The sequence below is a fragment of the Elaeis guineensis genome, chromosome 3 (assembly GCF_000442705.2).
Source record: "Elaeis guineensis isolate ETL-2024a chromosome 3, EG11, whole genome shotgun sequence".
NCBI classification, from domain to species: domain Eukaryota; kingdom Viridiplantae; phylum Streptophyta; class Magnoliopsida; order Arecales; family Arecaceae; genus Elaeis; species Elaeis guineensis.
The window spans coordinates 90,603,590-90,675,678 of NC_025995.2; the positions used below are offsets into that span (position 1 = coordinate 90,603,590).

General features: G+C 39.9%; 2 protein-coding genes and 1 pseudogene across 5 annotated transcripts; 2 read left to right on the forward strand and 1 right to left on the reverse strand.

The window, feature by feature from the left end:
- Nucleotides 1-14,303: 14,303 nt before the first annotated feature.
- LOC105042090 (aldehyde dehydrogenase family 7 member A1) lies at nt 14,304-59,047 on the forward strand. The gene is given in 16 exon segments (XM_073253955.1): nt 14,304-14,552; nt 14,699-14,785; nt 25,609-25,672; nt 25,675-25,739; nt 26,388-26,462; nt 27,883-27,903; nt 28,009-28,072; nt 29,941-29,986; nt 33,408-33,588; nt 36,184-36,360; nt 36,452-36,616; nt 53,390-53,530; nt 53,688-53,785; nt 56,074-56,223; nt 58,493-58,558; nt 58,648-59,047. Coding segments are annotated over 15 exon segments (1,527 nt in total). The 5' UTR covers nt 14,304-14,414; the 3' UTR covers nt 58,548-58,558; nt 58,648-59,047.
- LOC114913989 (uncharacterized) lies at nt 45,036-51,608 on the reverse strand (annotated as a pseudogene).
- A 1,462-nt stretch (nt 59,048-60,509) lies between the features above and the next one.
- LOC105042091 (mitochondrial pyruvate carrier 1) lies at nt 60,510-70,842 on the forward strand. 4 transcript variants are annotated; one of them, XM_010919187.3, is made up of 6 exons: nt 60,516-60,744; nt 60,815-60,895; nt 62,943-63,057; nt 69,604-69,658; nt 69,744-69,879; nt 70,604-70,842. In XM_010919187.3, exons 3-6 carry the CDS (start codon nt 62,965-62,967, stop codon nt 70,638-70,640), a joined length of 321 nt encoding a protein of 106 aa, XP_010917489.1. In that variant the 5' UTR covers nt 60,516-60,744; nt 60,815-60,895; nt 62,943-62,964; the 3' UTR covers nt 70,641-70,842. The 4 variants fall into 4 exon arrangements, with proteins under 4 accessions (XP_010917491.1, XP_010917489.1, XP_010917490.1 ...); XM_010919186.4 differs by having other exon boundaries at nt 60,517-60,744; nt 60,828-60,895; XM_010919189.3 differs by lacking the exon at nt 70,604-70,842 and having other exon boundaries at nt 60,510-60,744; nt 60,828-60,895; nt 69,744-69,883.
- The last annotated feature ends 1,247 nt before the right edge of the window (nt 70,843-72,089 follow it).

Below are 72,089 nucleotides of genomic sequence, written 5' to 3' on the forward strand. Positions count from 1 at the left end.
TAATTAACTCAATTTGATTGAGTAATTATTTTTGGATCAAGTCCAATTGAATTGGATTCAGTTGGGTTTGACCCGATTAGGTTAAGAGTTGACCTAATCGTCGAGATGGTTTGATCTCTGATTTGATTAGGAGTTGGGTTTAGTCAATTTTTAATTTGATTAGGATTTTATTGAGCCTAATTAAGCCTAATTAAGTTGGGTTTAATTTTTTCTAATTGTGCTTAACCTATTTTGATTAGGTTGGTTCCATTAAGATCAAACCACCATTTGAATTTGAATCCCTGCATCATCTTAAATCTCTGCACCCATTTGAATTCACGAGAAGAAATTTTTCGTGAATTTTTTCTCACGCAAAGCCCTTCTCATGCCCACTTTTGTGCACCATATGGATGGATAAAGCTGATTAGTTAACCATTCAAATTCAAAGCGTGTTTGAATTTGAATGGATAACTTATCTCTTTTGCCTTCAAGCTTATCCATCTTGTGCGCCACATAATTCACACGAGAAAGAGTTTCTCGTGAAACCTTTTCACGCACAAAGAGTCCACGCCCTTCTCTTCTCACGCCATAAGTGGATAGCGATGAGTTGGTTTTCATTTGAATTCAAATTTGATTTGAATTCAAATGTGTAACCACTTGTCTTTATCCTCTCACGCGGATAAGATACGTTTTGAACTATTTTAAAAGAGATAGGGAGTTGGGGCATGCGTAAAAAAATTCTGAGAAAGAAAGTGGGGTGTGAGGAAGCCTTGTGCGTGAGGTGAAGGTCCAAAATCTTTCGAAAAAAAAGAAAGAAAAGAAAGAAAATTACGCGTAGGGTTTTTGGTGTGTACCCTAGGATTTCTACCTAGAGTTCAGGAAGTGAGATTTGTATGCCACGAGTGTCGTGAGTCCATCAAATTTCAGGAAAGATCCATCAGCCTCTCAACCAATCATGCAGATGATCCATAGTATCCGAGGAGTCAGCACACATCGATCGAAGGAGTTCGATCAACATCAGCCATCAAAAGGGTGAAATCATGAACTAGCTTTCGTGAGGAACCGATCAGACGGAAGCTTCGTGTGGACGATCCGCAGAGGCCAGACACTAGTGTGGCTATGATGTGATGATCAGAGTCCCTCGATGATGATCAGATTACGGTGATCGACTACCCGCAAAAGGTGATGTGTTCTGAACACAGTACAGTAAAAATTTACTGTTTCAAATTTGAATTTCAAATTTAAATGCATGCTGTTGTATCATATTTAAGATCCTAGTGTAGGATTAATTAGTATTAATTAATGAGATTAATTAATAATTTCACTGTAAAATAATAATTTTGAAAAAATTTAAAATTATTATTTTGCCTCTGCACTGAATTTTCACTTCACAAAGTCGGTCGGTCCATCCTCGAGGATGGGTCGGCATCGGGACCCGTCGGTGAGTCGGCGTCGGTGAGTCGGCATCAGGGTCGGTCGGTATATCCCAATAGTTGCCTCCCTCCACTCCTAAGCCTGATGTCACGTCAGCTCGTGTTTTCACGCAGGTGGGGCGTCGGGCGAAAGGAGTGGATCTTCATTGCGTCATGTCCTGATTCTGCTGATCTCACCAGCAGACAATCCGGACAAATCGGTGTCAGATGACTTGATGTCCGATGATTCGATGTCAGATGATCCGGTGTCAGATGATCTAGTGTCAGATGATCCGATGTCAGACAATCCGGTGTCGGACGATCCAGTGTCAGATGCCTTCTGGGGAATGCAAACTGTCGTCCGACGCTCCCTAGGGAGCGCGGACCACCGTCAGGCATCCCATCGGGAATGCGGATCGCCGTCAGTGAATTAATTCTGAGGCACGATTTTTTCGCCACGTGTCGGGAGGTCGTTTGGCCGGGGTCGTTCGTGCAAATGAAGGCGATGTGGCCCGATCTGGGATGGGTGCGTTGAATCGTTGGGCCGGAGGAGGGCCCGGATGCTGCCACGTGTCGATCATCTGAGAGGTCCTCGTCGGTGCGCCCTCATCCCGACCGTCGAGGGGCCCTATATATATGGGGTCACTTGTATCCAGAACCCTACTTTTCATGATTTTGCTGCAGAGACTCTACCCGAGCGGTCCCCCTCGTCCCAGGTAGCTGGTCCTGCCCCCCATTTCTTGAAAAGTTTGTTTGAGACTTTTGTCTCCTCTCGCCTTCTTCTTGCTTCTTTTGAAATTCTCTCCCCTTCTTCTTCTCTGTCTTTTCCTTCTTCTTGATTCTGGCATCATGGCCAGGACTTCTCCTCGGAGAGCTCAGTCGGAGAATCCGACTGATGATCTTCGATCGACCCCGAAAGTGGAGGCCTCTTCACTTTCAGGGCCGAATGTCGATCGACTTCGAGATCAGTACTGTATCCCAGAGCAGTTCTGACTCTTCGCCCTGGGGCCGGGGGACGGCTCAACAACCCGCCCGCGGATCAGGTGGCTTTATATGTCGAGGACCTCCGGACCAATCTTCGTCTTTCGATTCCGGAGTTTGTCCGGAACCTTCTGGATTATTACGGACTTTGTCCGGCGTAACTGACGCCAAACTCAGTTCGGTTAATAATCAGTTTTGCTCTGTTGTGTCAGCTTTTATCGACCAACCCTCGAATCTCTCTCTTTCGGGCATTCTTCATCCTCCGACCCCACCCTAAAGCCCGAGGGTGGTGGCTCTTCAATCTCCGGAAGGGTCTTTCTTTCATCACTGATCTTCCATCATCCATTCATGGGTGGAAGAATCAATTCTTTTTTGTTTCTTCTTCCTCTCTTTGGGGGTTTCCTTCCCGCTGGGGCGAGCCTCTGACTGGGCCGAACGAGAACAGCCGAGCGGAGGCGGACGATCGGGAGGATTTCTACCGACTCAAGGACATGTCGGTACCGAAGCAAAGGGAGCTTGTTACCGAACAAGCCCTCTATGATGCTGGTCTGAGCCTGGTCCCCGTCTAGGTACTGCCCGGTCCATCGGTTATCTTTTCGCTTCTCATTTATCCCCGAACATGTACTGATTCTCTTATTGAAATTGTAGGTACACCGTCGAGGATGAGACCGACAGACACCGAGATCAGACAATATGCAGCGAGGAAGAGGCCGGCATCCGGGGCCGGGCCCTCACGCCCGTCGAAGAGGCCCCAGACGTTGACCCCGACCGCCACCGCATCGGAGGCCGATCAGTCAGAGCCGATCATTGCACTTTCGGCGTCGGCGGCACCACCAGAGGAGCAACCGGGGGAGGAAATGGCCGAAGGAGCGTCAGCGGTTTCGCCAATGGAGGAGGCGCAAGATGTCGTTCGGGAGCCCAAATGTCCTTCGTCGGCTCCCGTTGCTGCCTCGGGGGGAGCTCAATCAAGTTCGAGCTTCCCCTCCTTCCCCGATCTACGAGCTTGGGTAGCCGGTCGAGGGAAGGCCCCAATGGCCCTCGCAGACGACTCAAGGTCGGGGGATCGCGCCACATCGTCTGGCGCCTAGATCCCCGAGGGAGCGTCAGCCCTAGCCGACCATGGCTTGGCCATGAGATTATGCCAGGGGGTCCTCCTTCCGGCCGACCTGGAGATCCTGAAGACTCGACAGGTGACTGAGATGCTGTCTTCTTTTTACCCGACCATGATCGGGGTAAGTTCTACTTTGCCTCCTTTCTTCGTTGTTGTCTTTACTATTTTATCTTTCTGACGGTTGGCTTTTGCTCGCAGTTGATTTACACCATGTCCGAATTAGAGGCTGGATACCAGAGGTTCGGGGAAGTCCGAGCGGCCTGGAAGGATAAGGCAATGACCGTCGAAGCTGAGAAGGCAGTGTTGGTCGAGCAGCTGAAACTATCGACCGATCGAGAGGCGAGACTTGAGGACGAGATCTCTCGCCTCACCGACGCTTTGGCTGCCTCGGGGGCTGAACTCAAGTCGGCCCGCGAGGAAGCCAAGCGCAAGGGTCGAACCGCTCACCGACTGCGGTGCGAGTGGGATGGCATCGTCGCCGAACTCGAGGCCGAACGCGAGCAGCTCCGGGTTAGCCTGGAGAATCTCTCCAAGGTCGAGGAAGACTTGTCAATCGCCCAAGCCGATGCTGACATAGCGAAGGCAGAGGCGGAATCGGCGAAGGAGTCGTTAGATCGGGCGGAGGCGAAAGCGAAGTCGGCGAAGGAGTCATTAGATCGGGCGGTGGAGGACTTCTGCGGCTCCGACAAATATCGGGAGGAACTCATGGAAAGTGGCTTCGCGTCATACCAGGTGGGGTACAAAGACGCTCGGGATGCAGTCTAGGCTTTGTACCCGGAGCTTGACCTCAGCGACATTGTCCCCCCAGGATCCGAGGACCAAACCATAGAAGAGGTGGCCGACCCATCGTCGAGGGACCCTACTGTGGTGGAGGAAACCGTCCCGGAGTGGGTCGCCGAAGGGGAGACGGCCCCGACCTCCGACCCAACGTCGACCAGAGCGGACACATTGGCTGCCCTCGAGCTCCTCCCGATCGAAGAAGTTGACTCCGAAGAATAATCGGAGTTTTGTTGTTTTTGTTTTGCTTTATATACTTGAAATCGGGCTTCGGTCCAATTTTATAGACTCAATGTATTTATGAATGAAATCAAGAATTTTCAACTTTCTTCCCTTTGCATGTTAAGATGCATTCTGGCTTAGAGTCGTAGAATCGTAGAATCGGGCTTCGCTAAAACGCTTCCGAAGCGTAGAGTTGCAGACCCGACATACCTTGTTAGGTCACCCGATAACATCCCAGGTCGTTAGCCGAGATAGTCGGTAGCGTGCGCTATTGAAAAGGCAAGGCGAATTTCGATCACAAACCGTCCGTTCCGATGGTCGCAGGGTGCGACCGTCGGAGGTCTAAGTCGAACGTCCGTCGCCCGATCGTAAGTCGGGCGTGTTCGTCGAGTCGAAGGTCAAAGTCGAGTGTGCGTCGCCCGGGCGTGAGTCAGGCACGTTCATTGAGTCGAAGGTCGACCGACCTCCGGACACACCCCGATGACCCGATCATTCCGTAGGGTCGAATGTCGTCCGATGTGTTCAGTCGGATGGCGTCTGACGCGTTCGATCGGGAAAATGATGGCAAGTCGAGTTTCTATTACCCAGACTGTGGTCGGGTACATACACCGCGGCACGTGATAAACGGTGGCAAGCCGAATATCCTTCGACCTATCATGACCTGGTCGGTAGGTCGCGAACGCGACATTGATCGCGAACGCGCTTGGCCTTTCTTGGCTGGGGCCAAGTCGGCAAGTTAGCCGATTGTTTTGTCCGAGAGTTTGAATGTAGAAGGAGTGTAGCTCCCGTCGTTGTGGATATATCGGTCATCGTAAGTGTCCGATGTGTTGTCGGTGATCGGGCTGTTGATTCTCAATGGAACGTTGGACCCAAGTCGAGGCACCGGGGCTCGTACTCCTGGCGAGCATCGACCCACAGTCGAAGAGTCGAGATTCCGGACTTCAAAGTTTTGAAACTGAATTTGTATTCCGAACGAGGGGATACAAAGTTTACTGATAGTACAACCTCAGATTGTCGGCATTTCAAGTCCGAAGGATGGCCGTTCCTTCTAGGGTCTCTAGTCGGTAGGCTCCCGATCGGTAGGTATCGGCTATCTTGTAGGGTCCCTTCCAGTTCGGGGATAACTTTTCCTGGTCCAGGGGCTTCGAGACTTTCGTCTTTCTTAAGACCAGGTCTCCAGGTCAGAAAAGCTTCGACTTAACCCTGGCATTGTAGTATCGGGCCACTTTTTGTCGGTAGGAAGCCATACGGAGCTGTGCCTCGCATCGGAGTTCGGGCAAGAGGTCTAAGTCGGCTCTCCAACACTCGGAGTTGTTCGGCTCACGATACTGCTCGACTCTGATCGACGGTAGCCCGATCTCCAGCGGGATCATTACTTCCATTCCGTAGGCCAAGTTGAAGGGAGACTCTCCGGTTGGGATACGGGGCATCGTTCGGTATGCCCATAGGACAGAGTTCAATTCTTCGACCCATAGGCCTTTGGCTTCATTTAGTCGGGTCTTTAGTCCATGTAGAATAGTTCGGTTAGTCACCTCGACCTCACATTGGACTGTGGATGTCTGACCAAGGTCAGTCGGTGCGTGATATGAAACTCGCACAGAAATTTTTGAAGTCCTGGTTGTCGAATTGTCGTCCATTGTCGGTGATAATGGTGTTCGACAATCCGAACCTGAAGATGATGGACTTCTGGACGAAGTCTTCCATCTTTCGCTCAGTGATTTGCGCCAAAGGTTCGGCTTCCATCCACTTAGTGAAGTAGTTGATCGCGACGACTATGAACTTTCGTTGACCGGACGTCGGGGGAAAAGGTCCGAGTATGTCAATTCCCCACTGGGCAAAGGGCCACGGGGCGATGATGGAAGTCAGCTGGCTGGCGGGTCGGTGTTGTATGTTGGCATACCTTTGGCATGGTTCGCACCTCCAAACCAACTCAGCCGCATCCTTCTTCATGGTGGACCAGTAGTAACCCTGTCGTAGGACTTTGTAGGCCAAGGATTTACCCCCCAAGTGATTACCGCAGATCCCTTCATGCACTTCTCTGAGTGTATAGTCCGCATCGGTTGGCCCCAGGCACCTCAGCAAAGGAAGGGAGAACGACCTTTTGTAGAGTCGGCCGTCCACCATCACATGTTGGGAAGCCACCCACCGGAGTCATTTGGCTTCCGCGGGGTCTTCGGGGCTAGTTTCGTCGGTCAGGTACTGAATGATCGAATCCATCCAGCTCGGCTCTGTCGCCAATTGTAGCACCTCCTCAATCTTGTCGATGTTCGGTTGCTTAAGACTTTCTATGAGTGTCCGACCCAAAATGCCGTAGTCGGATGTCGCGAGCCTGGAGAGTGCGTCGGCCCGAGCATTTTTCATCCTGGAAATGTGGAAGATCTCGAAGTACTTGAAGGGTGCTACGAGATCTTTTACTTTCTGATGATATTTGGCCATGGTCGGATCCCGCGCTTCGAATTCGCCTTTGATCTGTCTAATGATCAGCTGAGAGTCAGAGAAGACTTGAGGCTGTCAACCTCGAGCTCCTGTGTCAACCCCAAGCCCGTGATGAGCGCCTCATATTCGGCTGATTATTGAGGCCTTGAAGTCAAATCGGAGGGCGTGCTCAGTAACCACTCCCTCCGAGTTGGTAAGCAGAAATCCAGCCCGCTCCCTCGAGCATTGGAAGCTCCGTCGATGTGCAACACCCAGGTTGAATCGAGGTCACATTCGGAGGTCCCAACCTCTTCGGGGCTCCCCTCTTCCGATGCTCGGTCGGTCGTCGGGCATTCTGCGACAAAGTCGGCCAGAACCTGGGCTTTCAGAGTGGATCGCGGTCGGTATTGAATGTCAAACTCGCTCAATCTCATAGCCTACTTCGCCAACCATCCTGATGTGTCAGGATGGTACAGGATCGCTCTCAGGGGTTGGTCGGTGAGAACCACGATAGCGTGTGCCTGGAAGTATGGACGGAGCCACTGTGCCAAAATGACCAGGGCAAATATCATTTTCTCTGCTTTCGAGTACGAGTTTCGGCTTCGTGAAGCACTTTGCTGATGTAATATATTAGTTGGTGAACTCGGTTCTCGTTCTCTCGGACGAGCACCAAGCTAACTGCCTCTGGGGAGGTAGCCAAGTAAAGATACAGCACCTCTCCGTCCTCCGACCTCACAAGCAGGGGCGGAGAAGTCAAATATTTCTTTAGTTCCTCGAAGGCTCGTCAGCACTCGTCCGGCCAAGAGAAGTGCTTTGCTTGTCTCAGGGTTTTGAAGAATGGGAGGCATCTCTCGGCCGATCGAGAAATGAATCGGTTGAGCGCGATGATCCTTCCGTTGAGTTGCTGCACCTCCTTTTTGGTGTCCGGATGTCGCATGTCGATGATTGCTTTGATCTTCTCGGGGTTGGCCTCGATTCCTCGTTGTGAAACAAGGAACCCGAGGAACTTCTCTGAGGTCACTCCGAAGGCGCACTTAGTCAGGTTCAGCTTCATCCGATATCGTCGTAGAGTGCGGAAGGTTTCTTTGAGATCTTGCACGTGATCTGAAGTTTGCGCACTCTTCACCAGTATGTCATCCACGTACACCTCCATGTTGCACCCGATTTGATCTTTGAAGATCTTATTGACAAGTCGCTGGTAAGTAGCTCCGGCGTTCTTCAGACCGAAGGGCATTACTCTGTAACAGTAAAGGCCCTTGGTGGTCACGAAAGCCGTATGCTCCTTGTCCTCGGGCGCCATTCGATCTGGTTGTATCCGACGAAGGCATCCATGAAGCTGAGCAGTCGATAACCGGACGTCGCATCTACTAGCTGGTCGATCTTCAGAAGTGGAAAGTCCTTCGGACAGGCCCGATTCAAGTCGTGCAGTCGATGCAGATCCTTCACTTTTCGTTGGCTTTCTTCACCATGACGATATTGATGAGCCAATCAGGATACGTTGTCTCTCTGATGAAGCCCGCTTCGAGTAGCTTATCCACTTCTTCGTCGATGGCCTTCTGCCTTTCGGGAGCGAAAGACCGCTTCTTCTGCCTCACCGGCCGCACGCCAGGGTTGATGTTGAGTCGGTGAGTCATTGTTTCTGGGGGATGCCAGACATATTGCTGCCGACCAAGCGAATACGTCGGCATTGGCTTTCAACAGCTCTACGAGCTGTCGTCACCCTGGGTCGATAATTGCGATCTGACCCTGACCACTCGTTCGGGATTTTCTATTATCGGGATGGAAACTAGCTGCTCAACCGTTCACCCCGTTCCTGCTCTTCCCGTTGATCTAACTTGTCGACCGACAAGGAATCCTCCCGTGCATCGCTCTGGGTCGAGATTTGGAAGCATTACTGAGCGAGCTGTTGATCCCCGCGCATCTCCCCAACTCCATTTTTATCGGGAATCGGACCAACAGATGATACGTCGAGACTATCACTCTAAAGGCATTTAGTCCGGGTCTTCCAAGAATGGCGTTGTAAGCCGAAGACACTTGGACGACCGTGAAAGTTAAGTGGGCGATGCTTTGTCGTGGTTCGGTTCCAGTCATCACAGGGAGGGTAATTTCTCCTTCTATTGCGATGGCATCTCCAGCGAAACCTACCAAGGGCGTAGAGACTCTCTTGAGCTGATCAGTCGATAGTCGCATTCGGGAGAAAGTCGAGTAGAACAAAATATTGGTCGAACTTCCATTATCGACGAGAATTCTTTTTACATCATAATTAGCTATTGTTGCCGAGACAACAACAGCATCGTCATGGGAGTTTGGATTCTCCGTGCATCTTCATCCGTAAAGGTGATTACATTGTATTGGCGCAACTTTTTCGTTGACTCCCCTGCGGCAGACGTCCCCCGATCCACTCATTTGGAGATCGTGTTGATGACCCCGACCATTGGTTGGTTGTTCGCCACTTCCTCAGTCGGTTGGGGTCGTTGGTCGGGGACAGATCGAGTCATCGGGCTCCGTCGGAATTTGTCGAGATACCCTCGTCGTATGAGGATCTCAATCTCATCTTTGAGCTGGATGCACTGCTCCGTGTTGTGGTCGTGGCCTCGATGGAATCGACAGTACTTTCGTCGGTCGAGGCCTTTTGCCTTCAAAGGCAGAGGCCGCCGCAGATATTCTTCTCCTTCGATCTCCATCAAGATTGCACACGAGGAGCAGAAAGAGGAGTATAGGAGTCATACCTGTGATGCATCGGCATCGGACTCCACCGTCGGGGAGGTCTCGGGCTCGACTGTCGAGGAGATCTCGGGCTCGGTCGTCGGGGTGAGACCCGTTTGTCGGTCGGAGGTCCGCTAAGCTCGGCAAGGGCCCGACCTTTCCTTCGCTTTTCCTTCGATCCTTTGGTCTCGGTCAGGCGCCAGTCGGAAGCTCCTTCGTCTGCATGCATATATTTGTACGTGCGTTCCACAGTTCGACGTACATTCGGGGAGGGTCTTGTCCAAGGAGTATGTGAATCGGGATGCCCTCAGCCCCCACTTCAAGGCCGAGACAGCCATATCTTCGTTGAGATCCCAAATCTCAAGCGTGACTGCGTTAAATCATGCCACAAAGTATCGGAGCATCTCGTTTTCTCCCTGTTTGAGGGAGAAAAGACTGTCTGAGGTTCGTGGTGGCTTCCGACTGGTGTTGAAATGGGCCACGAAAGAATGCTCGAGCTGCCAGAAGGAGTGGATACTCCCGGAGGAAGGCGGAGTACCAAGCCCTGGCAGTTTACGAAGCATGGCGGGGAAGCCGATGCAGAGGAGGGCATCGGTTGCCCTTGGATCGTCATGAGAGCTTGTAACTCTCTAAATGGTCGACAGGGTCGGTAGAGCCGTCGTAAGGCTCCAAGTGCGGCATCTCAAATGACTAGGGATCGTTCATCGAGTATGAATCGGGAGAGGGGTTGGGCGGTCTGGAAGTCGACGTCGTTCGAAGACTTCTGACCGTCCACCTGGAGCTGGACGAGCCGACGGTCGATTTCTTCGAACCTACACTCATAGTCGTCCATCCGTCGGTGCTGGGAGACTCCAGGAGTCGAATCTCCTGATGATTCCGAGAGGGAGGGGACGGTATCCGCGGCCCTTCTCCTTCCTTGCCGCTCGAGCTGGGAAGGAGAGGGGTGCTGGGATCGGTGGATGTCGCGTCATGGCGGCCTCTCTCCCTCTCAATGGGAATGCGGGGACAGCTGCTCTTGAGGAGGAGACGGAGATCGACGCGGGGTCGGCGGCTGCCCCTGGACGCATCAGGTTCGCTGCCGGTTGCTCCGTCGGCGAATGCGGCAAATGAGTGGGTTGTTGAAGGTTTTTGACCGCATCGGCCAACACAGTCATCTGCCGCACGATCATCGCGATCTGCGCCTCTGTAGTCAGCAGGGATGGGGAGAGCTAGGCTCCGCTGGGGAAGTGGTGGAGAGGCCTCTTCCCGGTGGGAAGAGTGTCTCGCCGATCCGGTAACTCTTGACCACTGAGCCCTGGTTCTTGTCATCTCGAAAATTCTTCAAACTCTGTGGAGATCGTGTGTGCCCCCCTTCCTGACGTGCCAAACCTGTTGCGGCCAATCCCCTCGTCGCCTGATCGTCGGGAACGAGCACCTGCAAAGGAAAGTCCACACTGACCGCAGACGCCTCCACGGGGACCCTCCGACGGTCAAGTCAGAGAGGAGACTGGACAACAGTAGAGAAAATCAGGGGACTCAGCGATGGAGAGAGGAAGGGCCGAGAGAGAAAGAAACCCCCCCATAAGCTGCTGCCTTACCTCGTTTTATAGTAGGAGGTGGTATGGTCCCACCGTCGGTGATGTAGACAACTGAAGAGTTGTCAAATCATCGGGGGTTGTCATGTCGTTGACGAGCTGACAGGTCTAGGAATTAATTCGCGTCCTTGGCAGACAGGCCCCAAGTTCCTGCAGGACAACGCCCCCTGGCGGTTGCACGGCATGTCTTGGCAGGATGCAGCCCATGCCGCCCGTTCGCGTCTTAGAAGGGCCTGTAGAAGTCGGACGCCGGTTGTCCAAACTGACAGGGAGTCGGTGATGTCCCAGCCGACAGGGAGTCGGTGATGCAGGATCGGCCTTCAGGTGATCGGAGGCAGTGTCGGCCCGTTAGGCCGACACGCTCGGGCCGGGCATCATCGGTAGTTACCGTTGGTGTTGCCCGTCGTCAGACGGGCAAAGTCGTCGGTTCATCCTCGAGGATGGGTCGGCATCGGGACCGTCGTGAGTCGGCGTCGGTGAGTCGGCATCAGGGTCGGTCGGTATATCCCAACAACATGTAACACTTATTTGATCTCAAATTGTTTAAAAAGAAGAGGGTCACATGGTGAGTGACTATTAGACCGGTTCATTGGTCCGGGTCCATCAAATAATTAGATGAACCCTCAGGCCTCACCGAGACCTCCTATTTTCAGGCAGGCTCATTTCCCTTTCATCTCTATTGAAGGTGAATTTTCATTGTTTTGCCCAAAAAAATAAAAAATTGAAGGGACATGCTCTAAACCAACTCATGCAAAATTGGCCAAACCTGAATTAGTGTAAAATGGGATCAGCTTGGCTAAGAGAATCCAATCCAGTTCAGATTGGATTAGATTGATGGATATACAAAAACTGGTACAGGTTAAGGTTCACCCTCAGTCCAACGCTTGAATAGGGGCTATTTGTATTTTTATTTTATTTTTTTGTTTTATCATAAATTTTGAAGCAATCAAATTATGGGACAAGTAGAGAAATTTTAGATTAGAGGCCTAAGAGAAAGAGTGTCCAATTTTCCATTGCATAAATAGAGACAATGACATGAAAAGATCACCATCACATATCGTATCTCAGATAACATAAACTTTGCACAGAAAGTAGAAATGCTGAATTCTGAAACTGCTCCGAGATGCTTTAGTTTAATGCAAAGACAAATGCAAGGGGACATATATAATCAAATCATGGATTTGATACGTAGAGCATAGACTCTATCCATTACAAACAAGCAAAGACAATGACATAAAGATATCACAAATAAAGTTGGGGATTAGGTCACACGGTGAGAGGGCCTCCCCAGTTCTGACAAGAAAATCTGGAATATTACCAGGATGACGGATGGATATCTCCTTACAAAGCTTTCCGCTCTGCCGTCACGTCCAAATGGTGCTGCAAGAAAATTTTAACACGCCACTTCGTCGGATGACTCCTTGCACCGAACTGGGTTCAATGTGATACCGACACGTACCGGTTGCTCCTTTGGATCAAAGCACCCTGCTGGAAAGCTTACCTCCCTCCGCGTTGTCCAGGAATAATGCAACGTCACTTTATGAAAAGGTCGAGGATCAGCTGTTACGTGGAAAAACAGCTTTGAGTGACGCCGGATGAGATGGAGACAAACAGCGGCGAGATGAGAAATTATATCCCATACCGTGTCACCACGTGGCGGTGCACACCACTAATGCTCGTTGACGCACCGAGATAAGTATTTGCTGAATCTGGCTTGTAAGAAGTGATTGGCGGCGTATACGATCTACCACAACCGTACGTTTTTATAGTGATACATTGAGATAAGCACACGTTGGATGAGATACATGAAAACAAGCGGACATAGTTGGCAGCATATACGGTCTAGTGATGCACAGAGATGAGATCAACTCCACTTTTGTTGGGGCCCAAATGGGTCCCTATCATTCTGCCCCGCATACGAGCCAATTTAAACTTAGTGGTCATGTAATTAAAAATTTAGACATACTATGTTGAGATTAGAAGGTATATGATATTTTTATCTTTTATTTTTTATAAAAAATATAAATGGTGGTAAAGCCCATTTTATTCTATGGGATAGCCATTGCGGCTGCTAGTCAACCTGGGAGCTCCACTGCCATGGCCATCAACCACAAATAGAACTCATTATCATGTAGCCACTACACCATCTCTCCACTATTATAGCCCATTGCTCCATCGATACAAGTCATATATTAGAGATGGTGGCTATAGATCATGAAATTTCATTAAAGTTGATGCCCTCAGTGTTACCATCTTCACTTAGTACTCTTCATAATAGCTAACACCACTATTATTATAAATTTGTCACCATGATGGCCTCTTGCTAGAGTCAAGGGCTCATCCTTATTAAGGAGGAGAAGAAAAGCAGGAGGAAAGAAGAGAGAGGAGGTTTGCATCAGTAACTGACGATGGTTGGCTATAACAAATGACAATGTTGGAAGCTAAAGAAAGCGAAGAAAAGAGGAAAGAGAGGGAGAGAAAGAGAGAGCGGGAAACTGAGAAAAAGGAGGGAGGGGGGGTTTGATAGTTGGCTGTGGGAAGAAGCAAGAGTCAAGAGTTGGAGAAATTATTATTTGAACAAAATTCTACAGATCAATACAAATTTTAGAGCACATGTACGATGGATAGCATGCACTTTTTATTTGATATTAAATTAATTAAATATAATAGATAAATATGATAAATAATTATTAGATTGGTCAACTAGATTTGATCTATCTAATAATTAGAACATCTAGCGGCTTGGGTTTGCGGGATAGGAAATTTTTTTTTAAGATTTTAAGATGTTATATTATAGCTTATTATCTAAAAATAATTATATTCTGTATCACGTTCGTTATTTGATGGTGCATCATATCAATCATATATTTTAATTATACGAACGTTTTTTATCATGCTCTAGTCTGCGATTGCAGTATAGTATACCTAGTCACGGTACGGTAGATTTTTTTTTTTTTGGGTAAGGAGTAGACCTTTAAATCATCATATTCGACTATAACCTCGTTTCCCAATTTTCTAGTTGTAGCCTTTCTCAGTTTCTTCTTCTGGCGACTTGCGGCTGCTGCCATTGCATCATAATCCGTCCACGTGTCGTGAAGCTTAAAGGCCCGAAAACGGCCTCCTTACTCGTTATTACTAGTCTCCTCCCCCTCCCTCTTCCCTACCCCTCCCTCTTTTCGATCTTTTCTCGTGTCCTTCTACTTTACTTCTTTTCTTTGTCCTCTTTTCGATCGATCGATGGGGGCGTTGATGAAAAAGGAGTACCAGTTCCTCTCCGAGCTCGGCCTCGGTCCTCGCAACCCTGGCTGCTACGTGAATGGCTCCTGGAAAGGCAGCGGCCCGGTGGTCGCCTCCCACCGGCCTGCGAACAACCAGGCATGCTCTCGATCCCTCTTTTTTTTCTCTCTCCGGGATGATCGGATCAAGATCCCTGTCAATCTTCATTCTTCTCTCCTTAATTCGAGCCATTTGTTTGATTTATATGTTTAATGGGGGCTCAAATATTTGGTTTCTTGATTTAGGTCATTGCTGAGGTGGTGGAGGCATCGATGCAAGAGTACGAGGAGGGGATGCAGGCGTGCATGGATGCTGCCAAGATATGGATGCAGGTTAGGTGCTTTCCATTGATCTATTTCTTTACACTTCAGAAAATCTTCCCGTCTTTCATAGGTCTTGATCGATTTTGTCGGTTACGATAGACAAGCTGATGAGTGAAAGAGGAAAAGGAAAAAAAAAAGAAACAAATTTTGACATATTTGGAGGTTGGCAGGACGACAGGCAGTGGGAAAGCATTTTTGAATCACAGAATGGATTTGTTGGGACAATTCAACAGACGCCTGATTCCAACTATAAATCGGCTTTATAAAAACAGTATGTTGACCCACAGTCAGGTAACCAACAAACAGTCAATATTCTCAATCAACAGACAACCACGATAACTCAATTAATATCCGACTCATGACCATCGTATATCAAAATTATCGACCGATGCTCATTTAGATTTTTACAACCACCGACATATAGTCGGTTTATCTTTCCATGATCACATAAAATCGAAATGTATGGAACCTACATATCTAACCATTATAAACAGTTATCAATTACGTGTCACGGTCATAAGTGGACATAAACAGCTCACTAACTTCATGATTATGGTCCGATAATTTGGTATCATAAAAAAAAAATCACGTACTCGACGGTTACATCTGAATCACTTATAAAAGGAAGATAAATGAACATGATTGGTAAGACAATTCTAGACTGAGATCCTGTCATTTCAAATATTTTTCATTTGCTGTTCACCACTCCCCACTGACTTAAGCATCGGAGGGTCTCTGCCGGACACAACTCCAGTCTGTGTGGACTTTGTTTTGCAGGTGCTCTTCACCGGCGACAGACGCAACAGGAGATTGACCGCAACAGATTGACGAGACAGGTAGAGGGCAAAATACAAACAATTATGTCAAAAATCAGAGCTCAGCACTCGACAGAATCAGCATGGCAGTCTTTTCGTCGAAAAGATGTTTCTCCCCTACCTTCAATGGCAGAGCCCAGTTCTTTGCGTTCTGTAGTCACTACGGATGCGTAAATTGCTGCACTTATGCAGCAAATGAAGGTATTAACGAAGCGGTTCAAAGACTCCAGCAGCAGCAGCAGCCGTCGGTGGAGGAGTCGGTGGCTCATTCAGTGCCATCTAGGCACAGCCGCTGTCCTCCACGGCATTCATCTTCCTTATCCCCAGAGCGACGATCGTCTCGTCACTCTCATCGAGACGGACAACCATACTCTCGGCACTCCCATCGTATCGCCCATTCTTTGCGGCATTCTCCTCCTTCCCGTGTATATAGTATCAGGAAAGAGAAAAGGCCACGTACACCTTCTGCTTCTCCATCCTCAAATTCTTTGAGAGGTTCTATCCCCAGATTGTCCTGGCAACAGCGGCTAGTCGACTACGAATGGAAGTTTAAAGAGATCGACCGCCAGCTTGTCCGATTTCAGGTGGAAGGTCGGAAATCTTTCAGTGACTATGATTTCTGCACTGTCCAACTTCTCTCTCAGCACATCCTGGATGAACCGATTCCGTCTAGGTTCAAGATGCCGCAGATGGAGCCATACGACGGCTTCACCGATCTTATCGACCATTTGGAGAGCTATAAAGCTCTCATGATGATTTAGGGGGCTACTGACGTTCTCTTATGCATCGATTTTCCGGCAACTATTCGGAAAGCTATTCGAGTTTGGTATTTCGGACTTCAGCAGGGGAGCATTAACTCTTTCGAGTAGCTCAAGCATTTTTTCGTGATCCATTTCAGCACTAGCCAAAAGGTGCCACGGACATCAGACAGTCTCTTTTTCATTAAGCAGGACGAGATATAGATATTGAGAGATTTTGTGGCTTATTTCAACACAGCCACACTTGATGTCAGGGATCTTAATGAAGACATGACCATATCGACCATGAAAAGGGATCTAAGGAGATTCATATTCACTTATTCTCTAGACAAGACTCTCCTTCGGATCTATACTGAACTTTTAGAGCACGCATATAAGTATATCCGTGCGGATGAGGGTGCTTCTGATCGGTGCCAAACAGACGAAAAAAGTCAAAAAAAGAAGCTGAAGAAAAGTGGAGCTCCGATCGAATCAAGTAGGCCGACTATCAATAAGCGAACTTCACCTCGACGATGGAGTCTGAAACCGAATAATTATAGCATGTATGACTCTTATACTTCTCTTTCTGCTCTCCGTGCATAGATTTTGATGGAGATCGAAGGAAAGGAGTATCTTCGACATCCCTTATCAATGAAAGTGCCATCGAGGAGTCGTGATAGGAAGAAGTACTGTTGGTTCCATCATGATTATGGACACGATACCGAAAGTGCATCCAGCTCAGGAACGAGATAGAGGTCTTGATTCGTTGAGACTACCTCGAAAAATTCTGACGCAATCGTCTGACTCAATCTCCCACCGACCAACAACCTCAGTCGCAAGCTGAGGAGACAATTAACAATCGATCAATGGCAGAAGTAATCAACAGGATCTCCGGACGACCAAAGAACTGGGGGACAACTTCCGAAGAAGAATCGATGAAGAAACGACGACTCGGTAATGTAATTATTTTTTTGAAAGATAATGTTCGGAGAATACAAACTCATAATGATGCTGTCGTTATCTCGACAACGATAGGAAATTATGATGTAAAAAAAAATTTTAGTTGATAATGAAAATTCAACAGATATTCTTTTTTACTCGATTTTCTTTCGAATGCGACTACCGACTGATCGACTTAAAAGAGTCTCAACGCCATTAGTTGGTTTCACTGGAGATGTAATTACTGTGAAAGAAAAAATCACTCTTTCATTAACCGTAGAAACAGATCCACAATAAAGTACTGTTCTATTGACATTCACAGTTATCTGAGTTCTCTCAGCTTATAATGTCATACTCGGATGATCTGGACTTAATGCTCTGAGAGTAGTAGTCTCAACATATCATTCATTAGTCCAATTTTCAATAAGAAACGGAGTCGGAGAGATGCGTGGAGATCCACAACTTGTCCGACGTTGCTTCCTGGTCTCCACAAAAAATAATCAACCGAAGACTTTGTCCGTTAATAATTTGGACCAAAGAGAAAATGAAGAAATGGGTGAACCAGCCGAGCAACTGATTTCCATCCCATTAAAAAAAGAAGATCCTGAGAAGACGGTCCAAATTGGATCGCATTTGTCTGATGCGGAGCGGCAACAACTAATAAATATACTAAGAGCGAACGTCGACATTTTTGCTTGGTCGGCTACTGATATGTTAGGCATTCTTTCGGAGATAATAATCCATTGGTTAAACATTGATCCAAAAGTTAAGCCAGTGAAATAAAAAAAAGTCTTTTGCTCCTGAAAGACAGAAGATCATCGACGAAGAAGTCGATAAGCTCCTTGTAGCTAACTTTATCAGAGAAGTTAATTATCCCGATTGACTCGTCAATGTAGTGATGGTGAGAAAAATCAATGAGAAATAGAGAATTTACATCGTCTATATAAATCTAAATGAAGCCTGTCTGAAAGACAATTTTTCTTTGCCGAAGATCGACCAATTAGTTGATGTACCTTTAGGACATTGACTTTTAAGCTTCATGGATGTCTTTGTTGGATATAATCAGATTCGGATGGTACCTGAAGATGAGAAGTACACAGCCTTCGTAACCGACAAAGGCATCTATTGCTACAAAATAATGCCTTTCGGTTTCAAAAATATCGGAACTACTTATCAACGGCTAGTCAATAAAATATTCAAGACATAAATTGGACGAAATATGAAAGTCTACGTGGATGATATGCTGGTGAAAAACCTCCAAACTACTGATCATATTCGAGATCTGGAAGAAGCCTTTAGCACACTTCGACGACATCAGATGAAGTTAAATCCGACTAAGTGTACATTTGGGATAACTTTTAATTTTAAATTTTTTATATCACAACGAGGAATTGAAGTCAATTTCGAGAAAATAAAGACTATCATCAATATGAAGTATCTAAATTTTAAGAAAGAAATACAACAACTTAATAGAAAGATCGCCGCACTTAGTCGATTCATATCAAGGTCGGCAGAAAGATGTTTATCCTTTTCAAGATCTTGAGACAGGCAAAGGACTTCACATAGTCAGACGAGTGCCGACAATCTTTTGAAGATCTAAAACAATACCTGGTATCTCCACTTCTACTTACAAAATCAAAGGTCGAAAAAATTTTGTATCTCTATTTGGTGACTTCATTTGAAGCAGTTAGTTCGATACTTATTCTAGAAGATGAGAACCGAATTCAATGATCAATTTACTATACTAGCAAGGCACTTCATAATGCTGAAATAAGATATTCAAGGATGGAGAAGATGATTTACACTCTGATCATATCAGTGCAACGACTTCGTTCATACTTTTAAGCACATCCTATTGTTGTCTTGACAGATCAGCCGTTGAAGGTGATTTTACACCGTCCTGATACTTTAGGACGAATGGCAAAGTGGACAATAAAACTCAGCGATTTTGATATACAATATCGTCCATGTCCATCAATGAAGATACAAATTTTGGCTGACTTCATCATCGAGTATACTATATCTGACAATAATCTTGAGGATGAATCCAATGATAAAATAAAGCCAGTTGAAACTCCTAGACCCGACTTGGCATTGGCGTGGGTGTTACATATTGATGGAGCATCCAACGCACAAGACAGTGGAGCTGGTCTCATCTTCACCTATTCGAAGGGATTGTAACTGAATATGCCTTTCGATTCAATTTTTAAGCTTTAAATAACTAAGCTGAGTATGAAGCTCTCTTAGTCGGCTTGAAGATTGCCAAAAAGCTTGACATCGACAATTTGAAAGTCTTCGCCGACTCACAGCTGATTATCGGATAGGTTAAGGGCGAGTTTGAAGTCCGAGATCCTGTTATAATGAAGTATCTTCAGAAGGTGAAAGATCTTATGTTGACTCTAAAATATTTTGAGATCTATCACATTTCAAAAATAGAAAATACTCGAGCCGACGCACTTTTCCAACTTGCGACCACTTCATTTAACTCGCTGGATCGGATATTCATTGAATTTTTTGAACAGTTAAGTATTGATAAAGTCGAAGAAGTGCTACAAGTCAATGATGAACCAAGCTGGATAGATCCAATCATTCAATACTTGATTGATGGAACTCTACCAACAGACCCTTTAGAAGCCAAACGACTCAGATGGACAGTCTCGCAATATATTTTGATAAATGACCAACTTTATAAAAGGTTGTTCTTTTTTCTCTTGCTGAAGTGTTTGAGACCAGCAGATGCCGACTGTGCACTCAGAGAAGCTCATGAAAGGATTTGTGGAAATCACTTGGGAGGTAAATCTCTGGCTTATAAAATCTTACGACAAGGATATCATTGGTCTACTATGAAGAAAGATGCAGCTGAACTTGTCCGAAGATGTGAACCATGTCAGAAGTATGCAAATATACAACATCAACCGGTCAGTCAGCTGACATCAATTGTTGCACCATGGCCCTTCGCACAATGATGAATTGACATACTAGGTCCTTTTCCTCCTACATCTGGTCAAAAAAATTTATAGTAGTCACCATTGATTACTTACTAAATGGGCGGAAGCTGAATCTCTGACACAGATCACTGAAAGTAAAATGAAAGATTTCATTCAAAAATCGATCATATACAGATTTGGTCTATCACACATCATCATCACTGACAATGATCGACAATTCGACAATCAGAATTAAAAAGTTCTGTACGAAATTTTACATTACGCACAAGCTCACATCAGTTGGCCATCCACAATCTAACGGTGAGGTGGAGGTAACCAACTGAACAGTTCTACATGGTCTCAAAATCAGGCTAAATGAAGCGAAAAACCTCTGGATGGAAAAACTGTATCCGATCCTATGGACATATCGAACAACTCCTCGCATACCAATGGGAGAATCGTCATTCAATCTGATCTATGAAACAGAAGCGATGATCCTACTTGAGATCGAATTACCATCAATAAGGGTGGAACAATACAATGAGCCGAGCAATTCAGAATGTCAGAGAGTCGATCTAAACTTACTTTCGGAAGTCCGACAGCAAGCTCAAGATCGGTATTATAATGTAAAAATTAAGCCGAAGGTCTTCCGTCCAGGAGATGTGGTCCTAAGAAAAGCAGAAGTCTCAAAACCTCGGGATCAGAAAAAATTATCTTCAAATTGGGAAGGACCCTACAGAATAACTGAAACACTTCGATCGGACGCATATCGGCTAGAAACTCTTGATGAAACAACTATATCTCGGACCTGAAATGCCGATAATTTGAAGATGTATTATCAATAAAGTTGTTCATATGTACATTGTTCAGAATGAAACATTGAATTTCAGAATCATAAAAGCTTCAGCCAACTACAAAATGACAATAGACTGATAAATAAACGGTCAATTGTTATCGACTGTATCTCGATTTTTCACTGTAAAAATCGATCACCGACTATATTTCGATTTTCACTGTAAAAATCGACTTTTGTCGAACAACTATCTATGCCGACTTAGTTTTAACTAAGCAGAGTATTATGCCAATTTGACCCTGATCGAATCAGAAATACATCGATTTGACTACGATCAGTCGAAGGATATTCGGCTTACCATCGTTTATCAAATATCTAGACATACCGACTTGACTACGGTCAGTCGAAGGATATTTGGCTTATCACCGTCTATCCAAATATCTAAAAGGTAAAGTATGTTGATTGACATTCGACTAACGGATAAATTCTACAACAGTTATTACTGAACATTCGACTCGTTGATTAATATTCGGTTATTCGACTATGATTCTATGACATTGAAAGTACATAAGAAAAAGAGAATTTATACTTTGAAAAATTTTCTTTTCATTCATTAAAGGAAAAGTTACAAAAATTGGACCAAAAGTCTGATTACAAAATTTATCCAATTATAAAAAAAAATGAAAATGCTACACCGATCACCAATCATTTTCTTCGTCATCTTGCCCCGACACAGCTTCGGTAGCTGGAGCAGGTCCTGGTGCAGTCGGTGCGTCATCTTTGGTCGGTGCGGCGCCTTCTTCAGCAGTCTCTTCTTTCGAGCCAGGAGAAACGATGCTGCTCAAGTTCAAGTTTGGATACAATTTACCGACCGTATCTCGACCGTTCTCGTATCCGATGCAGTAGGAAGCAAATCCGCCTTCGAGAATTTTTTCTTTGAATTTCTTCGAATTTTTGAAGTTCTCGATGGTCAAACTCAAGGCATCCTTTGCTGACTCTGTCTCAGCTTTTACGGAGGCTGACTCAGCATCGGCCAGTGCCAGTCTTTCCAGGGTGGTCCGATGTCTTTCATGCTCTGCTTCAAGCTCATCAATGCATCCATCCCTTTATCTTCGGAGCCGATGGATGGAGTGTTTCTTACTCTTAATCCGAGATTCGAGAGATGTAATGTTTTGATGAGCCGACTCAAGCTCAGCTTTGGAGGACTGAAGGTCGGCTGTTAGATGGGAGACTTCTTCCTGAAGCTTTGCCTCCCGTTCGGTTGCTGTCTAAAGTTGTTTGAGGGCAGTTGTCTTTTCAGCATTTTCAGCCGACATCTTATCCATCCAAGACCGGCAAAAATTGGCGATCTTCCGATACCCACTCTCTATAGTGTGCATATCGTGCACCTACTGAAAACAGAAAATAGAAGACAAGTCAGGTTAAAAAAAAAAGAATGTTGGAAGATTACCCCAAGTATCGTCGGATAGAAGGAAGAGAACATCTCGGCCACCATCCGACTCTTCCTGTTCTCCCTATTAGTTGGGAGAAGAGCAGCTTCAATGAGCCGCTTGGCCAATGCCGGATTGGTCAAGGCCGACTCACTTTCGAAAATCCAGATATCAAAGAGCGTGGGGAGGCCCGCAGATAACCCATCATCGGCCGAAATTGCGGTCGTGCGCTTGAAACCATCGGAAAATCAGTACTTATTGCACCCGAGATCGTTCTGCTGGAGGAACAGCCGGCGCAGCCGCAGACTGCTGAGGTTTGGTCGCGATCGATCCGGCCTGAACCCCCACTGATGGAGCCATCGATGGTTCTGCCGCAGCTCCATCTCTCGCCGCCCCATCTTTAGCAGACGGCACCACAGTCGGAAGCGTTATTGGGGCCGACAATGCTAAGACCGGTTCAGTGGCTGTTTGCGACGAAATATCAGATTCCCCAGTCGGTGCTGACGGAGTAGAACTCAACTCTTCTTTGGCGGTCGGGAGGGTCCAGCTTTAGTTACTGCCTTCTTCTTGACAGCATGTATGCGGATGTTGGCGACTGACACTCGTGCTCTTGTCTGCATCGCTAAAATTAAAATAAAAAGATTAGTACAAAACTCAAAAACAAACAAAAACAAAAAAGCAAAATGGCCGACTATGTTATACCTAAGGAAGTTACCGAACTAAGTCCGATATCATAAAGAGCTTGTTCGGTCATCAGCTCTCGTTGTGGAAGAACTTTCATGTTTTTCAGTCGGAAGAAGTCTTCCCAATCATTGGCATCCACCCGACTGTTCTCATTGGGGCCAGTTCTTGGATCGTCCCAACACGAAGGGAAGCCTTCAGGAGCAGAAGAAGAAGTAAAGAAAAATTGATTCTTCCATCTATAAATAGACGATGGAAGATTATAGATAAAAGAAAGGCTTTTCTTCGAATTGAAAAACCACCAACCCTTGATCTTGGGATGAGGACGAAGGATAAACAAAGTTCGAAGGAGAGAAGGACGAGGTTCAATCGGTATAAGCCGACATAACAAAGCAAAGCTAATGATCAGTCGGATGGAGTTTGGAGCCAGCTGAGCAGGACAGAGACCATAATAGTCGATAAGATTTCGGACGAATTCTGAAATCGGGAATCGAAGATCGGCCCAAAAGTCTTTGACATAAAATGCGACTTGATCCGGAGGAGAGTTCATCCGACCATTTGCGTCCGGAGTAAAAAGCTGATACTGCTTTGGGATACGGTATTGTTCCTGGAGCCGTTCAACATTAGGCCCGGATAAGGAAGAAGCTTCCATTTTCGGATCCGAAAGGGAGTTGTCGGCTGGATTCCCCGATCGACTATCTCGAGAAGAAGTCTTTTTACTGGCCATCAAAATTGAAAAACTAGAAAAGAGGAGAAAAAATCCTAAGAGAAAAATCCTAGGAGAAGGAAGGAGGACTCGATCTGAAGCCAAAGACGGTGCGAAAGACACGGAAAGCTCCTAGTGCTGGGGGCACAGAATCTTCTGTTGCAGAAAGGCAGCAGAACCTTCTGTTGCGGAGAGGCGACAAATGCAAAAGTAAAGTCTAGATGAAAGTGACTTTATATATATAGGATCCCTCAACAGTTTGGATGAAATCAGATAAATCAGGATCTCTTCAGATGTCGATACATGGCAATATCGAGACCGACCATTGATTGGACGGTTCAATGCACCTACTCCCAGATCATGCTACCTCATCATTATCCGCGTGAACAGCTCAGGGCCAATGCTTTTGGATACGTGGCCAAGATTTATTAGTCAGAATCAAATTATCCGAATTTTTTGAACGTCGAATTATCTTTCCGAAATGACAGCTCAATGATGATCTTACAGTTATCAAAACAACAAAATAGCTGAAGACCTCTCGCATTTCAAAAATCATTAATGCCAGCAGCCAAATCGGGACTCGAAGCAGCACGTGATGTAGCAACTTCTTTCGTCCAACGTGACAGATCACGTGACAATATGCATGTCAGGCTACCTTGGACTGGAGATTGGGGGCAACTGTTGGGATAATTTAATCGACCCCCGATTCCGACTATAGATCGGCTTTATAAACACAGTATGACGGCCCATAATCAGTTAACCGACAAACAGTCGGGTATTCTCAACCATCAACAGACAACCATGACAACTCAGTTAATATCCGACTCATGACCATCAGCACATCAGAGTTACCGACCGATGCTCATTCAGATTTTCACAACCACCGACATATAGTCGGCTTATCTTCCCACGATCACATAAAGCCGGAATGTGCGGAACCTACATATCTAACCGTTATAAATGGTTATCAACTATGTGTCACGATCATTAGTGGGCATAAACAGCCCACTAACTCCATAATTATAATCCGATAATTTAGTGCCATAAAAAGGGACCACGTGCTCGACGGTTATATCTGAATCACTTATAAAAAGAAGGTAAATGAATAGCATTGGTAAGATATTTTGGGCTGAGACCCTGTCATTTCAAATATTCTTCATCTGCTGTTCACCACGCCCCACTGACTTAAGCATCGGAGGGTTCCCGTCGGACACAACTTCAGTCTGTGTGGACTTTGTTTTGTAGGTGCTCCTCACCAGCGACAGGCGTAACAGGGGATTGGCCACAACAGGATTTTAGAGTGCAAATGTCATGTCTTATCTGATGGAAAATGATATGTTAATTGATTGAATAAATTGACACTGATGATTTGCAATTTCTTTTTAATTATTTTTTCTCATCACTAATTGTTAAGCTGGTGATGCTGCATCTGTTTTGTAATTTGAAGAGCCATCTCTCTCTCTCTCTTTCTCTCTCTCTCACACACACACAAATACCTCTGCATACACTCACTCTCTCTATCACACACAAATCGCTTGTTTCTTCCTTTCTTTTTCTCAGAAAAAGGAAGCTTTTAAAGAATTAATGATGTCAATGTAATTAGTTTTACTGTGGATTTTTACTTCCGGAAGCTTTATAGTTTCGGCTTTCCTATACCGGTAGCTCTACTGAATTTTCTAGTTATATCTTAGTTTTCACTATCAAAAGGAATTTCATCTAGTAGAGATCAGCTGCAATATGTCGTTTATGTAATGCATCACTTATCAGGTTAGTTGCTAATGTTCTCTATCAAATCCTTCCCCAGATTCCAGCTCCAAAGAGGGGAGAAATTGTTCGACAAATTGGTGAAGCATTGAGAGCAAAACTCAACTTCTTGGTAGGCTCGTGTCACTTGAAATGGGAAAAATACTTCCTGAAGGGATTGGGGAAGTTCAGGTAAGAATCTATAAATTCTAATGACCTTTGAACTCTTAGTTCATTTGGCATTGCTACTTGAAGAGAAAACTAGTACTGCATCTAGTATGATATATACCTTTTATTTCTTTTTTATAATATGAATTTATAGTCTTGTAGTTTAATTGTATCAAGTTTGGTATTTTTTTTTTGTTATAGTGCTTTGTTTATTAATCATGAAAATAGTTGTTTTGTTTTTCTTCATTCCTTCTCCCTGCATTTTTTTTTCACATACAAGTCTGTTGAATATTTATTGAATAAAGATATGCTGTTGGAGATGCTCACATACAATGCATGTGAAACTGTTAGTTACCCTTTTGGTAATTAGGCATGTACACATTAAGATGACTAAACAATATTATCTTTTCTTTTTCTAGTATGCCAAAAAGAAATGCTTATTTCCTTGGTTAGGCTTCACTTACTGGTTTTTGTCTCGCACTCATGTTTCTTTACTTTTCATATACTGATATCACAACAAATGTGGACATCATATTATAATGCATTATTTTGCAATGACCTCCATAGGCTCATACAATTCATTAATTGTAATGCTGATTAGTTACATTCGATTGTAATGGTGACAATGGCATCATTTCCTCCAGCTTACTATTTTAGTTAATCATTTTTCAGGAAATCATTGATATGTGTGATTATGCTGTTGGGCTAAGCCGTCAGCTAAATGGATCAATCATACCATCCGAACGTGAGATCATATTCCTACTTTTATTTGATTAGTTAAAAGATACATGTTTGCTGCATGTCTGTGTGAATCTTGGCTTTTATCATGTTTCATTTTACTCTTCCATTTGATTGCTTTTTGAAGCTAGATGATTAGAAAACAAAACAATGAATTAGTCTCATCAGTTATGATACGATTAGTGTTCAACTCTCTGATTATATGTCCATCATGGGAGTACTATCATTAGCAGTTCTCTATATGCAAAACTAGTTAGTACTCGATAGGTGTTTACTATTCTAAAATAGTGTCAACTCATTTAATTGCATGTTCCTAGTACCAAGATTTTAAATCTGATGGGATAGAGCTGTCTTGATTTCTTTATAGAATGGGAAGCCCCACTATCTTGCTTTGTTCCGATCATGCATCCCAATAGATATGCTCCATCTATCTCCCCTTTCTTTCTTTCCTTCCTTCCTTTCTGTTTTCTTCTTTCTTTCTTTTTTCTTCTTTCTTTTCTTCATTCCTTCCTACCTTGCTTTCTTTTTCTTCTACTTTCCTTTCTTTCTTTTCATTCATTTTGTTTCTTATCCCTTCTGTTATTGCTTTTTTTTTTTCCATTTTTTTCCTCTTTCTCTTTCCTTCCTTCTTGCCTTCCTTCTTCTTTCCTTTCACTTTTTTCTTTTCTTCATCTTTTCTTCCTTTCTTTCTTTCCTCTTTCTTTTTCTCTCCCTCCGTGGGTGGATTTTGGAGTTCCATTCTGCCGGGACTTAAAACCTTGCTTAGCACACAATTCATCGATTGAATTCATTGTCCTCTAGAGGAGGATAACATAATATCTTATCTTGAACTAACACCATTATTTATTGTTGGCCTTTCAAATGAGTTGACATTTTTTGTTAAAAGAAGTGTTTTCAATGTTTATAGGTGTGCACTAAACACAACATTTGCAAATACATAACTGATCCATCTAAATAACTTCTGCAATATGTTGACCATGACATTATTTTAGTGAACTTACTTTTATAGAGGCATTGTTTAGAATTCAAGGCACATGCTTGTAAATCCATGGAATTCAAAGGGGCCATGGTGGGTATCTTTTTTTTTTTTTTTTCATTGGGGGGTGGGGGCGAGAGAGAGAGAGAGAGAGAGAGAGAGAGATCGGAGGAGATATAGCAATGTGTAATAACTTCTTGCAAGAATATATGGCAAATAGATGAAATGTGATGACCATTTTGTTGAGGATTATTTTTAATTGTTAATCACATCTTCAAGTCTTTGATCATGACCTTGAAAGTTACCTCAAAAAGCCATGAAAATACTTCCAAGACATCTTTGATGTGCTGTCATCTAGCACTGTGCTGTCATGTTTCTTCATAATCTATTTGAATGTTTTCCTTTTCATGTTTTATTGTTAAACAGTTCTCTTTTCTTTATCATCTTTACAGGTCGAATCATATGATGATGGAGGTGGGGAGTGCGTTAGTGCTTTTGGACTGGCATTGTTAATTTTCTGATCACTAGATGGCAATATATGACTGTTTGATATTCATGATTGTTGTGTACATTCTTCAGGTGTGGAATCCTCTTGGAATAGTAGGTGTCATTACAGCTTTCAACTTTCCTTGTGCAGTCCTTGGTAAGTTTGTACATGTTTACCTTTTTCAAGTGCCAATGAATCGATTGTTTTAAAATAGGGAAGCAGGATTGTCTTTTAAACTAAATTCTATGGAACATAATGTCTACGAGGGACCATGTGGATTTTTGAGATTAGTCTTGTTCATTAGGAAACCTATTATGACAAGGTTGTAATATTGGTATCGGATCCTATACTGGTACCATGTTGATATAGGATCAATATGCTTGGTTGGGGGGGGGGGGTCAGTTCCGTATTAGTATGGTGTGGTATGTCCAGCACAGGATGGTACATACTGGTACGGGAACCTTATTTTGTGATATAACAATTTTGTGACACTGATAATTGTAAACCAACGCAAAAGCGATGCCTAGGTTTCTAGTCCATATGCATACACTTTTGAAGGTTCATGATTAATGTGATAAAAAATATTTAATGTTATCATCAATATTTCAAAGCAATTCACGTCCATGATTGGTATTACCATTGGGTTCTAGCTGGTGTGTTAGACACTTAGACCAATGCACTGAACAAGATCCTCCATGTGGTAATGTGGTGCCCAAGGCTTAAAATACTGAGGCACAGGCCTGTACCAGCCTCTGACTGCTATGGTAAGTATTGCTCTTGTAAACCGGCACGACACCAGCTGGCATGGCATGCACCCTTTCGTGGTAGATACCAAGCAGTACACCCTCTTTACCATCCAGTACTTGAAGTCATGGTTGCACTTGCTATAAACAATTAAACAGAATCTTGTTAATCACTATTTCTACATGCCAAATAATTTAATTTGACTTGTTCCTTTTCGGAGGAAAAAGAAAGTTAATAGAGACTGTTTTAAGCTAGAGTTAATAAAGACTATTTTAGGCTAGGTAGCATGAGATGGTTGAATCCTGTTTGACCTCACTTTCCTGCTTGTCTTGCATATATACTTTGATTTGCCAGCAACAGCTTAATTATTAATTTTCATTTATTTTTATCCAGGGTTCGGGTCATTGTAAGAGTTCAGATGCATATGTTTAACTTCAGTAAATACAAAAAAAAGTTCTAGCCAAATACGTGGATGAGACATGTGCAAATAAATCGAAAGAAGTGAAAAAAAAACATTGGGACATCCTCATAAGAGTAGATTGTCCTGTCATCCATTCTAGTGTTGGAAGTTCTTTCTGGTACAATGCCTTGTCACTTTGGATCTATGTGAAAATTATTGATAGAAGCATTTTCCCAAGGAATTAGAAGAAACTTGCCACCTTAAGCTTGTAGATAAGTATTTGTGCACATATGTTTGCTTACTTATTCTTCTTTTATATGATTGAGTTAGATCATGCTTGGTGAATAATATAGGCTCCATATTAAAGTCATGATGGTATTTGGGGCCTTAAAAATTTGTTGAGAGTCCAGCAATGCTGGAATAAAGTGGACATGAATCTTGCATGCATTAGTCCACTATTACTGATGCATGAGTTAGATTCAGGAAAGTCATATTTCAACATTGACTCTGACTAGTTACATTCCTGTCTTTTACCTATTGGAATACGAGTTTCAAAAGAAAAAAAATGATGAAGTTTTCTGGAGTGCCACCAAGATTTGATGTTTTAGTATGTCATACTGTACTTCTCCATTTTCTCTTGTAAATTTATTGAAATATTTGCAGTTCTTATACATGCTTTATAGTTCATGATGATGATTTTCTTATGTTTCTTCGGCACATTATATATTATTTCTGCTTTCTTTACATTGCTCTCTTTTCAAATTTACTTGAGGTGTCCTAAGTGCCCTAATGTAAGCAATTTTTCATCACATGATATAGTTTGTTGGCTATACTTTTAATCTGTCAGAACTATTCTTTTCCCAAAAATTTGGTGTTATAGGTTGGAATGCCTGCATTGCACTGGTTTGTGGAAACTGTGTTGTTTGGTGAGTTATGGAACCTTCTCTGCAGTAATATATTGCCCTGGCCTAGCATTGGTTTTATGTATTAGTCTTAATAACTGAAACCGCTTTTCTTTCTGAATTAACAAGTGATGTAGTTTAAAGTATAACCTGATCTGGATGTTGTTGGATATATTTGCTTTATGTTGCTCCAAGTGCTGATCTCTGATATTTTTGTACCTGATATTTAAGCTCTTGCCTGATTTAATTGGATAAAATGTTGTCTTTGAACTTGATTCATGTTAAACAACTGCTTTGGCATACCTTATCTCATTTAATTGTTTGCAGAATTATGCCCATGATGAGTTTCACTAGAGGGGAAGTTCATGTCTTAATTGTCCCAATTCTTTTATCACATTATTCAGTTTTAGTGATACAGCTGGTGAGCCTTGTTATTGTTGTACTGGAAGGCATCAGCTGCAATGTTAATTGTCTTTTGACCTTTGATATGAAACAGGATGATCTATGGATTTAATGTCATTTGTCATATTATGTGCTTGTGATACTTCGTCTCATGCTAAGGCTCTAACATATAATTCAATTTGTAGGTTCATTTTTACCAATATTTTAATATTTCTACATCTCAGCTCATATTTTGCAATTGGAAAGATAAGGCACTAGAAGAAATGGTCATCCAGACAATCTGGTTAATTGTCTGATTGCCTATCTCAAGTATGGAAAAATACTTATTTACTTTCTCTGAGATCTGACCCATTCATAACATTATGTTATGCTTCTATGATGATAGTCAGTTGTTTGAATTTGTGGTTGGCTGGTTCCTCTACTTACAGTCAGCTTTACATGTAAATACTTGACCAAGCTTTCTTAGCTGTCAGGACCTGACTCAACACATGCAACTGAAGCATGTCAGCAGGTCCTGGCCCCACTGACGTGGCAACCCATACATGTAAATGTTAGCAGAAAAATGCAGACACAATATCTTATAAGTGTTATATGACTAGGTCTCTATTGGAGAGAAACATTTATATAAGTCTCAAAGAACAAGTAAAATACATGAATATGAATCTTAATTATTAAAACAGCAAATTCTTACCTTTCACTTAATCACAAACCAAAGTTTCTATCCTACAAAAAATAACAAAATATTTATTTGAATTTGGCCCAAGATATTGCTCAACTTTATCCCCTCCAAATTGGCACTTTCCTCCTCAACTACCACTACCTTAGTCACTTTCTAATTTGCTTAGTTTCCAAATTGTCATCATCTCCATATGGCACCCCTCTCATAGCTAACTTTTTCAGCACCTTTATGGCCTTGCTACCTCCCCATTTCCTTAAACTTCCATGTTTATCCCCTTATATCTCTGTTTGGAACCCTTGTGTCTCTGATTCTTTGTTGCACTCTTTCTTAACAAGGTTGGATTGATTTGCTGTATCCTAGGCTTCTTTAAGTATTTTTCTTCCAACTGGTGGTGAAAGATACCAATCAAAAAGAAAGAAAGAAAGAAAAACTAACTTGCAAGATGCTTTTACAGACTTTGCTGTACAGCCTGTGCTTATGAGTTTTAGATTATTGGTTCTCACTACAGACATGCTGTTGAAATACCCATCCTAAAGTCCTCTCATGTTGTAATTGTTAGTTGGATCTAAGAAGTGGAGTAATGGAGGTTTTGGTGCCTTGTCCTGTCAAAGGCTAGTTTGAAAAGGCATTGGCTCTGTGGGTCCTTGTTTCAGCATGAATGGACCTGTAGACATCATCTTGGGGTGGGGCTTTCAGTTGGAACTTCACAATTGGTTGATAGCATATAAGAATAGGTTCTTGAATGAGTTATCAGCATTGATCCTGATGATTTATTGCTGCTGAAAGGTGGAGAGAAACCTTTGATGTGAAGTGACATGTGAGTCATGATTTTCTTGGTGACACATTGAAGGGAGATTGAGGATTGTTTTTTCCTGTCTAAAATAATGCCTGCCATTCAGCTTATTTACAGTATCTCATTCTAATAATTTGATAAAGTCATGATTACTAGGTTGGTGGTTTGTCAGTTTTCTGAGTTATGGTTGATGAGTTTGGTATATAATGCTAATAGATTGCAGTGGGCATAGAAATAAAAGTTTTCATAATACTCTAATTGCAGTTGCCCTTAAAAAATTTTGGAGGCTTTGTTGGATCATTGGATGTTTAAGTGGAAGTAAGGTGTGTTCATCCACCACTATGGATGATTTCTCATCTTCAACATTTAATTCTTTTGTTTCATGTGAAGCTGCAGAGATGATCGTGTAGTAATAGGTGAGCGCTGAGAATGTTACTTGACCTTCATATATATGGGCATCTTGGCTAAACAATCTCCACCAAAAACTCAAATCGATTACTTCCAACCTTTTGCTCATATAAAATGAGTAAATATATTTAACAATATCCATATCCAACTTCCAAATTTGGAGCTGGCAAAATTAATCTGATAGATTTGGATTGCTGTCACTAACTTGCTACTTTAGTTATTAGATAATAACCAGTCAAGATCTTATGTTTGAGTGCAGTAAATAGAAAGGATGGTGGGGGCTTTTGATTTTTCATGTAGGTTGGAACTTGGATATGTGGAGGGCGAGACCTGAGTAAACTTTGGATAAAAGTTTTGAGTAACTATAGAGACAAACTTCATCCCATTTTAGATGCAAATTAAAAATTTTTGAAAAGACTTGTGTTTCAAAGTAAAATGGGAATGACCTTTAGAAGGCATGGTTGCAGATTTATAAAGTCAACTATGGATTGGCACTTACTTGAAACTGTTTCTTAAGTATTATAAGTCTATCTTTGGGTTGGCATTTTGTGGGAAGAAATTCTTACCGGAAAGTGAAAACTTGGTTCTGATAAAAGTATAGATATAATATGCGCTTGAACAATAGGTTTTCTCAAGGGATAACAATTTTGTATAATTGTGATCGAGGTTTACCATCTTGATGCCAGGCTTTGTACCGGTGCCAACCTATTACTGTGTCAGTGCGGGGTTAGTTTGGTGTACCAAATGTCGGTATACCGTCCGTACCATATACTGGTATGGTGTTACCAAACTGGTAATGTACGATATGCCCCCTATTGCCTGGTCTGATACCGTATTGCAAATCTTGGTTGTGATAAATAAATGTGGAAAATTTCTCTATGCATATTGCAAGATATACTCTAACCATAAACGATTTACATAATAACCTACTTTTTTTTAATGTGGATTAAGAAAATGACAAAGCTGCAAAAATTAAAACTGTTGTTATCTTGATGAAAACCGAAAACCATATTGCTCCCTGGTTCTTGTGGATTTTACAACAGTTGTCTTAACTTCTTGTAATGTCATGCCCACAAAAACAAAATGCTGTCTTTATTTCTGTTGCAATTTGAAAAATTAAACAGTAGTGCTTTGATCAATGATGCCACTTTCATGCAACACAGGAAAGGTGCACCAACAACCCCATTAATAACAATTGCGATGACTGAAATAGTTGCTGGAGTTTTGGAGAAGAACAATTTGCCAGGTGCAATTTTCACAGCATTTTGTGGAGGTGCTGAGATTGGTCAAGCGATAGCTTGTGATACGAGGATTCCGCTTGTCTCATTTACTGGCAGTACAAAGGTATTATTGCAAGTTGGTATTCTTTCTTCTGGAATATATAATGTTCCATAAATTTTAATATTGTAACTAAGTAATAATAAATGCACTCCTAGAGTTTTGTGGGGTCTAGAAAAACATTTTTGCTTATTTACTAACTTGCGTGGATTTGGCTTAATTGCAGTAATCAAGTGTTAAACAGTGGCATTGATCAGTGTTTTGCTTTTCAGATGTCTTTTTCTTTGACAGTAGGCCAGTTTAATCTATAAAATATGTATTCTAGTTTATCATACAGGTAAAACTTATTTACTGGTATGAAGATGTATAGAAGAGATTGGTTGCTTATGGAAAAAATTTTAAGGGTTTATTATAACTATGTGTTTCCTCCTCAGATAGTGTTTGGAACAAGGGTCCCCATCTCGGTAATAGACCTCGTACCGGAACCATCCTTTTACAGTGTCGGTACATTGTACGGATTAGTATGACAGTGTTGGTATGGTACAGTATGCCCTGTCCCTGGCAGTACAGGGTGGTGTGGGAAACACTGGTTTGGAAAACATGTTTTGGAAATTAAGTTGGTTTATTTTTCAAGGAAATAATAAATAATTAAATGGCATGGATGAAAATGCCATTTCCAGCACTATCTTTATTCTTGTTATTTTTTTGTTTGTTCTAGAAGGCAACGTATGAAATTCTATGTATACAAATTATTTTAACCTTGTTCTGTACATGTTGGGCAGTTTTTCATGTCTTACTGTTCATACATCATTTCCCACCATATTGCTTATCTGTAGTTGCATTTTTTATTTGCATTACCTATAAGGAATATTCTCTATGTTATGAAGGGGGAAAACGAAAGAAGCACTTTGAACCATTGAGCCACTCATCAGTGCATCTGACTCCTAAGTTAAAAGTGAATGAAGGGGAGAAACAAGAGAGAGGATTTTACAGTAGACTATGTCTTGCTGCTCAGCATGCCAATTTTATCTGCTTTTGTCCACTGGGTCAATTGGTCCTCCCTCTGATAGTTAAATGACCCATCCATCAAATACTAATTCTGTCATGATTCAGCCATTTATCAGATACTTCTTCCTTTTGAATGAGTCACAGACATTGCACGTGTAATAACATTATCACCCATCAATGGCATCATATGTGCCAGTAAATTACACAGCTGTCCATCGAATACTGTTGGGCTTGTCTATCACTTGTGCTTCTTACATTTCAATTGCTGATGTGATCAGATATGTCCATCCTTGATTGATGGAATCTTGGATGCTGTCCTTTTAATTGCTTCACAGGATAAGATGCTTCCCCTTGAATAATTCTCATGCTAGCTTGCATCTTATGTGTCAGTTGAATTTCATCGAGTAATGGGGCCTCATTATTTGATGAAATTACAGGCACTCTTGAAATCCTGTCCCTTGAGATAACAATGAATACATCTTGTCCAAGGTAGGTTGATGGGTTCTTGACCATCCATCAACTGTTTCTTCCTCTTGATTGGTAGACAGAACTTGGTCATCCTGTAAGATGTTTTTCTCTTGTTTTATTGATGCAACACAAAATACATTCTGAATTAGACATTGGTAATCATGTGTCAAGTGTACGAAGTGACATTTTTAATTATCTCTGTTGTCCATCTTATATTCTTCGACTTGATTGGCTGATGAAATTATAGCTCTTTGTCAGATATCTTGTTCTTGTGACTCATTCATGTGTTATAATGTTTCACATGCCAAGTGATCCTTTGCTGGTGAATGATGTGATTTCATTGTATGGTGGATTCACAGTCATCTATTACATACTCTTCATCTTGATTAGCTGATGGCTTCATGGTTGTCCTTCAGATCTCCCATTTTGAATCAGTCAGGTGCATTGGCTGTGGCACATGCTGGTAGCCATTAGCAGAATCTTCACTGACAAACTTTATTTGAAATCTATGCATGGTTACCAGGTTTTGGGTCTCAATATTGGACCTTATACTGGTACAATTTTGGTTGGCATTGTGGACCCCCTTAAGATTAACAGTTTGCTATTGGAAATGTCACAACAGCCATACCATGTGTCAGTATGGGGGCTAATTTATCCCCAGTACCATAACAGTACCATTTTAGGTTGGTACCTCCTACCAGCTTGTACAGTTTGGTACCAAAAACCTTGTCCAGAACTATCGGCTGCCTGCTTTACTTGTTTTCTTTACCTATTAAATTTCTTATATTGATCATCTGCCTTCATATGATTTGTTTATATTAGTGATGAGAACAATTTTAGTGAGATAGAATACATCTGGTCGAGGGATTTCTAGCATTCTGATCTGTGTCTCCAGCAGATCTTCTGAACATGTTTCTGCAAATGAAAGTTTGTTTTATTTCCTTATATATATTGTGCAGTCACTTTTCTTCTTTGTCTACATTGAAGATTATGACGGTGTGCTCATATTCATTTTTTTTGATTGAGCAGCATAATCAATTCTATTTTGTTACACTTGTTCTGCACTGTTCTTCTTTGTTTACAGTCAGACTTTGATAGTATGCTCATCTAATTATTTTAGTTGAGCAGGGGAACCAATTATTTTTTATGATAATACATCTTATATGGCCACATCTTTAAATACAGGTTGGTCTGATGGTTCAACAGAAAGTTAATGAGAGATTTGGTAAATGCCTGCTTGAACTTAGTGGAAATAATGCTATAATTGTCATGGATGATGCCGACATCCAGCTTGCTGTTCGTTCTGTTCTGTTTGCTGCTGTTGGTACAGCTGGACAACGCTGCACTACATGTCGTAGGCTGGTAAAATAATATTGCACCTGTATAATATTATCTTTTAGTGGCCATACATGCCCAATTTGAGCTAAATCTGGTCTCTTCCCTTTGGATACAGCTTCTTCATGAAAGTATATATCAAAGCGTGCTTGATCAACTGATAAAAGTGTACAATCAAGTGAAAATTGGCAATCCATTAGAGAAAGGCACCTTACTGGGGCCGTTACATACTCCTGCTTCAAAGGAGAACTTTGTGAAAGGCATCGAAGTCATCAAAGCTCAGGTTGGTTTCGTCTCTTTTATTTGGTTACAGAGCTATGTTGTTCTTTTTGTTAACAAATTCTTTGTCAAAGTATTGTGCTGAAGGCTTGAGTGGATATGTTCTAATTTCTCACCGCACAGTATATTTTGTTGTTTTTGAGTTCCAACTATTATAAAATCATTAATGTTTGAATTGTTTGCTAAATCATTCTTCTACACTTGGAGTTAACCAAGATGAATAGTAGTAAGGTGTATTATGTTTTATTGAGAGTTTTTCCTGATGAGTCATTCAAACAATTTCCAATTACTTATGGCTAACATGACAATAGCTCTCCCAAAACTATATATTAAAGTGCATTTAGTTTGTATCCAATATCCATGTCTCAGCTAAGTAAACATGAATATCAAAGAATTTCTAGGAGAAGCTCTATGGAACATTTGACTGCCACGGCTACCTCGATGTTGCAATTTACCTGCTCAACTAAGAAAGTTCTCTAGTTAAAATAATTAATATATTTTAAATAAATTTGTCTATTTCCATTTTCTAAATTTGGTGCTTTCATGTGTTTTTATTTAAGCTTCTTACATCATGCTTATATGTTTCAAGTGCTTAACATGAATCATGTTTTACGTGAAATGAGAAACACTGTATGCGGTCTGTATTTACATGCACCATTTAGCTTGGAAGTTCTGCTTATGTGTGACTTACATGTAGAACCTTTCGCAACTACAAATCTGAAAACTTGCTCTATCTAGGGCATAATGGGAAAATAATAGCTCGTATAAAAAATATGGATTAAAATAAACAAAATCATTTATCATATTATTGTTCCAAGCATGATGAATTACTGTTAGATAGCACTCACTATCAACAACTTGGCCCAGATGACTAGGAAAACTAAACCAAGCCATAAGGAAATGCAGGAAATTTGTCCAGTTTTTTTATTTTAACAAATCTCCTCTTTAGGTTCTTGAAAGTTGCTTGTTTCTTTTGATGACTTTTAATAGATTTCCATGTTGGTTCTCTATCTCTAAGAGGTCATAATCTTCCTGGCATTCAGTTGTTAGGAAGGGGAATATGAACTTCAGACTGGCATGTACATTGCCACAGTCAGTTTATGCGTTTAGTCCAAATTATTCAGAAGCTTCATCTATCCTTGGAGGGAAGCATCTTTATGTATCTATTACCCTATATTTCTATCAAAAGTATTTGTGCATCTCATTATAGAATGCTATTATTTAAAAAAGATAGTCTATAAACTAAGATGGTTGCAGATTTGCCTACATGCAATGGTACTGTGACCTGTGGGTGTCATGGGTTTGAAATACAAAAATGGCCTCTCTGCATGTAGGGGTAAGGCTGCATCCCAGATCCCACTGTGGTGGAGCCTCATGATTAGACCAAGATTTTAAAAATCGATACTGGTGACCGTCTCGATCACCGGCCGATTCGGTACGGCGGCATGCCGGCCAAATCAGCACACCATTTTTTTTTGTTTTTTTCTGTTTTTTTGGGGTAGGTGTCCAATCAAGTTTTTTTGAATTATTAAATAATTTAAAGTCTAAAATAATATTTAGTGATATTCATTAATATTCGTATCATTTCGATGCACCTTTAATCACGTGTGACACGAATCTAAGCATGATATTATGTTATTTAGCATCCTAAATAATCAATACATGAACTATATATCATTGGATTCTAAAATGCTTAAACTAATTAAAAAATCTAAAAATACTCACTACGTACCGATCATCAGAATCTGATCGATCGTTGATGTCCATAAATAGCAGAATCATCTACATAGCAAGAGGAACATCAGTCCATCCCTTTAGCTACGTAGCATTATAATCCTTTGTGCTCATTCCATAAGGTAGGCACGTTGGATCATAACTCATCCTCGATCCCTCACTGAGATCCGGATTTTGAGAGCTATCATCGGACTGATAGCTTGGTTGTGAATGTTGGGTTTCGGTGACGCAGCAGAATATAAATTTCAAAAATTTTTACATGTATTCAACTATTGAAAACAAGTTTAACAATTAAACTAGAGTACCGAAACACAAAAGTCCTAGGAACACCTTAATGATCATAATCAAATAACATAAGCATATATAACAAGAAGAGATCAGAAGCCATATACCAGCAAGAAGATGAGCATCTGGTAATCTTGAGATCTTTACAAGACTCCAAAGTAGAAGTCCAACGGTGATCCACACGAGACTGATCAGGGTCCTTCCCAATTCGACATAGTGCTACAGCCTTCTTCGTAAGTTTGCTGCTGATTGTCCTTTGCAAGAACGGATTGCACCACCACTTGTATGCCTTCAAGACTTCCACTAGGATCATTCTAGGAACCATTTTCCAGATGATCACACCACACAAAAATCAAATCAGATGTTCAACACTTGAACAATCTGATTTTAGGACAAGCATCTCATGCTTTCCTTTTTCTCTCTTTCTTTTTATTTTTCTCTCCTTTTTCTTGTCTTTTTTTCAGACTTTTTTCCATCATTTTCTTCTTATTTCCATGCCTACTCTCAGCCAAAATTGGCACACGGAACCAGGTGTAGCGCCTCCTATTTATAGGAAAGAAGGGGCGACACCATGGGATGCCAACTCTTGGCGTCCCTTAATTCTTACATGCCACAAATTAATTTTTAGCATGGAATCCCAAGAGCAAGGCGTGGAATAGAAGTGTTTTATCTGCAGAAGGACTCTTTCTCTACCAAGAAAAATAAAATGCCATCATATGGCGCGTGGGATAAGGGAACGCGTGAGAAACAAAGAGTCCATGACATTAAGGACTCTTCCATATCATTCAACGCATATACGTGGCGTCCCATTTATTTTTGGCATTCAAACTTCTTGCCAGAGGACTCTTCCTTTTCTTCTTCGCCCATAATTTCAAGAGTCATCACATGACACGAGGAAATAAAGGAACGCGTCAAAGTTGGTAAGAAATTTAAGAGAAGTAAATGAGGACTCCTTTTCTTAAACGCCCAAAATATATGTGATCCTATTTATTTTATGTGTGTGGCTTTGGCGTGGAGGAGGTTGATTACTTATGGAACTCTTCCATAAAAATCAGATCAGCCACCTGACAATTAGATGGTTCAAACCCAATCACATTAGGTTAAGGCAACAAGTTAAAGGTTAGCACAAACACCTTTGCACCGAACCCAATTGGGAACTTGTGTTAATTCATGTGCTAGCAATTTAATTAACCCATTGGATTTACAATAAATCTAAATAGATTGGACCAAGATCAAATCCCTATTGTGTGTGACCCATTGGGTTTCAAATCTAGCCAGCAGTGGATCCAGACTCTCGACGTAATCCTAATCTGATTAGATTAGGTCAGCTCAAGAGTCCCAATCAACTAGGACTCTTCCTAATTAATTTTTGAATTAAACTCTTAATTCTGACGGGTCCATAAGTCAAGATTGACGTCTAGCGTGTCATGACTATCCGAAAGATTTGAAATTTGATGAAAAAATTAAAAATTATCCTTCCGTGACGAGTTACCGTGCAATTCAATCCTTCGATCACACAACATCCCAGACAGACCATGAGCATGAAAATATGTCAAGTCCAAATATCTATCCATATGTATTTCGATCCGATGATGATGACTCGGTTGATGAACAAGTAGAAATCTTTTCTACTATTCATCCTTGCTCTGGTTAGAGACTCTCAAAGTCATCATCCTATGAGATCACATAAGATGTTCTCTCCTCCTATAAGGAGTGACCGATTCTTGTTGACCACTCACAACCTTCATGCACACTTCACTATACCTAGAATATCCCACATATTTCAAAATGGCATGCTAGGGAATAAACCAAAGTAAGGATCCATATACATAAGGTACCATGGTGATCTCAGATCAAAGGATCACATGCACTACTCCCACTGGAGAATCATCTGTCGACATGCTGTAAAACTCCATCAGATGTTCTTCATACGGATTAGTTCAGTGAACTCATTCTCTAATGAGCACTTACATTCTTGTATTAGTGTCACCACATAAGTGATTGTGAGATCAACCACCCTCTCCATCGAGCATACATATAATGTACCAGTCTTACCAGCATCATCAATCTTCGATTCAATAATCCAACGACTGAAAATATTTTAGATTGGAGCTATCAAGATTTTAGATCTCACTGGCATGATCTCATCATGACTCTAAAATCATTGCCCTAATCTATGGAGTTTGTCATAATCATAAAAATATGATGCAACAAATGATAAAATAATACCTTATAAATAAAGATAATTAATGTCATGCAAATGAGTAGGAAGAAAATAAAAAAAAAGTCCATTCGCATCACTTATGCGATTGGCTTGTAGGGTACTATTCTTTCAATCTCCCACTTGCACTAAAACTCAATCACCCCTACACCTGATGCCTACGCAAACAGGGTGGCGAACACACTGCTGCTGTGTTAAGGCTTAGTGAACTGGTCCATTATACTGTTCTTTATATGAACTCATTTTATGATCAAATCATGAATGAGGTGAAAGTGCCTTAGGATGTGCGTGGGTACTTAATGAGACCACACCCAACTCAATGATGAACCCTTTCATCAGGCGACTTTCCTTAGTAATCTTTACTAACAACAATTAACTGAGTCAAACACAGTTTGTTGTTTGGAACCTTTTCAATTTACTGCTCCTCTAGTACTTCTCCAATAATTTGAGAACGCTTTTCATAGTTTTCAAAAGATCTTATCATGGATTTGTCTGAAATCAATGACTATGCACAGGCATAAAACATATCAGTCTTGTACATTGAATATATGGATCAGTAAACTCTTTTATACCCATTCATGTTGAACACCTTCAACATAAAAATTCATGTACCTAGATTGGGATAAGTCCAATATCCACTTACATCTATCACTATAGATGCCAAATATATTGGACGCTACACCCAGTCTTTTCCATGAAAATTTCTGTGATAAGCATGTCATTGACGAAAGCAATATCGGGACTACTTTTTCAGTATGCTGTATGTGTCATTCACATACAAAACCAAGAAGTTAATGGGACTCCCACTTGTCTTCTTGCACACACAGTTCATCCATTTTGATAAAGTCAAATGTTTTGACTATCTCATCAAAAATATAAGTACCGACACCTCAATACTTGCTATAATCTATAAATGGATTTGCCCTCCAACTAGAGACACTCTTTAGATGGTGTGTGGCTATAGCAAGCAAAAATCAGATTGACATTCCTGTTAGCAACCTGTTGGGTCATATTCATAGGTGCTTCAAGCATAGTCCATACTTGGTTGATGTACAGGAAGTCCTTTTTGGAAGTCATGGTTTCAAGCCATTTGTTAGTCTACTCATGATGATTTTCGAATAGGTCAAGAAAATATCATTCTTAATGATGTATGGTGTATCGTCATTCACAATGACAAATCCATATTTTGAGTGGTACGTTACACACTTAGATTGACCTTCGGTGAGAAGGTGTGTGTCATGGTCGTAGCTCATCAATGGGCACATTTGGTCGAGGATCAGCTTGTGGACACTCCACAGGTTATGATAGAATAGTTCATAGGTCTTGAACTTTTCAAGTTCAATTATCCTCCCACTGTTCCCTTCTTAAAAATTTTTTTTTTCTAAAATGTGCCATACCTACTGACAAAATACTTTTTGTCCAGTAGGGTGGAAGAAATAGTATCACATACTATTCTTTAGGATAACCTATAAACTTATATAAACCTGTTCTAGCACAAACTTATGTATATCAATTTTTTTAACATAAGTTGGGCAACATGCCTCTTTCCATATCTTATATGAAGCGCTAGTAACAGATTTTGTTAGTATCTAATTCAAAAATATATGCAGCAATTTCTAGGATATATCTCCAGAATGAGAATCAACATTTGTGAAGCATATTAGAGAATACACCATATCTCATATGGGGTGTCTATCTCTGGGTCAAGATATTATTAGTCTTCGAACATCCACTTGTTCAAGACCTAATATCTTGCTCGTCTTTTTTCATATCAAGTAAATGGGATCTTGATCATTTTATCCATGAGATAAGATTTATAAGTTCTATATGATTCAAAATCATATAGAACAAAAACTCTTCTTTGTATTACTTGTTGGCAGTACCAGAGATATGTGACCATCACATATTCTTTTCTTGTTCTCATCAACATGAAGAACAACATCATTGAGTGACAGAAATATGAGACCATTATCATAAAATCATAACCATAAAATTTATTAGAAGGAGAGTAATTTTTACTCTTTACATTAATTTTAAAATCATGTTACAAAAACAAAAGAATTGAAATAATATTTCTGATAAATTCAGGCATATAACAATGGTCTATTAGTTCCTAAACTTTGCTTGAAGGTTACATAGGTTCCTACAGCCTTAGCATGAATGGACTATCCATCAGTGCCAAAAGCATGTAATCACCTATCTTCAGCTTTATAGGTCCAGCAACACTTTGTATAAATGGAACCTATATAAGGTATCACATATCCAAAAATTCTAAAGCTGAAGCACTCAATGATAAAATTAGTTTGTATCATATACAAACCATTAGCAAATGCAATTTTTGCATCCTGCTATTGCTTCACATTTGCAAGACAACTCTTGCAATTTATCTCTAATACTCATTTTTACTGTAATGAAAATAGACACCCAAAGTGAAGACAATTTTTACCTTCTCATCCTAGAAGATACTAAAGAAGAAATCCAGGAGAGTTAATGGATCAAATCCTGGATTAACTCACAATCCATGATATTGACTTAATCACATGATTAAGTTAATCGGGATACACTTGACAGTCATACTGTCACTCCGTCATATCTCATATATGATTTTTTTTTTTATAATATCATCTTCGATCAAATCAGAATCAGGAGAATGGGATACTATCTCCTAAGTGAGAATTATTCTCAGGTTCCTCAACCATTCTATGAAATTTAGTCAATTTAAAAATATACCAAGCAGTGAAAGCAAATATGCAGGTATATAAGAACATAAAAGGACTACGCATTATGACATACACAATTTAAACGAGATTTTTATCTAAATGTCTCCCATTATTTTAACGAATTTCATAGTCCTTAAGTATGAAACACGAAGAAACCTATCATTTAGTTCCTTAATGGGGTTGAGAGCCCAATTCCTCATAAAAAGCCTTGTGGATAGCACAACAAGCTCCTATGAGTTCAAGGGTAGGTAATTCTTTACCAATTGCATCTCATGCAAGTCTCAACATAATTTTTGCCTCTAAAATACTTATACCCTTGTGGATAGCATAACAAACTATGGTATCTTAGTTAAGTCATACCCTTCAATCTTATATGGTCATATCTGAATAATACCACCCTTATGGATAGCACAATAAGGCAGTACTACCAAAATATGCCATAAGCATCACTAAGTCAATATCATATCAATTTCTTTAGCAAGCCTTGTGGATAGCACAACAAACTCATTACAGTTTTTGACATACTCTATTGACTTAGTATGAGCTAAGCTTCATCATGCATCAAGACAGTATCAAATCAGTCCCCACAGCAAGCCTTGTGGATAGCACAACAAGTTTATGGTTTTTGATATAATATTGGCTTAGCATGAAGGCATAGGTAGTGTTCTTAACACTTTGTCATTATGACTTAATATAATTTAAACGAGGGACTTAGGTCTCAAGTACATCCAAAATATATATACATGCATCATATGCAAAATAAATTTTAATTCTAACTACCAGCATGTAAGAGCATATAAAGGAAAACTAATGGTTATGGACTTTGGAAAAATCATCCGAGTTGCTGGATGATTTATGGGTCTGACCCTAGGTGCATCATAGATTGAACTATCTCATGGTCAATCTTAATATGCCTTTGCTCTACAAATGTCTGGTAGTCCAGTCTTCATTTTTATGAAGACTTCCATTAATGCTCGATCTCTATTTGAAAATAGAAAGAAATAATTTTTATCTATTTTCAAATATTTTTTTTCTTATAATTTTACATCAATATATAAAAATTTCAATCAATAGTTGGAATATACAAAAGAAAGATTCAGCTGATAATATAATGCATCAGGGGCACCCAGCTCCTATTGCAACTCTTGCAGATACATGTATATAATCAGCTAACAGGGAAGCATTCATACATACATCCATCATATGGATGTACCATAGTCCATAACCACTCAACATGCATTTTATAACAATTATAAAACATGATAACGACTAATGTTATTTTAATTGTGATATCATTCATACACATGTCAATGGAGATGTTTAAATATATGGGTATAGGACCCATCTAGGGTTTTTGATTGGGTTCAACGCTTGATCCAGTTTACAATTTTAAGTCGATCATTTGTTATCCTATTTGAGTTGGGTTGATCAATTCTTAGGTTAACCTAAATCAATTAGGTTAGCATAGACTCAGTCAACCATGACTCAAACTCTAATCAAATTAGGTAAATGATAATTTGATCAACCTAAAATAAACATAACTTTTAATCAAATTAAAATTATGAATTTGATTTAATCTATAATCATTAATTCTAATCACATTAGACTAATGAATTATAGTTAAACAAATCCATCGGCAAAAATCCTAATCCATGTCTGATGCATCTTTCCCATGATTAAATTTTTCCGGCTCTACACATACCTAGGACAACAACCAAGATGGAAGACCCATAATGGTGAGTGCCCAACAATATGGTGGTCGAACCTTGGATCTTAGGTAAATGTATCAAATGCAAGAAAATCCCAAGTCTTGGCAATGTATATCCAATGTATCATTTCAAGACTTCGCGCATCCCATGCACTGGATTAACGATTCCATCTATAGTTAGATCATAGGATCTAACTTAAACTTGTCTCACAAGTCTAAAGATCATGGAATTGCATATCCAAGATTTGATCATGGATTGATAACACTTTATCATTAACAAAAATGCATCAAGAACAACTAAATATCAATCAAAAAATCTGATTTTGACATAGTTTGAACTGGATCTAATTCATATCACAATAATAATATGAAATTTGATTGAATCAATCAAAGGTGGCTCTGATACCATGTTGGATTCTGATGATGCAACGGAATGTAAATTTTAAAAATTTTATATGTATTCAACTAGTGAAAACAAGTTTAACAATTAAACTAAAGTATCAGAACACAAAAGTCTTAGGAACACCTTGACGATCGCAATCAAATAACATAAGCATATGTAATAAGAAGATATCAGAAGCCATATACCAGCAAGAAGATGAGCATCTGGTAATCTTGAGATTTCCACAAGACTCCAAAGTAGAAACCCTCGAATGGTAATCCACATAGGACTGATCAGGATCCTTCCCAATTCGACGTAGTGCCGATCGTCCTTCGCAAGTTCGCTGCCGATCGTCCTTCGCAAGAACGAATTGCACCACCACTGTATGCCTTCAAGACCTCCACTAGGATCATTCTAGGAATCATTTTCCAAAGGATCACACCACACAAAAATCAAATCAGATATTCAACACTTGAACAATCTAATTTTAGGACAAGCATCTCATGCTTTCCTTTTTCTTTCTCTCTTCTTTTTTATTTTTCTCTCCCTTTTTCTTATCTTTTTTTCAGACTTTTTTCCATCATTTTTTTCTCATTTCCACGCCTACTCAGCCAAAATTGGCACACGAAATCAGGTGTAGCGCTCCCTATTTATAGGAAAGAAGGGGCGACACCATGGGATGCCAACTCTTGGCATCCCTTAATTCTTACACACCACAAATTAATTTTTAGCATGAAATCTCAAGAGCAAGACGGGGAATAGGAAGTGTTTTATCTGCAGAAGGACTCTTCCTCTGCCAAGGAAAAATAACATGCCATCATATGGCGCGTGGGATAAGAAAATGCGTGAGAAACAAAGAGTCCATGACATTAAGGACTCTTTCATATCATCCAACGCATATATGTGGCGTTCCATTTATTTTTGGCATTCAAACTCCTTGTCAGAGGACTCTTCCTTCTCTTCTGCATCCATAATTCCAAGAGTCATCACATGACATGAGAAATAAAGGAACGCGTCAAATTTGGTAAGGAATTTAAGAGAAATATAGGACTCTTCTTAAACGTCCAAAATATATGTGACGCCATTTATTTTATGCATGTGGTTTTGGCGTGGAGGAGGTTGATTACTTATGGAACTCTTCCATAAAAATCAAATCAGCCACCTAATAATTAGATGGTTCAAGCCCAATCACATTAGGTCAAGGCAACAAGTTAAAGGTTAGCACAAACACCTTTACATTGAACCTAATTGGGAACTTGGGTTAATTCATGTGCTAGCAATTTAATTAATCTATTGAATTTATAATAAATCCAAATAGATTGGATCAAGATCAAATCTCTATTGTGTGTGATCCATTGGATTCTAAATCTAGCCAGCAGTGGATCTAGACTCTCGACGTAATCCTAATCTGATTAGATTAAGTCAGCTTAAGAGTTCCAATCAACTAGGACTCTTCCTAATTAATTCTCGAATTAAACTCTTTTAATTCTGACGGATCCACAAGTCAACATTGACGTTTAGCAATGTATCATGACTATCCGAAAGACTTGAAATTTGGTAGAAAAATCAAAATTATCCTTCCGTGGTGAGTTATCGTACAATTCAATCTTTCAATCACACAACATCCCAGACAAGCCATGGGCATGAAAATATATCAAGTCCAAATACCTATCCATATATATTTTGATCCGATGATGATGACTCAATTGATGAACCAGTAGAAATCTTTTCTATTGTTCATCCTTGCTCTGGCCAGACTCTCAGAGTCATCATCCTATGAGATCACATAGGATGTTCTCTCCTCCTACAAGGAGTGATCGATTTTTTGTTGACCATTCACAACCTCCATGCATACTTTACCATATCTAGAATATCCCACACACATCTCAAAGTGTCATGCTAGGGAATAAACCAAAGTACGGATCAATATACACAAGGTACCATGATGATCTCCGATCAAAGGATCACATGCACTGCTCCCACTGGAAAACCATCTGTCGATATGCTGTAAAGCTCCATCAGATGTTCTTCATACGGGTCAGTTCAGTGAACTCATTCTCTAATGAGCACCTATATTCTTATATTAGTGTCACCACATAAGTGATTATGAGATCAACCACTCTCTCCATCAAACATACATAGGATGTACCAATCTTACCAGTATCATCGATCTCCAACTTGATGATCCAACGACTGAAAATATTTTAGATTGGGACTATCAAGATTTTAGATCTCACTGGCATATCTCATCATGGTCCTAAAATCATTGTCCTAATCTATGGAGTTTATCATAATCATAAAAATATGATGCAGCAAATGATAAAACACTATCTCATAAATAAAAATAACTAATGTCATGCAAATAAGTAGAAAAAAAATAAAGAAAAGTCTCTTCGCATCACCCATGCGATTGGCTTATAGGGTACTATTCTTTCAGTGAAGGGGTCCATTCAAATATACTGGCAATAAATTTCGATCCATAAGATGCTCCAGACTGCACAAGATGGTAGCCACTAGAAGACGATGTCTTTGATGCACAATATCCATATCCATATCCGTAAGGATCGTAGGTTGTCTGTGGCTGCGGGTAAGAGGATCCAGAATACGAGGACGAACCTGATACATCTGTGGATCTTACTCCACATGCGAGGTCATTTGTAGCTGTATCATATCCTGAACGATCTTGTAGAGCCCGTCATCTGTATGAAATCATATCGTCACAGGCTCTACCAGCTCGTACATCGTGGTCCCTATCCTGCATGGCATGCATAAAGTGAGACTCACTAGTGAATAAAAGACCACCAACCGGCTGCGTCTCCTATCCTCCGATCCCTCTATGATCACCAGATCCATGAGTAGTTGAAGAACTATCATCACTGCTCTGTCTAGTGTCTGAATCTGAGTGAACCGAATGCTCGCTCTCTACTGGAGTTGCAACTGTCTTTTCTTCTTTTTTTTTTGTCTCTGTGCCTAGTAGTTGCCTGCCCTCTCATCATGCCTTCTTGCTCTGGCTGTCTAGGCTGCGAGGGTGGATGCTGTGGCGTATCGGTTGGAGGCCTATGTGGAATGTTGCTATTTGTCCATTGAGAGGCGTTCACCCCAGCCTCACTAGCAACCAAATTGACAGGTTATGGAGGCGATTCTTGCTTATCAAGCTTTGGCTCTTGCTGCTGACTCATAACTTATCCGATTATCGGATCTTCATCTTCATCAACAAAATCACTCATAGTCAGATCTAAGTACTTCAGCTAAACTTCCTCCTTAATACATTTGAGCCTCAGTCTCAAATCATAGTGCACATACACAAGATCATTGAGGCATTTTTATTTTAGATGGTTTTTTTGTTTACTGTGAATAAGGACAAAAGTGGACCAGTTGAGCCCACATCCACTCGATGAAGCCATTTGGGAGAGGATCTTGATGGCAAGATCTTTCAAATTTTGTGTGGATCCACCAAAATACGCCCGCCATTCCGCTGCAAAATCATTGAAATTTAGCAAAATCAAAAAGAAGATTGAATATGTCAATATGATAATAGATTTATTAATATATATCTGGATTCATCTTTGATTTGCTTTTGATCGCTACATTACTTCCAAATGATTTTGTGCCCTTCCTAAATATTTTGTCTGTAAAAAAATTATTTATTATAAAATCTTAGTTGTTGAAGATACAACTAAGTTAAGAAACATCATTGAACTTGTTCAAGACTCATAGCCGCGGTGTCTGGATCGGGCTTCATCTTGTCTATTACGTTTCGTAGGGCGGATAAAAGCTCTTCATCCATGTCAATATTAGGTATGGAGTACTAAAACCTCGGGTTCAGATAATAAGTTGCACATAGATTTTCATAATTGATTAAGTTTATTTATACAAATTTTGAAAGAGTTTTTGATTTGTTACGTACCTGCTAAATGTAAATCCCTACCCATTTGATAGCTCCATCGATGGTCAATGATCTTGATGTACTCATTGGCATGTTGTGGATCTATCATTTTGATTTGTTCCTTTGTTCTCTCCATCATATAATATAAGACCCCCATTTGGGGGTATCGCTTACCATCCACGATTCGAAACACTTCATATAGAGGCTTGATAGCCGTCACTATCTTCTCGGTCTATTGCCAGAATGACTGTCTTGTCATTAAGCTCTCCATATTGCTCCTCTCAGTGCCTGTCCGGGCATATTTGCTCTATTGTCACTCAGAACTGACAAACATCTGACGCAGATATACTTTCTTTTCAATCAGGCTATCATGTGCTATTAATTAGTAGCAAATCGTGTGACATTTGGTCTCAATATATCATCCCAGCAAACTGCCGTATCAATGATAAGACCCATGTATGGTTGTAGATGAATCTAGTGATGCTCTGTGTTGACTCCACTACCTTCTGCACCCTACGAATCTTTTCAATATCCATCAACATCAAATCGATACAATGTGCAGCACACGGGGTCCAGAAAATATATGGTCGTTGCTCTATCAATATCTCCCTTGCAGCCTCATTATGGTCCGTTATCTGTAATAACCTGCAAAACATTCCGCTCTCCTACCTGATCAATCACCTCCTTCAATAATCTGAAGATGTAGCTGGTTTCATTCACCTCAGCTGAAGCATCAATAGACTTGTAAAAAAATATTCTTCCATTACAATATGTCAAAAAATTGATGATGTTTCGTCTAGTAGGACTAGTGTAACCATCACATATTATAGTCAACCCATATACCGGCCATTTCCTCTAATATAAGGCAATTCATTTTTTAAGATCCTTATTCTGGTCAAGAAGCTCACCATGGATATCTCTTGGTTCTGGAGGATCTACACCTGGATCGGCATCTTGTATAGATGAAATGGCAAAGCGATAATATGGGTTGTCTGCTGCATTCGCTGGAATATGACTAAAGTGAAACCAAGATCCATAGCTCGCCACATATCTTTTTTCTTATCTTTCTTCAATATAGTATCAATCCTCTGTTGCTTGAAATCTCTACTAGAAATACGTATGGATCCAAGTCATGGATAGTGGCTCCTGTTGGAATCTTCCTAAAGGATTTTTTTCTACTACCAAATGCTCTCAACATGGATGCAAGACGGCTAGTGCCTCTACTGGTGAGCTTTTTAACTGAGGATGTCCTCCTAAACCATGACTTAGACTCTGCTGCAGTGCTCCCTAAGCCTGATCCGCCCTCATAAGCTGACCGCCCAAATTGAGCTCTATGCCTGGCTACCTCCTCTAGTTGCCACTGATCATCCAAGCTTGTCTGAATGGCAGCATCGATCTGTGCCTGCTCATCATCTGGAATAGATCCTTTCTTTGACTCCCTAGAGTGATAAGAATGTGGTTCTGCTGCTCGACGATCCATCTCTGCTTTCTTCATCAAATTTCTTTCCTTCGCTGCTTTAAAATCAGTGAAGTATTTTTTCATTAACTAACGGACCTCTTACGGATACTTACGGCACATAGCTATATCCGGATAGCCGCCAGCCAAATGTTGCTTCAACCATATAACTTCTCGCTTAAATTTTATGCTACATCATTTACATCTCAATGATGCCGATCTGAAAGCAACTCCCCATGCTCCCAACCAATATCACATTCTGGATCCTTTCTTCCTTGATGGATCCATTCCTGAAAATTGATAAACACATTACTTTAATAAGTATGTAAAAATGATAGATTTCATTTACCTAATTTTTCTATATTTTTTTAATTATAAATTTATTTTTTAAAATTTTTTAAAATAAAATATATTAAAAATTATAAAAAAATAATTTGATCTTAGATCCATGTAGAATCTTACCATGGATACTACATATAATTTTCTTAGACGGTGGACATACGTGAAATGCTTTTTTTTTTCAAATTTAGGCTTAGGCCACTATGCGCAAGATGCGTTAAAATATTGATACATGGGTATCAAATTTATGTCAAAAGTAGTTTGTAAGTTCCGAAACAATAATCTGATTTTATAGTTATTTTTTAAATTTTTTTTAAATTTTTTATTTTAAAAATATATTTTTAATTTAAAAAATTATATACTTAACGAAAATTAATGATTTTAGTGTCATTGTGTAGATCATTCATAGATCTATAACATATATTAAAATCATGTCAAAAAAAGAAATTTTAACATGGTTTCCCATTGTTTTTCTATTTTTCACGAATTTTTCAAAACAAAAAGAGAGGAAGAGAGGAAAGAGAGCATGGTTTTGAGAAACATATCTTACAAAGCTTTAATCCACATATTTCTTGAGTCTTTCTACACCTCTAGGCATTAGGGAGTAAGAAATGGAGAGAGAGAGACTGAGAAGAAGTCAAAAGACTTCTTCTCTATCTCAACTTATGTTAAAAAAAAAGCCGAACCGGACGGTTCGGCTTGGTTAAACTGCATACTGTCCCGTTCACATCGAAACCATCCAGTTCAAGGCCGAACTAGGTGGTTCTTTTTTTTTTTTTTTTTTTTGGTCGGGTGCCAAAAACTAGGGCCGAACCGACCCGATTTGGCACTCCCTGAACCGGGCGGGTTGGTCCAGTTTTGAAAACCATGCATTAGACTGTCCTTTTTTGCATTCTATAAAATGAGATGGTGGCAGATTCACATGTTCACATGGTGTTCTTCCACTGCATATGCCTCCAGTTGTAATCTTCAGATGGACAAATTTACATGTCTCATGGCCTGAAAACAATGACGTTCCATAACGTCCATGGCTTAGTTATCTGATGGTTCTTTGAAAAAGTGCACAAAATGGGAGACCAGGTTTGAAAATTCTTCAGCTTTATAGCCCCCAAGTTGTAAGCTTCGGTTGGATGGTTTAATACATGAGGCTAATGGCCTAAAAAATGGCATTTACCTTGCTAGACCCATGAATTCATCATAGTATGATCTAAATCTTAGTTGCTTCATTAAATTTTTGGAATGCATCTTAGACCTTGGACTGTCAATCCTTCAAGTTTGATGTATCAGTTGAGAGCAGGGACTGATGTTGGGTTACAAGGTCCATGTCCTTGATTTGGAGCCATGAGTTCATGGTAGCACCAGCTATTTTTTTACTACACTAGTTTGTAAAGATATTTATCCTGACGCATAAGATAATCTCCTATTTATGGAATTCCATACTGGGCCAAACCATCCGGTACATCCCGTACCATACTGTACCAATAGAGAACCAGTATGCCAAACTGCCACATACTAATGCAGGCATACCATATCGTACCGCACCGTGTGCTAATACTACAGTGGGATTTCGCCGGTATGGGGTTCGGTACCGAGACGGCAAATCTGGGTCCCATTATTTGAGGGTCATTGTCTTTTACTGAAGAGAAGACATGCTCTTATATATACTTTTATTTTTCACAGGTCCAAGCTATCACTAAACATCCTATATTTATTTCCAAAAGAATAGCTTATCTAGCAGTCTTTAAAGACAGGAATCACCATCCAGCTTCTACTGCATTTTTCTTATATGGACTTGTTGGTAAAATTACGTTCTTGCTTATATGAAGGTTATATTAGAGTTAAACTTTAAAATGTTTATAAAAAAATTTATTGCTCTCTCGTTGACTGGCAAATATTTGCTTACTGACTCTAATATGGTGAATAAAAATTAATCATAATAGAAGTCTGAAATAATCATCTGTCAGACTAAAAGATACTTTAGTCTCAAATTTTATTTTTCTATGGTAGCCCTTATTTTGATTTCACCATATACCAAAATCTGTGCAGGGAGGAAAGATTCTTACTGGAGGATCTGTCATAGAATCTGAGGGAAACTTTGTGCAACCAACTATTGTTGAGATTTCTCCAAGTGCACCAGTTGTTAAACAAGAGTTGTTTGGTCCTGTCCTATACGTAATGAAGTTTCAGGTAGCAAGTTTGCATCTTACTTCTCGACTATGATTTGCTTTTCTTTTTCAAACTCATCGTTCATATATCCTCATCTAGTTGTAACTATAACTAAATGAACTCTTCGTGTGACCAACAACCAAATCTGAGTTCTTTGAATACTCTCCACTTCATGCAGACCCTAAAAGAAGCAATTGAAATAAACAACTCGGTACCTCAAGGGTTAAGCAGCTCTATATTCACGCGCAGACCAGAAGTTATTTTCAAGTGGATTGGGTAAGTTTCAGTATCAGCTTAACGGGAAATGTTGAAATCTGCAGAACTCTAGCTTCTATAACATAGCATTTCATGCTCAATGTGCATTGGTTGAATAATACAGTTCTTTTTAAATGCTTTTGTTGCCAGTAATTGGATAATAGAAAATCACTCTTTAAAGAAATATGATCGATCTTGCTAGCTTATAGTCATATGCCTGTCTCTTTTTATTTTATTTTTTTTTTTCTTAGCAGTAGTTGGCCAATGTAGGAAATGTAAGATAACATGGAGAGCTGACCTATATGGAATGCACAGCTTATATTGTGTAACTTCATATTTATAACAATTTTGTGTTCATCCACTTTATTCTGTTATACTCTAACCTCAATTGGTAATATTTTTTTTTGGTGTAAAATGGACAATGACCTTCGTTCAAAGAAGAATTTACAAATACAAAGCCCAAAGCCTCAAAAGAGGGAAACCACCCAACATGGACAACAACAGGTTGAGTAGCTGATGGAGGTGGTCGAGAGACAACCCTAGCATCATTGGAAAACCTTAACATCTAACCTCATCAGCCATAATGAACCAAGCATGGTAGACAATAAGAGCATCAAGAAAATGGAATGTTTGACACAAATCCACCCACAATGAGAGCGGCAACATAATTAAAACATTACGAGGACAACAACAATAGGGTATCCTAAACCTACAACAAACATACTAGATTAAACTCTCAACTTGCAATTCAAAATTCAAAGTAGAGTTCAAGTGCACCTTGAGCCACAATCCCCAACTCATCGAGTCCTATGCTGTCATCCCAAGGTTTGCTATCTTGCTACCAGACCCTCTACCACTAAGACCATATTACTGCATCGGTACGCTCGGTATGAGGCCGATTTGGCAGACCGACGCTTGGTACGTCCCTAATACCGCATACTAGTTCGGTGTCGATATGGTACAATATGGTCGATACACAATGGAATCGGTTGGCATGGCAAACCATGCATCATCCTATCCAGTCAAGTAAAGGTATAACCATACCCGAATACCATCATCATCTTAAGTTCGATTGGCTAGGAAGTAAGATACTAGGGTCGAAACCAATAATGAAAGGAGGTGGAAAAGCCATACCCGAATACCATCATCATCTTAAGTTCTATTGCCACCACTATTACTTTCCCTTGAAGAAAAGAAAACTACCAAAAATGAAAGAAGAAAGGGAAGAAGAGAGGAGAGAAAGAGAAGGATAAGGAAGAAAAAGAAAAGAAAAAGGAAATGATAGAGAGGGGCAGTCGACCATGATCTGGCCGTTGGCTAGCCAAATCTGATTGCCGGCCAACCATATGTAGCAGCTGAATGGTGGGAAAGGGCAAGAAGGGAGGATGAACGAGGAAGTAAAGGAGGGAGAAAATGGTGAGGAAAGGCAGGAGACAAAAAGAAAAGGAGGTGAAGAGAGGAGGGGGAGGAAGGCCACCAGCTAGCCACTAGCAAACAGCATGCTGGGAGGAGGGACCAGAGGAGGAAAAAGTGGGGCACTACAAGAAAAGCAGAGCTCCTCTCTGGATAAAAGATAGAGAAGCTCAGGGAAATATGGGAAAGAAAATCTCAATTGACAATCTTGGCTATATGGTTTATTCTATTCATCCTATTAGTGGCTAAATATTTTATCAGTGCAAGCCTTTCCAGATACTGTCATTTTATTTTCTTTTATTTATCCATCTTATCAGAACTTATCTATTAGGTCTCCTATATCCACCCTTCCTCCTATTCTCCGATTATCTGTTGGTCGGATATTCCATCTACCATTTATTTGGTATGCTATGTACACATCCTCCAATAAATTCTCAAATCTCTGGATAAACGATGGTGGCTTGTTTGCTTAGATGAAGCCTTTTATGAGTCATTCTATAATTTCGTGCCATATTCTAAAAATTAATTGAAAAGACATATTGGGAACACATTTTGTCAAGTTAAAGTTCTGCTTGTGTTTCAGTTCCATATGAGGTAAGATCATGATATTGGATGTATCTTCCATGGTCGTATTATTGCTACTCTCTCACTAAGTGTTTTAAGCCTTATTAACATGTGTGTATGATATCTTTTGTATAAATTCACTATATGGTTAACCTTAGAACTTTTAATGGATTCCTGCATGGGTGCATGCATGCATGCTTAGTCAATGTATAATATTGCTGTCCAATGAATCTGTTTTCTCCGTTAGTTGTCCTATTGGTTTGATAATTCATAATATATGTTCTAGGGCTACATTTTGGAACATGTTTATATGTTTTCATTGTTATCTGCAGGCCACATGGCAGTGACTGTGGGATAGTAAATGTAAATATACCTACTAATGGTGCTGAAATTGGTGGAGCTTTTGGGGGTGAAAAGGCCACTGGTGGTGGCCGAGAAGCAGGAAGTGATTCATGGAAGCAGTACATGCGGCGTGCCACTTGGTTAGTTTTTCATGCTTAGCAGGGGAATTCAATTTCAGGCTTTTGTCAATTTATATCTGATAAATTTCTTTGCTTGATGGCCTTGCGCAAATTCAAAATTGGAATCTTGAGGATGTGCTGCAAACAATACTTTGGATCCACATTTGAAGTGTACTAAAATCTTTAAGGCATAAGAACTGGAAGAGGCTTGCATGTGACCTAGGAGAGCATTGAACAAGCATGATTTGGATTGTTTTAAATGATATTGCTAACTCTATATTTGATCCAATAATCCAAAATCTAAATATGATGGAATTAAACTTTGTGCAGATAAAGAAATATGGTTTCAGTTTTATCATTGTGCTGCATCTGCTCTCAAGAGATTTGTTTACGAAGGTGCCAGCTAGTTTGCTGGTAAGTCTTTTAGGGATTGCAAAAGATCTAAAATCAAATCCAGCCTTCGTAAAAGATTGGGTGGTTAAGGGGTTTTTGGGCTGTGCTATCACCCTTTATGTTGCCCAACCTTTGAAAGTTCTCATCCTTTGAAAATTTGTGGTCCTACCCTTGATTGACTGCTAATTAATGTTTAGGTACTGTGAACCATGCAAACCCCAGCATTTGGCTTTGTTTACCATTTTATTTTCGGTCTATGGTCATCTCTCTACACAAGAATGTGTATGAAACAGGAATAACCATGAAGCATAACTTTGTGTGAGAACAAGGGGAATTGCAAGGTTCGCGGTCTCAATACCAGATTCTGTATTGATAAAATCCCACTACAGTATCGATATGCGGTACGGTATGGCACGGCTATCTTGGTATGGGGTGATTCGGCATACTAGTATGGTATAGTACATCCCATACTATTCGATATGGGTCGGTATGGTGAACACTGGAGAATTGGGCACCAGGGACCTACAATGAATAAAATTTAGAAAAAGTCTAATCATAAAATAGTAGTCAAAAAAAGAATTAGAATCATGTTGCAAACAAAGAAGAAGAGAAACTTTAACAATCAACTTCTTGAGACTTTCTTGCACCTTGAGGGCCCATTCTTTGGGGGAAAAAATTTATCTATAAATCTGTATTTTTTTAGGTAAGTATTTTTAGAGCAATATTTAGACAAGAAAATAATTTACCCATATTTTTTTATGCATTGAAAAATGGCTCCGAAATTTATTATCCATATTCTTTTGCATTAGTTGCTAGGATCTATCTATATTTCCAATAATACCTTTTATTATATAATTGTCATTATATATAATAATATTATAATATATTATAATATTATATATAATATAATATATTTAATATTATATATTATTATATATTATTCTAATAATATAATATAGTAATAAATATTATAATATATATTATTATATTATATTATTATTATTATAGGGGTAAAGGTATCTTAGGAATAAAAGAAAGTTATTTTCCTGGTTGATGGAAAAATAACTTATCCACCTTTTAGGTAGATAAGATTTTTTCTCCATTTCATGGATAAATACTATCTATGGAAAAATAATTTGCCCATCTAGAGAAGTATGAGAATGTGGATGAGTTGGTTGATTGGAAAGTTGATCAACTTTTCCATAATATTTATCCATCAAAAAACGGATAAATGCTATCTATGGAAGAATTACTTACCCATCTAGAGAAGCATGAGAATGTGGATGAGTTGGTTGATTGGAAAGTTGATCAACTTTCTCATAATATTTATCCATCAAAAAATGGGTCCTGAAGGGATTCTTGCAAACTTATAAGCAATATTAAATGTTTATAATTTGGAAAGTTTTGAGAGTTCAAAGGATCTCACCTTTTAGCCTTATTTCCTTTGGTCCAATGACTTATTTATCAGTAGAAATAGAATATTATGTATGAAAAGCTTGTTTATTTTGCATAAAAGAAGGATTTAAGTGAGGGTTTCCTGCAGGTTAGCTTTCACTTATCTAGATTGAATTATCTTGAAACCAAACAGCACTAAACGTTCTTGGAAAGTCTGTGGTGTGTCCGTGTTTTCTGTCTTTTAGAGTTGGTCAATAAGCAGCATACTGAAAATAGTGCAGGAATATGAGATATGATTTTTAACCACTTTGATTCTTCAATAAAAAATGATTCTTAATCACTTTTTCTACTGATTCTTTATAAGCTCTTTCTGTTTCTAACCTCTCCAAGATGCCTTTTTCTTTTTTTACTTGGAGCACTGCCTTGTTTTCTGTTATCTCTTGAATTGATGTCCGTTTGATTCCCTAATGTGCTGATCTAATTAACATTTGTTGCCTTATAGCACTATCAACTATGGGAGTGAATTGCCTCTAGCGCAAGGAATAAATTTTGGCTAGTTTCTAACATGGTGAGTCTTCTCCTGTTGTCTTTTCATATGCTGAATCCTTGTATTTTTCCTCTGATATTCTCTAATCTTTTTGCTTTCACTTGAAACAGATCCATCACTAGAAGTATTTCAGTTTCAGTTGTTAGATCAAACTTCTGCTTTTCAACTGCAGCAAAATCTCTATTATATACGTAAAGCTTTGATGCTGAAACTGGGACTGATCAAACAGCATCAAGACCCATAAATTACAGAAATAAGATGCAATAAAGTTTAGTTCTTTGCTGGCGGTACCGTTGGCTCTAGATTAATTACCTCTTGTGTCAGTTGTTTGACAGTCTTCTTTGCTGTTGCCAAGTGAATTCATGGATGTAAATCTGTTGCCGGGATGCACGGGGTTAGTGTCCAGCATCGTGCTTGTTACTTGTGAATATGCTATCCTCGTGCATGTGTGCCTGAGGAATATGGGTATCATGGAGGAATAAACTCTAGTTTGTCACTCTTTTACATCAACTTTTTTTTTTTTTTTGGTATGACACTCTTTTACATCACTTGAAAGGATACAATCTTTCAGTCTACATTAGGTAGTCAGAATCTCGCACTGTTGATTCGTGGATACCTACCTGCTCTTGCTTAAAGAATATACAATTTAGATCTTCACATTCATGCGATATGAGGCTCCTCGTCCAAAAGAAAACGAACCAAAGACAACTTAAGCAGTGTCTTCTTTTCTAGATGTTATGGACATGAATCATGGTCATCTCGTACCCAAAAAAAAAAAAGGTCATGGTCATCGTCAGAGCCATGCAAAAGGCATGCATATTCTACTAGAACCGTTCACGGGCTCCTGTTAGATCAATCATTGCATGGCTCCTTTGAATTGCTATCTTTGTTAATAAAAGAAGCAACGTAACTGAACAACAGATGATATGGTCAGAACTTAGAACAATGCATTGTGGGCATTTATGAAATTACAACCTTGATGCCGAGATATATTTTATTAATTTAACCCCCAAGACATTGTATCATAATAGTGACCAAAATTATGCAAGAGAAGCAAATGGATCCAAAAATTATAGTAACATCCTCTTGGTCTTCTAAATTTCCGGAGTGTATCCCAGAAATGTTTAAAGTTGAGGACTCGTTACTATAATTATTTTTTAAAAAAATACATATATGATGGAGAAGGATGAGAAATAATTATATAGGTCAGCATCGATTCAAATCTTAAGATATATGTACGGTGGATAACAGGCATTCTTCATATTTTTTTGAATTATTTAAAATAAAAAATAATGTGGTGAGTGATTATTGGAGTGGTCTACTGATCTGGCTGTGCTTGTTTAGCAATCGTTCTCGTATAGAGTAATTTTTTGTACACCACATACGGTGTAGAAAAAATATATTATTTCATTTGATTGCATCATGTAGCTATCATTTTTCAATATATATTTTATGTCCGCAGTTTCATTTTTTTATTTGAAAGTTTGAATGATAAAAATATTTGTCATCTTTTGAAAAAAAAATGACATCTTGTGGTCGTATTATTACATTCTGCGATCAAATTATGAATTTTTGTTCATAATTTAACCACAGAATGTCATAAGAAAAGAATGAATATTTTTGTCATTTAAAAATTTTATAAATTTTTAATGACTAAAATATTTTTTTTTTATGATTTTAAAAAAAAATTATAAATTTTTATATATAAAAAGTTATAATTTAATTATAAGATGTCATATGATCATAGGATGTTATAATTTTTTTTAAATAAAAAAAAATTTATCATTTAAAATTTTAAATTTTAAATATATTATTAAATATATATTAAAAAATAATAACGATATATCTTAATATTACTCTATGTTAATTTTATTGTACCGTATGGTGCGGCAAGGCTTTCTCTTCTTGCACATCCTTGGACCATTTCCAATGATTACGAAACCTAAACTGCCTCCTGGCCCAACTTGACCGGAAGGGTTGGCCTCGCTTAGCCGCACAATCGCGACTCTCTGAATTCCCACCTAACCGATTCCCCTTCTCCATGACCTAACGCTTTGTCTCCGGTCTCCCTCCCTCTCCCAAGCAAGCTCTCATCCCCATCCAATCGAGTCTCTGGCGCCGGCGCCTTCCGATCCTCGATTCCTTGGTTCTTGGCTCGTCTCTTCTATCATCAGGCGACTCGATCTCGTCCCAGCGCCTTGATCTTGGTGAGTTCTTTTCTGATCTTTTGTCCCCTTTCTCTCCACCTCCCGAACTCTCATCCCCATGTCTCATCAGTTCTATTATCCAGCGCCGGCGATCTTCGAGCCATTTGGCCCCCGACGTCCCAGATTCTTTGGTTCGGGTTGCCTCCTTAAGGTCCACTTCTTGTTCTGATAGCTCGTTAAATATAGATCGATTGTTTCTCTTTTTCTTGCTTTTTTGGTTTTGATTCACTCTTGTTTCGTAGTTGTTGTGTATTAGATGATTCTGAATTCATAGCTTTTTCTTTGTCTTTCATTCGTAACGCCTCAACGGTGGATGCTGAATTCAATTCAAAAATCGATATACACAAAACCAAATGTAGACCTCCTTTTAGAAGTTGTAAGGTTTTTGTGCTGCCAGCACATTTCATGCATTCTGGCAAGATCATGCACAAGTTGGCGATGCCTTGACCAATATGGCTTTTGCATCAAGGTTTGTGAAATTCTCCAAAATTAGCTTCGAGAATAGTGTACATGGGTGTTCAAGAAAATCTCTAATTAGTCTTATGCCTATTCTATGCTTGGGGATTTGTAAAACAAATCTAAAGTTTTCGAGGTGTCCTAGCTAGTAGAGGAATTTCTTTATAGTACTTGGATTAGTGTGCTTGAAGACTTTTTATGAAGTAGAGAATGGGATCCTCATCGGAAATATTGAATAGAAAACGTGGCCTACTCTTAAGTGGGTCTGATGTAGAAAAGAGTTCTAATTATCTCCATGTGCAACCCATATGTTGATTGAATTAGAAAATAGTGGTTGAGGTATCATAGTTGATGAATTGCTTGTTGATACAAAATGATGGCGTTGAAAGAGAATCTTATGTATTTGTTGGGCCTTGCTCTTCCATGTCGGTTACCCACTTACCCAGTTTGGCTCTTAGGTGAGGACACCTTTTCAGCAAATATTTTATCTGTGGAGAAAAGTCTTTGTCATCATCATGATTGGCTTTATCACCTGCAAGTTTTTTTTTCCATCAAAAAGTAAAAGTCTAAAGTTTTTTGAGGTTAGTAAAACTCTTTAGTTGATAAAGCTCTATGGAAGAACTGAGCAGATTTTGTTATCAGCTGTCAACTTAAGGTCAAACTTCTAAGAATTAGTCCTGATTAGTGGTCATTTAAGATAAGATAGAGGGGCCTAACATGAAACCAAGAAGTCCATTGGTGGATAGGACATACTACCTTATTGGTCGAGGTTAATGTTCATGCAACTAGGAAGCAACCTTTGAAGTTCTCCTAAATTTGGAATATTACAATAAGGGGAAAGTGCAAGGTTTGATATACAGTGTCATGATTGTCTTTGAAACAAAATGTTGAAACCAAAGACTCCAACTCAACACTGTTCCACTTGGAGAGAGAGAGAGAGAGAGAGAGAGAGAGAGAGAGAGAGAGGCATACCATGAAGCAAAGAAGGCCATTGGTGGATAGAAGATTTTACCTTACAGGTCGAGGCTAACATTCAGGTAGCTAGGAAGCAATTCTTGAAATTCCTCTAGATTTGGAATAGTATAAGCAGGGGATGGTGCTAAGTTTGATATAGGGTTTCATGTTTATCATTGAAATGCAATGTGTAAACCAAAGACTAACTGAAGCACCGATCCACTTGTAGAGGAACAATATCTAACAAATATAGTTGTATGTCATCAGATCATCTGTAACTTAGGATGCATGGCTTTTCAAGCAATTAATCAGTTATCTTTGAAGCTATTGTATATTGCTGTCTATATTGAAACTTTCATGTAGCATGAAGACTAAGTTTCTTAATCTTTACATGTGGTTGGAAGAATACTGGCTCCTTCTAAAATCCTGTTATGCATTTATTTTACATAACCTAACTTTTCTGGGAAACTCATATTCCATCTTACTCTGAAACATTACTCATCAGTCACATATTTGCTTGATAAAGTGATGTTTAAATTTACAATACATTTTCATGCTCTATTAAATGCTTTTAATCTTATGTCAAACATTCTATTGCATTACACTAGTTTATTCATTACCAACAAATTAGATAACAATTCTAAAGGAAACAAGTTTCCTGCTTCTGATAGACTGGTTTTTGGATGCTAAGTATCGTGTATGATACTGTATCTGCCTCTAAATTATTCTAATGTGTTTACTTAAATATTTGGCTCTCTTTCTGAATTTATAATCACAATGACAATCAGGTACTGAAGGTTGTTTATTGCAATGGCGGCCTTAAAAGCTTTTTGGAACAGCCCGGTCGGTCCCAAGACAACTCATTTCTGGGGACCTGTTGCCAACTGGGGCTTCGTTATAGCCGTATGATTCCTGAATTCGCTTGCTGATTATATTCTCTATAGTTCCTTTCTTTATTCTAAGCATGTTTTTGTAAAGATTGGACAGAGACCAAAAAAAAGAATAAAAAAAAAGACCGGTGCATTGTTCCAAAATGAGCATGTTAAGCGGAGACAAAGATTTGCTTGGAATCATCTTATTCTTTGCTATTTGATAACTAGACAATACTCCAAGTTTGATTTTCTCATGTTGTAGTATGGACTTTTGCTTGTACATTGTTGGTTGAGAGCTATGTAAACCTGACACTTGCTTACTCAACTATGAAAAGCTGACACTTGGACATGAGTGTTATGTGGTGCACTGGTATGGATTGTAAAAAGAAATGCTTGAAAATGTATGAGAATCGAGAACTTAAACATATTTCCAGCCGGCTCTGGTAACCAAGTCCATGTAACATTGGTTGAGAGATGACTTTTGCATTCATATTCTAAAATCCTAACAAAATGGGGTTGTAGCGATTGTAAAACTACTGGATTAGATATTGAATTGTTCTGAAGTTGTATACTTTGTTGCATATCTAATTCGTACAAGTAGTTTTTGCTTCTATTAGACAAAGCTATAAATTGATGGCTTTTCCCCTTCACAAGTAGAGGCATAGCAAACTTGAACCCTCATTTTGTAACATTTTAAAACTACATCTGAGAGCAATTTCACTTAAATGCAAATATCTAATTCAGCCTAAAATAAGCTATAATGCATGGTGTACTCTAGAATATTGGGATATTGTTGCTTTCTTTTATTTTCCTTTATTTTTGACTTTTTAAGATTTCTATTGATCTTTTAAATGAAACCCCAAAACTTGGAGCAACACTTCTGAAAATATTGAAATTACCAAAACTGAAACTCTACAAACCAAAATGAAATTAAAATTACGATTGAAACTGAATTTTCAAACTTTTGCTAGAGCCATGGAAGCGATGGATGGATCAAGTTCTCCCTTGTTAGCCCTCTCATTCATTCGAAGGTTGGATTGAAGGAGCTGAATCAAAGGTAATTTGGTAAAGGTTGGATCCACTTTGGTTTGCCAAGAGATAACTCAACTATTAGGGGGAAAGCTTTTTTCCAAGCAGTCAAGCATTAGCTCTATTTTTCATATGGGTGATTGTGGTTACAAACAGTTGGAGTTGGTTGACTTGTGGGAAGAGAGAGATGGGTAACAGCTAGATCGTGGTATGGGAAGCTATCTCTATGGACTTGTTTGGTTCGTGGGAGGAATTTTACTTCACTGGAATGTTTTTCCTATGAAGCTAATACTTGGGTACATGATAGTTGAAGAAGTGGGTTTTGCATGTTTAGTTGACCATGGGAAAGTGGTGTAGGAAATACTTTATAGAGTAATTTATGTTGGGTTAAGCATCTACTTTCCTGTGAAAGTTGTGTAAAATATCTATTATATCCTTAATAAAGGGCTACAAGGACCAAAAACATCACTAGCATAATTTTTAGAATCAAATACTTGGAACACTAAGGTCTGGGGGTTTTGAAGGTTCAACACCAAAAAGATCATAATATATTTTTAATAGCTATTTTAAATATTGTTAACTATTAAAATTACTATACTTCATAAGATTTCTGGTTACTTGTCTAACTATTAAAATGACCACAATTTATAATATATTTTTAATAACTATTTTAAAATATTTTCAAATCTACAAATATTTTTAATTTTTAAATATTTAAAAATAGCTATTAGAAATATTTATTGGGTTGAGTTTTTAGAGTTCTACCAATTTTTAATAGTCAGACAACTTTATATTGTGGTAATTTTTCATGGTTATTAATATATTTCTATATTAAAATGACCACAACTTTTTTGTATTGCAGTAATTTTTAATAGCTTAATTAAAAATATCTATTAAGAAGATCATGATGGCTTAAGGGCTTTTTTGGGAAAAAAATATCATAATTTTCAGCCCATGGGAAAGTGGCATTCCTATGCCCCACATTGGTTTGTCTTTTCATGAAATGTTAGAAACTTGTTCTCATGGGAAAGCTACCTTTTCATCTCTCTCCTTTGGAATCTTTAACCAACCACGAGATTTTTTTTTTTTCATTTTCCCATTGACCACCACTTCCCTCCTCTTCCTGCAAACCAAACAAGTCCTATGTGATTATAGTTGGTGATAGTTGATCGGCCAAAGGGAAGAGAGCCTGTTAAGAGCAATGGCTCATGGAGAGACGTGGCTAAGGATGGGAGGGGACAAAAAAAGCTGTAGCGTGGGAGCTTGGGCAAGATTAAGGTCTGCTGAACCAGTTCTAGGGATTGTACAGGTCGGCAACTAATTTGGTACAGGAAGGGTCCATATCATGCCGTTCCTAAACATACCGACAATAGGAAGGGGGAGGAGAGAGAGAGAGGGAGGGAGGAAGGGGGAGAGGGGAGGGAGTGCTAGAATGTGGGGAGGAGGGCCCTCGTGGATGCAGAGGGAGTGGGAGAGATGGGGAGAAGAAATCCTTGTTTTGATCTCAAATTCTAGCCCTAGAATTTTTTTAGCGACGAAGTAGAAGCGGTAGTAGCAGAGAAGGGATCCGCCATGGATGCAAATGGGAGACAGAGAGATGAGGAGATGAATCCCTTATTTCAATCTCAAATCCTAGCCCAATCATCTTCCCGGCAACAAAGAAGAAGCGGTAGTGGAGGCAGTAGCTATGGACGCAAGGGGGAGAGAGGAAGGGAGGCTTACTAGTGAAGTGAATGGCGTCTGATGACAAAGGTGAGCCCTTGAACCGTCAAACAGTGAACGAAAAAGCTCCTTCGAGCTATGAACCATCAAATGAGGGGGGATGGATTTTATGGCCAAACCGACTTGACACTGAACCGTTTCGGCTTGGCATTAGTTTGGTTTGGTACAGACCAAACCGCTTAATTTGGATCAGTTCAGCAATCATTGGGCGAGAGCCTCACCTAGAAGATATAATTTTGGACAGCACCCTAAATTACTCTAGTGATGGATCTCAAGATAGTGGTCAGTAAGTGGTTAGCTTTGCTAACACTCCCCATTGGTGGATGTTGGCCACAATTAAGGGTGGCAATCGGGTCGGGTCAGATTATAAACGGGTCGGATTAGATGCGGGTCGGATAAAAAAATATCAAATCTGAATCCGATCTATTTATTAAACAGGTCAGATTTTCAAATTTGAACCTGACTCATTTAATAAACAGATCACCAGATTCGACCTGTTTATCCTGTTTATTAAACAGTTAACCTGTTTAATCGATCTGACCCAATCCATTTAATCTGTTTATCGTTTAACATGTTTATTAGATGAACAACTTGTTTAACCAATCCGACCCAACCCATTTAACCTGTTTTTAAATAAGACAAACATCACAATTCACAAACAGCTAGCATTAATTCAAGACAAAATATATCATTTCAAACTGGAAACACATTATCTTTATAAGAGAACAAATGCTGTCACTGTTTAACATATGATCACTTTAAATAATATGAAGCATGAGGAGAAAATCTGCTCAATAAAAAAAAAGATACAACAAAAAATAATAGATTTAAATCCTAAAACACGAAAATTAGGAAGAGTCCAATGAATTCCCAGACAAAAATAAGAATATCGCTTTGTGAATTCTCTCCCCCTCCGACCTCCTATGACCGATCACCTGATGGTGGGACACAATGCAGTCCACTAACGCATTGGCTGCAAACGGAATCCCCGGGGTGCACCACACGTCAGCGCCGCCTACCTGGACCCATCGCTCCTGCTTGGCCCTTCGTCATCGAGGCCGCTTCCCCTTCTAGTCGGTGGATGACTGGACAACGACGGCCGCGGCTGGGGTGAATACCTGGGAGGAGGAAGCAGAGGCGCACCCAAGCCCCCGAAAGGCCACGGCCGTGAAGCCCTTCTTCTTGCCGGATGACGGAGGAGGTGGAGTGCCAGGCAGAGGGGAAGGGGGCGAGGAGAATAATGGGTTCTGGTCTGTGGGTTTCAGGGAGATGAAGTCCTTTCGGATGGGGAGAAGCCGGCGGAGGCTGCTGCGGCGATCCAATGACGGCGAGGTGCCTCTGTCGGATGCCATGACCGGGGTTTCGATCGATCGGCGTCGATGGAAGAATAACGGTGAGAATCAAGAAGGGGCAGATGGGGACTAGTCCGAAAGGAACTTTTTGTTTTTTGCTCTCGAGAGCGTACGGCTGCGGAATTAACAAAACGCATGTCCGAATGAAAACAAGTACAGATTGAAACAAGTGGAACAAGATGCTCTCACTTGGAAGTGAAACAGAGAGAAAAATGCCCCTAAAGCCCTACACCTAGAGAAGGGGGAGGTAGTGAAGGCGGCAGGAGATGCAGAGATGATACTGGCCAACACGGCCGTGAACGGAGAGGAGTTGGTAGCGGACAGCCATCTAATGCCGGCGGTGGCTGTGGGGAAGACGGTGGGGGATCCTCGGCCGAGAGGGGTGTCGAGAACGAGATGGGATGGAATGGAAAACCCTAAAGGCTAGAGCATCGAGAGGAGGGAAGTGGCGAATAGCAAAACCGGCCGAATGAGTGGAATGAGTGACCGAACCCCTAATCCCTAAAGCCCTAAGTGTCACGGCTTAAACAGGTTACAACCTGGCTCGACTCAATCCGACCCGTTTATTAAATGGGTTAAACAGGTCAGCTGTTTGAAACCTGAACCCGACCCGATTATTCAACAAGTTAAATAGGTCAATCTGTTTACGACCCGAATCCGTTTAATCCAAACCCAAATCTGTTTAAGGCAGGTTGAATGCGGGTCGGATTGGTGGGTTCGGTCGATTTTTGCCACCCTTAGCCACAATGGGCTATTGAGATTGGTGCCAAAGGTGGTATATGAGCAGAAAAGGCTGAGAGAATGGATGAGTGGAGTACTTTATAGGTGTTCACAAGAAGGTAACAATTGGTTGGGGTGTGACTGCCAGTTATTGGTCAGTTGTTTAGCAGAGGTTCTGATGTTAGCAGCACAACTGAGAGGGTGAGAGGGGCAAAAGAGTTGTGTGCGAACTAGATGCAAAGATCTAGAGAGAGAGAGGGATATATTGTAGATCTAGAAAAAAAATGTCTTTCTTATATTTTGTTGCTTTAGTTATGAGATTTGAGCTGTTCGGATCGGAGTTTAATCGTAAAAAAATTAGAAGTATTCACGCTTGGGCCCAAATATTTTCAAGAATAGACTGGCCTGTGACTAATAATATAATGTACTGGTTAAACTTTATATACATTTCCTTTGATACATCATACTTCTTTGCCAAATTATTAATTGAACAACCAATTAGTTAGTGGTATGCTGAATATAAAGAGGGAATAGTAAAGGAAAGAAAGAAAAAGGAGAAAATGAGTTATTTAGTTGAGAAATACATATTCTGACAAAAATAAGGCATGAACTTGCTCTATTGTGTATGTGATATAAATCCTTATACATTATGTGATGAAAAGCAACTATTACTCTTAGCAAGTCTAATGTCACTGAAACTATTTAAATTTATATAGTATAGTTGTTATTTCATCTTTTGGGACTCAGAGGAAAGCCATAGAGAAAGTGTTTCTCTAAAAATCATTAGCCTTTTTGTGTTTCTGGTGCATAGTTAATTTTAAGGCTATCATCACATTGAAGGCTGATACTTCCAATAAGCTGTTTAAAATTATCATTCCTTCAAGTTGTTCTGACAGCTGGCTGTGTTGGATCTTGCTTGATGCCAGTCATTTGTTCTTATTAGCTTCCAAGATCCTTCAATGTGGTCAATGTTGTTGTCAGTTGTGAAGAAACCCTATAACTTCATTGCTCAACACACACACACACACACACATAGAGAGGAATGCTTCTAGGGGCATTTGGCTCCAGATTTTTCCTGTTCAACAACAATGAAGGACCTCTCAAAATGAAAATCAGGTTCATAAATATATAAAATATTTGGAAACCTATTTTTTTTAATCGATGTCTTTTGCCTATGCATCAAAATAGGAAAAATGAATGATAGAAATATACCTAGTGAGGGAAACATATTGTATAAACTTTATGCTTTCCAATTCTAAACTGCAGATCTTGATCTAATTTTAAAAACATATACAGATGAATTGTTAGCTAATTTGGATGTTTCCATATTTAGATAAAATTGAAACATGATACAATACCATTGAAATGGTGAATCTTGTTTTCATTTGATGCATGGGTAAAAGACTCAAAAATGCATAGTTTCTTTATTTATAGCCAATAGCCAATTTAAATATCATAGATCATGAGCTGATGGTTTTGATTGTGAGGAAGCATTTGGAGCCAGATGCATTCAAAAGCATCGTCATATGTATATATGTAGATACATATATATACCTCTATCTACTGGTGCTCCAGCTATATATTTCTTTCCTTTTTTATTCTTTTACTGGTAAAAGCTTTGATCTCTCTTCTTTTATGTCATGTTTCTAACAAGTTCATGATGTAACCATATCATATGTCATGTTTCTAACAAGTTCATTTTGTAATCTATGATGATTCATTTTTGAAATTTTTTCTTTGCCCTGCTTTCTCAGGGTTTGGTAGATATGCAGAAACCCCCAGAAATGATCTCTGGCAACATGACTGCAGGTGAAGATGAGATACTTGAATTAGAAGATTATAATCTTTCACTTCTCATTAAATGACCTCAAATAATTTTCAACTTGTTTTGCAGCCATGTGTGTCTATTCAGGACTCTTCATGAGGTTTGCATGGATGGTGAAGCCACGAAATTACCTGCTTCTAGCATGTCATGCCTCTAATGAATCAGTTCAGCTTTATCAGCTATCGCGTTGGGCAAAAGCCCAAGGGTGAGGATACTTGTTCTGAAGTTCTTTGGTGAATTTCTTGGTTCTATATCTAGAGTTGATTTGGATGCTCTTTTGTCCTCATATAGATAAGTTGCGATTGGTTTTAATTATGGTGGGAGATTAGGTAACACACTCAAACCAGGATTTTATGGTACCAGTGGCATTATTGTTTGTGCTGTTTGATCCAGCCATGATATGGATCTCCTTTAGGCTCCTGTTAACAACTCATAGTAGCAACCAGGGGATGGCTTTAGCCTCTTACGTGGTACTTTTGTTAAGGGATGTCTTTTTGAGCCATAAGAACCCTGCTTATTATCTATCATCTAATGCTATGTCGTTGCTCATTGATTCATGGTTTGCCGAACAATCCCATGTATTGCTGCTTGATACATCAAAACATTCCTACTGATTTCTGAACAAGGAAATAGAATGGGTGTTTGATGTATGACAGGCTGTTGTTTATAGAAAAGCCTAAATTTGAAATAATCCCAATCAGGTGACATCTTAATGTGCACCTTTTTTGTAGTGCTACAAAATGCTTAAGATTCTGCATCGACTTGATTAATTTGGTCATGGAAATGGATTCACATCATAACTTAGTGATTTTGTGCAAGGTCTATAAATGCACAGTTCTCTCTTCTTGGAATGAAAAGTGGTAATGCTAGTTGACTTGTGTTACTTGTGGTCTTTGCCATTTATTCATGTTATGATTCTTTTTTGACAGATACTTGGATAAGAAAGAACCAGAGGTGAACCAGTAACTTCCAGGAGCTTGTTCAAAAGTGTTATTGTGTAACTCAATAAAAGGATAGTGTGTAACTCAAGCTTCTTATTGATCAGACAGCACCAGAATCTTTCATGCTGAACCATTATTGCATGAAAATTACCCCCTGGGAGTCCCATTTTGTTCACAAACAAGTCCAATTTACTCATACATGATGGTATGTTTCGTTGCTTCTGGAATCCTGATGAGCTGCCTGGATTTAAGAACCCCTTTCGAGTATGACAAGGCTCCTTGCCAGATTTAGATGCATGTATTAAGTTGATCAAACCATTTGTTGGCTTCACTCTAGTATGTCCTGATCATCTATTTGGCTTATGATGAATGGAGCCACTGGACAGCCAACCTTGTTTCTCCACGATAATTTCTTTCGTTTCCTCTTCACTCAACTAAATTGGAGTTTGAGAGTAAATCTTCTCCTGCATCTACCGGCTGCTTAAACTTTATCATCAAGATATGGAGGCATAATTATGATCTCGCCCATGGTCAGATCTCTCCAACCTCCTCTTGGCTTCTTTGTGAAGACAGCCAGCATTCTCGCTTGCTCCGCAATGTCAATCAGTAACCTAAACTCTGGTTCTGCTTTAGGTGTGTAATCTAGTTAGATTGATGCTCTCTCTCTGGACTAGCCTTATAACAAACCATGGCATACAAACAGAGAATTATTGCACATTGAGGGTTCATGCTTGTTGGAGCGGTCATTTCAAATAACATATGGTATTGCACATTGAGGGTTCATGCTTGTTGGAGCGGTCATTTCAAATAACATATGGTATGGATGAGTGTGGTATCAGGATCATGAGGGAGGTGATTTATAAAGTCAGTACTTGATGGACGATCTAAAAGGGAATGCTCGAAAAGGGAAAAAAAAATACTATGTCAACAAAATGAAAAAAAATCCTAAGTCATATAAAAAATGAAAAAGAATTTCACTCAGAAAACAATGTTCAAAAAAGAAAAAAGTACTGCATGCAAATCTGAAATAAATGTCATAATAAAAATAAAAAAATCATTTGAAAAGAAATGTTCAAAAATGTGAAGAGTACCCTGCAAACAAAAAAAAAAAAAAAAAACATTCAGCAAAGAACATTTAAAAGGAAAAAAAAAATACCACCCACAAATCCAAAATAAATTTTTATTTACATGAAGGAAATAATATTTTGTAAAGTGACATAAATTCCATTCCTCCTAAGACTCTTCATAATAATTTTATATAAATATTATTTAAATTCGAATTTGAGTATACTCCACATATCATTTCTCAAATAAAAACTTTGGAGATGTATTTGAAATAAATTTTGTGGAGAAAAGGAAAAAAATCATTCAAAAAGGTATGCTGAAAAAGGGAAAAAAATACCCTGGCACAAGAAAAATCCTAAGTCATGTTAAAAAAAAGAGAGAAAACACTTCTGCATTATAGGTTGGGAAA

Excerpts from the sequence above, each read along its gene's own strand:
- LOC105042091 (XM_010919187.3), top strand. The coding sequence starts at position 62,965 with ATGGCGGCCTTAAAAGCTTTTTGGAACAGCCCGGTCGGTCCCAAGACA. Across the intron at positions 63,058-69,603 it reads ACTGGGGCTTCGTTATAGCC|GGTTTGGTAGATATGCAGAA; the intron begins GTATGATTCCTG and ends CTGCTTTCTCAG. Across the intron at positions 69,659-69,743 it reads CTCTGGCAACATGACTGCAG|CCATGTGTGTCTATTCAGGA; the intron begins GTGAAGATGAGA and ends CTTGTTTTGCAG.